This window comes from Falco peregrinus, chromosome 10 (assembly GCF_023634155.1).
Source record: "Falco peregrinus isolate bFalPer1 chromosome 10, bFalPer1.pri, whole genome shotgun sequence".
Classification (NCBI taxonomy): Eukaryota; Metazoa; Chordata; class Aves; order Falconiformes; family Falconidae; genus Falco; species Falco peregrinus.
Window position 1 is genome coordinate 34,404,957 of NC_073730.1, and position 71,236 is coordinate 34,476,192.

The following is a 71,236-nucleotide window of genomic DNA, read 5'->3' on the forward strand; positions in this document are numbered from 1 at the left end:
GAACAGACGGTATCTTAAAAAAAATCCCAAACCACTTCTTCCCTTTGCAGTGCAAGCTCCTGGCCATGCAGAGCAGTCATACCAGGCAGCACTGGTGGTGCTGATAGAAACGCTCTTGGGTCCTGCTGCTGCTCCTGCGCGTGATGCCCCTCACCGCCTCCCCCCGCAGCTCCTCACCATCCCTGCCCTGGTGGGGCACGCCGGGTGCTGGGCAGCCCCGCAGGCTGTCGGGGCAGGGTCTGACCCCCAGCAGCCCCTGGCTGCCACCGCCGCAGCAGCACACCTGCCGTGGGCATGCAGCCCCAGCCTGCCCCAGCTCAGAAACCAGCTCCCCCATGGCAGGAGCTGATTTTGGAATTTTTTCCTTCTCCCATGCATCTTCACAAGTAAACGCAGTGTGCACCCAAGAGCAGCTGCTACCGAGAGTTGTTGCAGCAGAGAAGAGAGTCCGGGTTGGTTGGGTGTTAATTACTCATTTATTGTTTTCACAGGGTCAGGGCTTAACACCCGGCGGCAGCTCAGCCCCCCCAGCCGCTCGCTCCCTCCCCCCAGCGGGGTGGGGAGAGACGCGGGAGGGTGAAAGTGAGAAAACGGGTGGGCTGAGATGAAGGCAGTTCCCCAGGTACAGCACCAGCTGTGTGCACAAGCAGAGCAAGCCCAGGCGTTCCCCCAGCACCTCCCAGGGCAGGAGGTGCTCAGCCCCCCCAGGGCAGCAGGGCTCCAGCACACCTAACGGGGCTGGGGGAGACCAGCGCCATCGCTGCCAGCGGCCCCCCTTCCTCCTCCTTCCCCCAGCGCTCCATGCTGAGCGTGAGGCCGTACGGGGTGGGTACCCCTGGGCTCGGGGGGGGCAGCTGGCGCGGCATGTCCCCCCCCAGCTCCCTGTGCCCCCCAGCTGCTGGCTGTGGGGGGTGAGGAGCAGAACAGCCCCCGGCGCTGTGCAGCGCTGCTGGTTCATCCTCTCCAGGTCCCTGGAAAATGCCTCACCGAGGCTCAGCATTTCTTCTTCTCCTATGGGATGGGTGGACGTACAAGAGAAGCTGGAACTGGAGGTAGATTTGGAAGTTAGACACAGCTGTGAAACAAGGAGATTTTCAGATTTTGGTGTTCTTTTTCGGGTTTTGCTGTTGGGGATGTGTGCGTTAAGGTTTTTCTCTTCTTTTTCAGGGTGTGTTCATCCTTCCTCTTGCCAAGTCAGTCCCCAGCTGAATGCTGCAGCCTCTCGAGGTGTTCTGACACGAGAGCCAGCTCCTAGTGATTTAGTGCCTCTGAGCCGCAGCCAGATAATGATCTTTCCAGGTACTCAAGTTTCCCTGAAATTCAGACCCTTGAATTGTTTTGTTTCGTGGGTGGCTTTGTGTCTGTGGGGCATGGTGCAAAGGAGAAAAGTTCCACTCCAGCGCCGGAGTGCCCCAGCTGCTCCTCTCCACCGCCGGCAGCTTTCTTCTCCCAGCACCCAGGGAAATGAAACAGGTAATGAGCTCAGAGAGTTCTTAACAGGCACTCGAGTGAAAAAAAAAAAAAAAAAAAAGTCAGAGCAACCTTCACAATGCATGTCAAAGAAAAAGGGAAAAAGCAAGATGAGATTGGGAAGAAAATGTTGGCACACTTTTCCAGTGTGACCATACAGTGCGTCAGAGAGAGAATGGCTGGGCACGGCTGGCCTGCTCTGCCTTGGAAATGCTCATTACTTGTACATTAATGAACTTAAGAAAATGAAATGTACTTGGTCATTAAGTGACATTAGAAAACTTAATTTAAACCCCCCATAAACAGTGAGCAATGTACAAATAAATTCTCTGCTGAGTCAACTTCAGCCTTTGCGGTTGGGTTCTCCCCTGTCTTTGGAGGGGGAGGATTCCTTTCTGACCGGTGAGCAGCAGAGATATTTCAAAAGAGATAAAAAATCCTGCGTTCAAAGCTTCCCAAAAAAGGAATAGATCGTTGCTCTTGTGCGCAATTTACTGTGCTCAATAAGTTTTCTGGGAAATCCATTGTACAGCCTCTGAGGCTCAGCTCATCATGGGCTATGACAGCCTGGTGTCAGTGCCAAAGAGAGGCAAGAGAAGGTTTCCAGGAGCACCAGTGTGTTACAGTATGGGGTACAGTCTCCCATTTTTTAGCAGAAAATAGGAATAGCTATTGAAGTCGTGCCTTAGAATGCAATAAGAGATGGGCAGTGTGTTGCACAGAGCTGAGTCCTACCCAGCTAATTTCCATGTGCAGTGTCTTGTCATCCCAGCAGGTCTGCAGGGGTCCAGCGCCAAACAAGATTGTGGAGGGCGGGTTCCTGGGTGGCTTCAGGAAAGCAGGGCTAATGGCCAAGCCCTGCCCCCTCCCCCCCACCCAATCTGTGCATGAGTCTATGCGAGCTTGGTGATCCCAAGAGATCCTTCATGTCTTTAGTACTCAAAAAATATTGTAAACCTCAAGCTCAACAGCCAGAAGACCCCTCTGCATCACCTGTGCCCACCCACAGAAGATCATATTAAGATTAGATATAAGGAAGAAATTACTGTGAGGGCGGCGAGGCGCTGGCCCAGGCTGCCCGCAGCAGCTGTGGGTGCCCCATCCCTGGCAGGGCTCAAGGCCAGGCTGGACGAGGCTGGGAGCAGCCTGGGCTGGGGGGAGGGGGCCCTGCCCGTGGTGGGGGGTGGGACTGGGTGGTCTTGGAGGTCTCTTCCAACTCAGACCATGCTGTGATTCTGTGATCTGTGGTATTGTGTGTGGAAACTTTAGAAATGAGCACCTAAATTAAAAAGTGGAAGATGTTGCCTGCTGGCATGTCCTAAGCAGCGCCATCAGACAGATGCCCAGCGGTCTCACTCACTGAGGGGCAGCTGGGGATATACTGTTGATCGGGGGAGAAATGGGGAATTATGAAGTGACCCAGCTCTCCCTGATGTTAACTCATTAACAAAACGTGGGCTGAGGGCAGGTATGGCTTACGTGGTAGTTTAATGTCTCAGCAGCTTTTATCTATGTTTTGTTCATACACAGAACGGCTTAAACAATAAAGGACGTGTTTGCTAGCATCTGCATTTTACCCAGAGAAGCTTCCCACATGGGGGCTTAATGCCATTTGAATGAGGGGTGCATGTTGCCTTACATGCACGTTTAAGAGCGGCTCCTTCACCCTGCGAGGGCTGGGAGTGGTGGCACAAAGCCAGGGGAGGCTTCAGGAGCGGTTCTCTGTGCTCATGTCTTGCATGTTCAGTAACCCAGTAATAATGTAATTCAGTAAACAGCTCTGGTACTCTTTTGGGAAAACGTCTGATACAAATATATCATGTATTATAACGGCCATTGATGTAATTTTAGGTAGCACCTGGTGCTTCCCTGCTCCCTGGAGCCGAAGGTGGTGAGGAGCTGCCTCGGGGCTGGTGGGGGAGCTGGGGGGTGTGGGGGAGGGGGGGGGAAGGGAAGGCACCTACCTGGAGCCCCCAGGCCGCCTGGCAGGCGCAGGCCTTCCCCCACTGGAAAGCAACAGCGGGAGCAAGGGCCCTGCGGCCGCTGTGTGGGTAAGGGGCTCGCCGACAGCCATGGCCAAGAGCTGCCCACAGGAAGACAAATCCTGTCTTTCCCATTCCTGCCGTTCTCCCAGCGCCATTCCCTGCCTTCCCAGGGGTTGGGGGGGTGCACCCCCCCTGCAGCGGCATGCTCAACACTGCCCACCACGGCTTGCTCCTTGCTCCCCCCCTCTCCAGCTCAGCCATGTGTTATCTGCCACGGAAAGTTGGCAAGATCTCTTGATCAAGGGTTGTGGCCATCATCATTCTTTGCTATTTCCCTGTAAACAGCCCTCCCTTTACACTCAGCTTTAATTTTGGCCTCTCTGCTTCGTTCCCATTGCTCCTGAAGCCCCACAGTCCTTCACGTCCTTGTCAGTGCCCCCCTCGGTGGGAACTGCTGGGTGGGATCCTGCCCGCAGCTGCAGCCACGCAGCACGGAGCTGTGACACCACAGGTAGGACGCTGGGTGGGCAAGGAAATGTCTTTTGAACCTTGGCCAGGCTCTCTGCTTCTGCTCAGCTTCTGTGTGTTTTGCAGGCAAAACCAGCACTGCTTGGCCAGCATTAAGTGGTATTTCAGCACCAGGCAGGAGGAAGCAAACAGCTGTCCGTTTTCACTCAGGATGGCCAGGCCGGGCTATACAGATTTTATTATAAGCTCTGAACCAGCAGAACCTGTGTACTGGCCTCAGGAACAAGATGAGCTGGTTCTTCATAATTGTAAAATTATTTTTTATTAAAATATAATTGTAAAATCTGTTGCCAAAAGAAAAATAATAGAAAAATAAATCCTCAAATCCTGCAAATGCAAGACTGAGCTTTCATGGTTGGACGAAGAAAAGAGCAGGGATGGAAATGGGGAGCCATGCCTCCCTTCCCTTGAAGCTGCCTGTGAGCGATGCTCTCGCCGTGGCCCAGCTGCACGGCTTGTGCTTACGCAGACACAGTGGGCACTGCTGAGCGGCTCCGGTACCCACTGCACCCAGCATCCACAGCCCCCCACAACACACTGCCTTCTGCTGCTTCCACATCATCTGGAGGAGACTGGCGGCTGGTGGGCCACAGGCAGCCTGCGGAGACAGGAGTGACATGGGGTGCAGCCGGCTCACCCCCCGAGAGCCAGCTCCGCCACCGCTTCTGGGCATCCCGTGCCAGTGCAGGTGTTCACTGGAGAGGCTGGGAGGAGAGGGGAGGAAAATGAATCAGACTTCAGCAACCTGCTAAGATCCCCTTCGGTGGGAACAGACCTTGTTGCTGTGGTGTACCATATGAGTTCAAGCCTTTTCAATGTTTGATTTGCTAATGAAAAGTAAAGTTCTTCAAAGCGCTTTGCTGTGACCCCCTTTACGGCTCTTCTAGCGCACGTTTCCTACCTGGGTAATTTATATGGGCAGCTGGGCTGCAGCTCAGGCTCTGCCCGCTGCTCCTTGCGGTCCTTGGGAGAGGGCTGCTGCTCGCTCCCTGCCTCTGCCTGTCTCTATTAGTTATTAGAGTTCTGGGGTTTTTTGGGTTTTTTTTTTGTTTTTTTGGTTTTTTTTTTTTTTTTTCAAGTAGCATTAACTGAACTGCCACATGCTCAATATTTAAATAAAGACCTGAAACTTTGGTGCTATACATTTTCAAAGTTTTTTTCCTACTAATGCTTTTTTCAATGCCTTTCTCCCCCCGCCTCTACGATAAAGCAGCAGCTTTCTAGGAAGGAGAGCCCCTTTAAATGGGATATAATGAGAGACAGCCCTCTTTAATGGGAAATAAAGAGAGAGAAGCACTGGTGAGCCAGACCCATGGTTCCAGAGCTGCTGGGGCATTGCTGCTGAGCATTGATCTCTGCGCTGCCTGGACAGCCTGAAGCTGCTCCTGCCCTCCTGCTGCTGAGCCGTGCCCCCTGCCCTGCAGGCAGAGGGAGCTGGGGGGGGGGGGTGGGGGCAGGCACAGGTAAGGACTTCAGGTCACCTCGTCCCCCACTGCTCAGCAGCTCACGTGTAGGAGAAGTCCGGAGGAGCAAAGCTCTGCTCTTACCTCTGACGGGTCCTCCGTGGGATGGCAGTTAGTGATTGCCCTTCTCATTGCACAACCGGTGCCTCAGGGACCCTGCCAGGCTCAGTTAGGAAACGCCTTCGGTATTTCAGCAGATCCCTCCTGAGGAGCATTGCCAAAGTAACATTGTGTCCTAAAGAAAAAGGATTGCTGACAAACAACTAAAATAAAAAACAAGCTTTATCAGCACCCAGCCAGCATCGATGAAAGATATACAGAGGTTATTCGTCCAGCTGTATTTCCTCTAACCTTGCTGACATGCCTGGATCTTCTCCCATATGTCACCTGTATCAGCCAAACCACCAGCAAAATAAGCCTCAAAAGCGTTTGACAATGAATATAAGCACAAATAAGGTTCACTTTTAAAGCAGACAATCAGGATACTTGAAGTGTGTCCCGGATGGCTTCAGGTGGGACCTGATGGTGCCTTACCTGGCATTTGCTGGATCCCCACAGCTGATGGATACAAAAATGGGAGAAAACGTCTGTGAAGGCAGCATGTGGCCCTCCAGCGTGAGCGTTTCCACCTGGCCGGTCATACACAACACGCTGTTATAATCTGGTCCAAACGTAGGTAACTTTGCATGGATAAACCCAAATGCTTTAAGAATAAAACCTCTGGCTACTGTGTGGCAACTGGGAGGTGACAGTCATGAGGACAGACGTGGGTGCTGCTGTGGCTGGGGGCCATGGTGAAACCTCGCTGCTGCCGTAGCACGCCGGCCCTTGGCATGCCAGCTGCTGGCACGCTGGCCCTTGCACTCTCACCACCCTTTCCCAACGATGGCACCGGTGCCAGCGGGCTCCCAGTCTGGGAAGGGTCACGCCTGGTGGGAAGCTAGAGGGAGTCTCGAGAGACGTGGTAACAGGAACGCAGCAGGGGAACGTCTAATGGGAGCATGGGCGGGCGTCATCCCCTATCAGCTGCCGGCGGCACGAAATCTCAAGGTCACACTTACACCAGACCCCTCTTATCTGCGTTATCAGCTTTTATTTCCTGGGCTGTTGCTTGCCCCAGTTACTTCAGGAAAGAAAAGGACAAGAGGATGCCGCGGTATTTCTAAATGTTTATTCTGTCAGTAGACAGCAGCTGGTTTTCCAAGGGCTGCGCAGCTCCCACTGCAGTTTTTGGGGCCAAGCAGGCTCTCGGGCAGCACCAGAGCCGGGACCTGATGCAGCAGCCGTCGTCCCTCGAGGCGCAGGGGGCTGGGCTGGGGTCCCGCACTCCCACCCCTGCCAAGTGACTGTACAGCGCTGCTGGCCACGCTGGGCCGGGTGACTGCGTGGTACACAGCGCCAGCAAACTGGGCTGCTGAGAGGCTGCCTGTCACCCGTGAGACGCGTTGAGGAAAATCGAGTTCCTCTGAGGCCATAGAGCCGAGACTTGTCCAGGAGCTGGGGCAGAGCCTGGCTGCTGCCCCCAGCCCGGCTCACCGCAGCCCTGGTGGTGTGGGTCAGCCCCCGCGCCACAGCTGGCCAGCCCCCATCTCCCGCGTCCTGGTGTGATGGAAATAAGGGCTGGGAATGGCTGCCCCATGTATTTGGTGAGGGTGTAAAAGGTGACCCCGAGCCCTGGCAGCAGTGCTGCCCTCCACTCACAGCCCAGGTCTGGATCTTTTCTTCAGCACCAAGGCTTAGCTCGCTTGAAGCTTTACAATGACTTACATTTGAGGTTTGCATGTGAATTTGATGCCAGTTCTGTGACACCGAAGTGTTTGGGACAGAGCCTGGACCTTGCAGAGTGTTTCAGGTGCAGGGCTCGCCTCGCCGCCTCCTCCCCTGCACGGTGACGGGGGTCCTGTACCGAGGGCCGGAAGAATTTGAAGTTACCAGCTCTAGCAAGGGAAGGAGACAACATCATGTATGTGCTGCTGAATGTAATTAATGTACTTATTTATCATAGTACACTTGCATGATGTGGTGGCTGGTGTTTCTAAAGCCCTGGGCTGCCTGCTGCCGGTTAAACCCCAGGTTTCCAATGGCAAAACCCGCTATCGTTGTGAGTTTTGGTGACCTGATGCAGTTGGCTTTAACTGAAATGCTGTTGGGTGATGCCAGGGAAACACACAAAGGGCAGCTTTAATTTTTCATTATTTTTCTTTCCATCCAGGTTTCCTACCCTTTCGTTCCCATCCCGTGGGAAGCCACTGGAGGAGCGTGCAATGCTGCAGGAGTGTGCTGTTCAGTACCTTCCTCCCTGCCGTGTGCTGGCACCCGCTCCCGGGTGTCTGCTCACCTTCTGAGGGTGGGGATGAGAACACAAAATGTGCGTGGGCACCAAGGAGGAGTGGAGCACTTGTAGAGGAAAGTCCTTTCTGAACCTGCCACTTCCTTCTGCTTTTAAATAGTGTTTTGCACATGCTGCTGTCACCGAGCATCTCCTGCGGCCGATGCTCTGCGGTTGGTGAGCAGCTGCGTGTGTGAGTGGATGGGCACCTTTCCTACCTGCTGGCTGAGCAGCAACTAATAAGAAACAAGAGAGCAGCAGCTCTGTAAGTATGTCCTTAAGATACAATTATTTAAAATGACAATTAATTGTAAGAAAAGCTTTCCAGGCCCAAATCTAATTAAAATTTGGATTTAGATTCCTGTCAAGGAAAAAGACAATCGTAAACCCCAGCAGACCTCCGATTGTACAGGGGGGGTGCCAGCACGATGAACACCTTCTGGCAATGATGTTCAGGCCTGCTGGCATGTCTGGATGCAGGCAGGGTTTGCCCATGACGTGCAGTGCCTGCCCAGACACCCCCACAGCGGCAGGATGCAGGGTCAGGGAGAGGAGCCGGGGGCTCTCCTGGGTTTGCCTTCATCTACCTCCCCGGGGGATGCGGGGCTTTTTAGGGAGGGGGAAAAGACTTAGTAAATGCAGTTGAAGTCAGATGGCAAGGTGAAGCAAATGTGTTTATTTTGTTTAATACACTAATTAAAATGAGGTTTTAATGTTCTGTACAAAAACAGGGGAGGGGGGGAGATATGGCCCAGTGGTTGGTTGCATATGCTTCACCTGAACCATGCCAACTGTATGCTTACAGCTTGAAGCACATCACGATTTCATCGGCACTGTAGCTTTCAGGGCTCATTCAAACACATTTATATTCACTCAGTTACAAAAATATCTTCATTGCTTCTTTGAACTCTGGTACCTTCCCTGGGAGGAAGGCTTTGCCTCTCCTCGGCAGCCCCTGGCCTCCTGCGGCTCTGCCGGGAGCACTGGTGCTGTGTGCACCTGCCGAGCGGCCAGGGCGAGGGGCTCTGGTGCAAAGCCTGGGCTTGCTGCATTCCTCTGTGCCACTGTGACCCCCGACCTTGCTTTGCAAACTCCAGAACTACAATAAAACACCCACTTTCCGTAGACTCAGGACTGCAGCAAATAAGTGATGCAGCCCATCTTCTGCTCCAGGAGGTACAAAAGGAAATGATCTGTTTGCTTTCCTGGTTTTATGAACTGGAGAGCGTTCTTAGGAAATTCTAATGGCTTTATGGATTTAAAGCCATATTTCTGCAGGGCCAGGGATCATCAGGAGCGGCCAGGGCAGCTGCAGGGAGAGCGCAGCCCCCAGGTCGGGGGCTCTGGGAAAGACCGATGCTTCCTTTCGTTATTTATTTATCAGGATTGCTGGGAACTCCTGTGGCTGTGCTCCCCCCAGCCCTCTGCTGCGGCGTGTGGGACGAAGCATCAGCACCGAGACACTTGCACAAACAGCTTTAAATTTTGGGAGCTCAGAATCGGCTAGCGTGCATCCTGTAAGTGAGTGAATTTCAGAATTACATCACAAGACAGAATAAACCAAGGATAACTCAGGCCCGGGCAGTTCGGTAGCCTTTTGATCAAGCAGGAAACTTGAATTAAAATGCACCCGCAGCCCTGCCTGCCACGGGCGCGGAGCCCAGCTGGGTGCAGGGGAAGGTGGGGGCACAGACCCTTCCTGAAACGAGCACCTCCACCTGACACAGGGCATTATCACTGTCATTAATAAATAATGTTCAGTCATTTATTAACTGGCATTTCCAAAATTGCTGCAGAGGTTTCTGCGTCCACGCAGAACGTCCAGCCCACACAGCCAGGTCGCGCCTGCTCCTGCCCTGCCAGCGCCGCAGCAGGGAGCCCTGAGCCCCGCGTGGGGTTGGGGGGTTCCACACGGGCTGGCAGAAGGTGCGATGTGCAAATTAAACGATGCCATAATGGTTAGCAGATTTGCCTTGCTCTTCGGAGCATTTCAAAATGTCAGACTAACCAAAGCTGGCAGTTTATTGTTATTATTGAATATCATAGGCTTTACAAAGAGCCATCTACTATTTTTACCTTATCTGAGGTAAAAAATACAATGAAAGAGTCAGGTTGCCAGCATCCTGCAGCATCTGTTTTGCACCTACCCCCAGTCGCTGCTGGCGGGGAGCAACTGGGCGCTGGCTGCTGTCCCAGCGGGATGGCTGGGGACAATGGTGACACTGGTGATGTGCCAGCCCAGCGACGGTGACCCTGGCACTGTGTCCTTGGGCAGCAGAAAGCCCTGGGAATTTGCATTACCTGTCTCCTTTGCCCACCAGCGCAGGTGTGCTGTATGCAGGGGTGGGCACTGGCATGAGCCACTTGTCGGGATGCTGCACAGCGTGGAGGGTTTCCAAAGCCCTCACTGGGGGCTGAGCTGGAAGAGGAGTTTACACCAACACAGAGGATTTTGACCTGTGCTCAAATAACTGCTGCAGCGGAGAGAAAGGTGGGTAATGTCACCCAGCCTTGGCCAGCCAGTGCAGGGTCCAGCCCTGAGACTGCAAAGGCAAGATGCTGCTCACCTGGTTATTTGCAAGCAGCGCTGGCTTTAAAATGTGTGCATCTACTTTGAAAACAGTACTACATTTAGTAGCGAAATTATTTTATTGTGAAAGCATTAACTTTCTGATTTCACAAAGCAGAGGCAAGGGAGCCAGAGCACTATAAGCAGGGAGGGCACAGTGTGATCCTGTAATTTGTTTTGAGATGCTTAGTGTAAAAGGGATATGTACCTGAGACCAAATGACTAAATAAAGCCCATAGATAATGGGCAATGACTGCAGGGTCCAGTAAAATATCAGCTGAATTATTAACTTTGACATTGTTACTGTACTCAAACTAATTTATTGACATAGCTGCTATAATCATTCATTTCCAGTAACTTAGATAATCCTGCTATGTCAATACATGCGAGGGGACAGGGGAACAGGGCCAAACCCCACCGTGGTGGTTTTGTAATTGTCTTTTAAAAGTGAGAGGGTGGATGGGGAGAAGACAAACAGAGCTTGTTTGGTACATGGCCCCAGTGCCTTTTTGGTTTTGTCTTTCCACAAATGAATGTGTATAAATGGATTGCAGCCAGGAGGTTTCTCACCTCCTGAAAAGCAAAGTGTCAAGTCAAAACCAGGCTGGGGGTGAGAGCAGGTGATTAAAATAAAACCCTGCCAGGCTCAAACTGGTGCTTGTGCAGTTTGTGAAACACTGGAGAGGTCTGCATGCAGGGAGCAGCTCTGAGGGGCTGCAGTGGGTGGCTGGGCTGTGAGCGCCGAGGGGCTGGATGGGGTACCAGGGGCTCGTCCCACTGCCCACTGCAGCCTCTGCACCCTTGCCTGCCACCCGAGCATCTGAAGCATAGCCCATGAGCCAGCGCAGGCTCTAGAGTGTCTTTTTGACCTTGAGACTGCTTTCAGTAGGACATTTTGCTGACAGCCCTGTGTGGATTTGCGCATCCTGATGGCCTGTGGCTGCTGGGCCACACAATGCTTGTGTGATGCATCAGCTGAGCCCCTGCGATGCACTGAGCAAACTCATGTGTTGCACCAGCTAAGCATGTGCAATGCACTGGCCAGGTTCATGAAATGCGCTGGCCGAGCTCGCACAATGCACGAGCCAAACTTGCACAATGCACTGGCCAAGCTCGCAGGATGCACTGGCCAAGCTCATGCAATGTGCTGGCCAAGCTTACCAGATGCACTGGCCAAGCTCATGCAATGCAGTGGCCAAGCTTGCCCAGTGCCCTGGGGTGTGTGCCTTTGCTGTACCCCATCCCAGCCGGGAGCTGTGGAAGCAAGGCACAGGAAGGGAGAGCCTGCTCTGGTGGCATTTCCCAGGCAGCTCATGGGGTCTTCTAATTATTGTTGCCTACTGGTGGTTCAGCTGTGGTTAATGAACTGCAGCAGCTCCTTGTGCTTGCAGCCCAGGGGGAAGACTGGGGCAGGCAAAGGAGCAGGACTGGGATGGCACGGGGGGGCAGGCAGCAGCAGCCCCTGCCCCATTCCCAGTCCTGGGGGCTGTTGCGGGCTGGACGGAGGCAGCCACTGCCGCTGCGGGGTCTGGCACTGGGGATGCTCGGGGACACAGCTCGGGGCATGCTGGGGATGGAGAGGGGATGGTGCCGCTGTCGGGGGGCAGCAGGGAGGGTGCAGGGGGCAGAAGGGGCAGCCTGGGTACACAGACACTGGTGTTTAAATATTGCTGTCCAGTGCATTTGTTTATCCTGGGCTAAATGCTCCGGAGCTCTTGGCAGCGTGTAGCTGGCTGTATTCAGCTGTGCGGCCGCGCTCCGGCTGCAGGGCTGCGGGCGGCTGGCTGCTGCGCTCCTGGGCATGGGGCCTGCGGTCTGCCGCCCCCAGCATGGGTGCCAAGGGCAGTAACACTCAGGCCATTTCTCTGAGCTATTAAACCCAGACTTGGAAGCTAAAAACTTGGTTTCTGAGTCTTAAAATACCCATGGCAGAACCTCTGCAGCGTGGATGGTCCCGTGCCCATCGCCCGCCAGCAGCAGGACACAGCTGGGCTTGGCTTGTGGGGTGGGCAGCGGCGCAGGGGCTGCCCCCCGGAGCTGCCCACCCGCTGGGACGTGGGCTCCACCAAGAGCCCGTGCAGTGGGGCTTTGAATTTCTTACATGGAAAAGCTTTAGGATAGTCATGCTAGGTGACTGACAGAGCTGAGCTGCAACCCAGCACCACCTAAACTAATGGTGGGCTCCTAATCAAAAGCAATACATCTTTTTAATAGCAAAGAGATCTTTAGTGAAGAACAAAGGGATTTATTATTTCATTAGCAAATGAGGTATCATCAAAGTACCAGTTTCCAGAGCCCTCCGTGGCACTGACGTAATTCTTATGAAAAATGGCAAACATATTCTGAGCATGGAGGAGGGCACACAGACAGCTTGGACCGACTTGCAGCGTTTGTATATGTTGCACGTTTGCATTGATGTGGTCACGATGCAAACAGTCCCTCTGCCTGCACACAGCAGAGGTTCCTCCTCACGCTGGGGCACCTCCTTGCCTGAGGTCCCTGTGATGGGGCTCTGTTGGCTGCAGCTCATTAGAGGTTCTGAAAAAATCTTAGATATTTTCCCTCTCTCAAAGGTATTGCATCCATGTGCTTTGCAAATGTGGGGGTGTCTTCTGTGAACTACTTGTGGTGTAATTCAGAGATGAACACTTCAGCTCTGCCTTCGCAGCACAGATTGTACCTTTTTCTTCACTTTGATTGAAATGACTCACCCATAACTTAATTCTGGGGGATTTTTCACTCCTATGGATTTAGACCCCAGCCCAGCCCAGGCAGCAAAATCTGATATATTGCCACCCTCGGTCTTTCGAGTTGTACTGGGGATGACGATGGGGAATGCTCTATAAGAAGCTCTCCAGCTACCATATCTTGATAATTGTCATATACCAAAGGTATTTTATAATTATACAGTAGCAGCAAGAGATATTAGAGAACGAGACATGCACTTAGTAAGAAAAATAATCAATAAAACTTGCTTTACTAAAGTTCCTAAAGGCTACCAAAATGTTACCTTTAATGAATTTCTGATCAGCTTATGAGACTCCAGAATGGCCCTTTTAAAACTAGAAATAAATTTTGGCACCGGGTGAAATCTTGTTGCGTTGCAGGCTCGCAGAGGTTTAGTGACTTCTGATGGAGTCGGGATGGTTTATGCCTCCCGTAGACCTCCCTGTCTGGTTGCAAGGCATTTCCATAAAATAAGATGTACTTCTCTGGGCTTTTGGTCTGTGGCTCAGCTGTAGGGTAGTTTGAATCACCACTGTAAAGGATATGTATGAGTTAAGATGATCTGAAGTGATTCAGGTTTGGGTTGAACTTTATGGTTTGGGTTTTTTTTCAGCATATATTTAGAAAAAAACCCTAATTTTAAACATGGCATTAAATGGGTCTGTACTTCCAGTTGTCTTTGGAGGTTCCTCTCAGGCTGCCTTGAAGCTGCCTTTGTACCGCAGACATGGAAGGAGATGTGCCGCGGTAATGCAGCACTTACATTGCTGGGCTTTGTAGGGACCAACCTGACCTTCGGCTCAATGAACTGGGGGCTGATGCCCACCTCGGAGGGTTTAGGAAAGAGCTCGTGTAGGACAGGAACCCTGCAAATGTGGGACTCCTGTGCTCCTGGGGAAAACCTCTCACTCCCCGTCCTCTGGGCTGGGCACCACTGGCAGCTGCCCCTGCCAACACAATGTCGTTCTGTGCCCTCGCTTGGCACCTTTGGGGAGGACACAGCAGCCTTGACAGAGGACAAAAAGGACATTAAGCTCTTGCCCTTCATAATCTAAATTTATCTGGAGGTTTAACCTGCCAGGCTGCTTTATCGCTGCTTGGACTGTGACGCTGGGCTGGCATTGCCACCAAGGCGGGCTGCTTCTGAAGCCAGCGGCCAGCTGCATGAAAGGGACGTTCTTCAACAAAGCAGGGATCGCTTTATTGTTAGTACGGTTTGGGCAAAACCTTATCATAGAGAGTCTCCAGTTGAAGTTTGTCACTACCATGGTAGAAGTAAACAGGCTTTCTTGTCCTGCGCTGGCCCAGGGTGTGCCTGGCCACAGGGGTGACTGGCAGGGAACGTGCCGGCTGCAGGGCACAGCCCCTTGCAGTCTGGCCTTGCCTCCTCCTTCCAGACCCCTTCAAAAGCCAAGGGCAGCAGTGTGGAAGGGATGGGAAGGGGAGAAACCTGCTTATCCTGATACTAAATAATTTATTTCCCGAGTGTTTCGGCACAGCCAAGCTCTGTACATTAGCAACTCTCCCTGTCTTCATTAGGTGCAAAGTCATAGCACAGACCTAGCAGGAAAATGAACCGTGGAGCAGAGTGGGAAAGGGGTGGCTGAGGGCGAGGTCCTGGCGAACACGTCACCGAGGCTCCCCCTGACAGAGCCTGTCTGGGGAAGAGTCACGGTTTGACACCTCCAGGAGATGCAGAGACTCCACCACCTCCTGTGGTTTTATTCTAAGGCCACAGTCGCTGCTCTCAGTGCACAGCCCCTCATCTGTAACGCGAAGCTCTTGGGGTTCACTCTCCAGCCGCTGAACCTTGTTTGCTTTATATTCTGCTAAATGAAATGCCCTACAAAGAGCTGGTATTGCCTTGCCCTTGTGACATTTATGTGCCATAAAATGATGTTAAGATTTCCAAGGTTCCTTTAGTCTTAAATGTTTTCAGTTGCAGTATTTAAAGATTTAAGATCCCTTACACCTGAGAGGCCCCCGGCGTGCTGTCTGCAAGGTGGGCTTGAAGCATCACCAGGCTGTGATGTCCCGGGGTGGGCCAGCTCACGGCACAGACAGCTTCCCAGCCTAAACCCACCTGTACGTGCTGTCGCCCTCGGCACGTGGACTCAGTCCCAGCCCCAGCGGAGCACCTCTGCTCGCGGGCTCTGCACAAGGCTTCGCCGTGAAGACTGGTCCAGAGGTGCTGATGGGCGAGCTCCCTCAGAGGGGGACTGGAGGTGTTTGCTCTCATGGGGGGAGAGACAGGGCTACGGCCTTTGCTGAAGTTGGAACAAAACCTTGCCAAAATGGGGGCAAAGGGTTTCTTGGCACATTTTTGTCTCTGCTCTGTAAAGCTTGTCTGCGTTTGGAGCCAGTGAGTTGCAAACACATCAGGCAAAATCCAGCTGACTCCAAACTGTCATATAAACAGCAAATTGTTGGGAACTATGTCTTTGCACTCTAGTCACACTAAAAATGAGGTGTATACTTCCTTTCATCTGCAAGACCAAGAGCCTTTATAAATGCTGAATTATTTTTCCTAATGGATGCGTGTAATAACTGTGGCTCCCCTCTATGCAAACAGCCTGCATGTCGAAGGGTGGATGAGGTTTGTTACATCACTATGTTTACAAAAAGTCATAATAACTGGGGGTTCTACCCTTTGCTGCAATTTATTATCAAAACAAAGTGGACCAAAACATAAATACATTGTCTTTAACAAAACGCATTTGAACATACTTAACATATTTTATATTCAAAGCAGTTCTTTTATGTTCTGCAGGGGACTGAAGCAAGGGCTGAATTTCTGCACATCCCGTTAGCATCAGCATCGGGGCCTGCTGGGACTGCTCTGTGCTTTAAGGTGAAGCCAGCATGCTGGGTGAACTCAGAATTAATTCTCCTTTTGATTTCATCCCTGAAAAATTTGAAATGCTTGGAAGGAAACCAGAGTTTCACGAAGCCATCCAGAGGACTGCCTGGATAAGAGAAGGCTCTGGGAGGCCTTATAGCACTTGCCAGCACCTGAAAGGGCTGACAAGAAAGCTGGAGAGGGACTTTTCATACAGGCATGTAGAGACAGGGCAAGAGGGAATGGCTTTCAGCTGAAAGAGGGGAGATTTAGGGCAGGTACAAGGAGGAAACCCTTCCCCATGGGGGCGGCGAGGCGCTGGCCCAGGCTGCCCGGAGCAGCTGTGGGTGCCCCATCCCTGGCAGGGCTCAAGGCCAGGCTGGACGGGGCTGGGAGCAGCCTGGGCTGGGGGGAGGGGGCCCTGCCCGTGGTGGGGGGTGGGACTGGGTGGTCTTGGAGGTCCCTGCCAACCCAGACCATGCTGTGATTCTGTGATCTACAGTGAGCCACAAACCACGAGCCCAAAGCCCTGCTCTGTCCCTGCTGCAGGGCACGCTGCCTGCGGTGAGCTGCCGGGGCTGCTCCTCTTGTCATGCCCTGGCACTCCGTGGGCTGCTAAGATAACGCCAAAGACAGGATGCTGGTGCTCCTCCCTATTTTCACAGGTGACGCTGGGGAAAGGCGGGGGTGCAACAGGCAGGATGCAGGGGCAGTGTGCAGAGTCCCTGCCAGCCTTCCCAGTGCACATGCAGCCAGGGCCGCTTCTTTGTAACGTGCCTGGGATAAGCCTGCGGCCCTGGCACTCCAGCGGGTTTCTTCATGACACCCCACAAGCAGTTCAATGGAAAACTTCTGCATTTCCCAGGAGGAACAGAAACACCAAGGGAAAGGGGGCATGGGGCTAAAGGCCAAACCCGGCCCTGGGAGCAGGACAAGCACCCAGCACATGTTCTGGTTTGGTGGCAGCAGTGCTGGGGAAGGGCTGACTCAGCCCCGCAGGGAGCACCAACACCCGCCCTGGGCTGCAGATGCTGCAGCATGCTGCTGCCTGGCACGGGGGAATATCTCGCTGCTGCTTACTGAAGCTGGGACAAGCTCTGACCCTTTTCAGCACAACCCCCCGGCTGGTGCTCGCCACCGTGCCCATGCTTCCGCTGAGAAAAAACTGAGAAACCATAGAAGTAGCAGCTGGTTAATTTATAACCTCTGGCTCTCAAGTGAAATGGCTGCAGATTAATAATGCACAGAAAGGGGCTGGGACTCAGCCAGCCATCTCAAAGGAGGAATCTCAGGAGCATTAATGCCAGCGAGCTGCAGGTGACTAGTGTCCCCATAAATCGGCAGCTATCTGCAAGGCTCAGCCTGGAAAAAACTTTCCAGTCCCATTGCTCTTGCCAATAGTTTTTGCAAAAATATCCACCACACCCCAGCCTGCTGGGGCCATGCAGCCTGTGGATTGCAAGCTGCTGTTTCACGAGCCAACTCTGCATTATCACTCACTTAAAAGTCCTCAAGGATTCCTGGGTGCCGGCAGGCAGCGAAGGGATGGCTCTTGTTCCCTTCGCACCCCTGCCTGCAGCTTTCCCTTCCTTCCCCCTCGCACACAGTCCGGGGGAGCTGGGAGGTCCCACCTTGTTGTGTCCATGTAACACAGATGCTCCAGCCCTTGCTGCAGTGAAAATCCTCTTGGCCATCCCAAGGAGCTCCTGCTGGGTCTGGGGGACTACTTCACTGAGCACAGAAGAAGTTGCCTCACGGAAACTCAAGGTTTGCAGCTGGGATTTGATAGCAATAGCACAGACAGTCATGCACATGCTTCACTGTCAGCCAGGGTCAGATCCCAGGTGCATGGAAGCCCAGCACTACTGCAGGGAGCTGGGGAATGTCCTGGGCTCTTACAACAGAATCATGGAACTGTTTAATTGGAAAAGACCTTTGGAGGAGCTGGGGAATGTCCTGGGCTCTTACAACAGAATCATGGAACTGTTTAATTGGAAAAGACCTTTGGAGGAGCTGGGGAATGTCCTGGGCTCTTACAACAGAATCATGGAACTGTTTAATTGGAAAAGACCTTTGGAGGACTGGATGGCTGAGGGGTTGCTGCCAGCCAGGGGAAGGCTTCAGTCCTTCTTGGAAAGGAAGGGTGTACGGCCTGTATGGGCAATTCATCTCTGATGCCAAATCTTTCACTGTGATGGTGTGGTTTGAAATACTCTATTAAATATACAGCATCTCCCTGATGCTCCTGCACCCGACGGAGATCGGCTCACCCCTAAGGCTGTTTTGTCGATGCCTCTGGTAACCCAGTATCTCACATTTATTTGAAAATGGTTATTCTTGGCCTTTGTCGCTGTGTTTGTAATTCGTTGAACCAGTTATTCTAAAAATACTCATTTCCACATCATGAAAAATACAGCCATTGCATTTAATTTTTTAGATTCTATTGGAGGACCTGTTAAACAAAACGGGGGTGGCGCCTGTGCCCTGGAGGCCGGGACGTGCCCCTTGCCCTTGAGACTGAGCACTGGCTCTGGCTCTGCACAGACTCACGACGAGTCACGGATGGAGGAAGCATGTGGAAAACCACCACCAGCTTCCCCAGGGCTTCCCCAGCCCCATGGGGCAGAGCTGAGGGACATGCCGGCGGCAGCGTGGCAGGGGGCTGCTGGGGAGGGCTTTGCTCCAGATCAGCTCTTCCGTAGGCTGAAAACTGCCTCAAGGGAGCCTGGGCAGGATTTGAGCCTGTACAACACACTACATGTCCCACCAAAGTTCCTTAACTCTGGGCAGAGTCATGTGCATCTTGAAAAAGCTGTTTATCCTTGCAGAGCGCGATTTCGGGTAGCTTTCTGCTGTTTCTGGGCAACGAGTCCTATCGGCTGTTGTTCTTCCTGCTGTTCTTCAAGATAAAATAGATTTGGCTTTGTGGTTCCACCTCCATTTCACAGCCTTCATGCTCTCTCGCATTCTGCCTTATTTTTTTAAACATAGTTTCTTTGTTGGTTCTTTTTGTTGTTGTTGGTTTGTTTTGTTTTTTTTTTTTAAACTGAGATCAATTTAACTGATAAAAGGAAACTTAAAATTAGATGTTCTGTGGGGGTGGGTGACAAAGTGTTTCTGCCACCCTGCATGGGACTAGCTCTGAGAGCGGGGCTGCAGCAAGGCTGAGCCGCCTTGGAGAGCCCGTCTGGTGCCTGCGGGAGGCTGGGAGGCTGCGGGGAGCTGTGCCCCAGGGATGCCCCAGGGATGCTGCGCTGGGCTGGGCTCGGCCGCCTCAGTAGGGATGCTGTATCTGATGCCAGGGTTCTGTTTCTTAACTTCCCGGAGCAGCCTGTGCCAGGCGGTGGTGGGAGGGCTGCTGGGGCTGGCGGCCACCTCCCTCTCCCCAGCACCGTCTCCGGCAGCTCTGGCCACCAGCACTGCTCCCTCATGCCTTGCATTGCTGATCCCACACTGCCTGCCATGCCAGTCGGGGTGCTGAAGCCCAGAGCCAGTCCCAAGGCAGCGTTGTGGAGACACAGCATCACCCCACCGCTCCCCTGGTGTTCCCCTTCACATTTACCAGCATTTGCCTTTTCAGGACTAATGGGGCTGGTTATGAGCCAGCACCCATTTTGCACCGCCTTCTTCTCCCACTGCCTTTGAAATCGGCTCCTTTTTTTCTGTATTCTGCTTAAAAACTCCCACCATAAGCCAGAGGCCTAGCACTGTGGGTTCCCTGGTGAGTTTCTGGTGCCACAGACCCAGCTGTGCCCCCAGCGATGCTGCTGAGCAGTCCCGCATCACGGCCAGGGCTCGCAGTGGGGTCCAGCCCCTGCGGCTGCGTGCCTCTTACCCTCCCTCTTACTGAGGCATCTGAGCTGCTACTCTGAACTGCTAAGCCAGGAGAAAACCATAACCAAGCAAAAAACCAGTTAAATAAAATGGTGGTGACCATTGCAGGAGAGGGCTCAACTGCTGTTGCCTTTGCAAGCCTTCAGGCTTTGACCAGCATGCTATTAAGTTTCTGTTCTAAATTATTTAAGGTTATCTACAAATGTCAAGTGAATGAAAAAAATATAATTTGGGACTTGTTACTCTTGCTGTCTAGAGCTTATGTTTTAATTTGGAAAAAGTGGCAAGTAGCAGGGGATCTCCCAGGTACCTGAGGTTTTATTTCAGTGCATCAGGCCAGTTTGGGTGCCTGACACCTCATCCTCACCAATTTTGTCTTGCTCTTTTGGGGAGTGATTTATGCATTGCTGCTGAGCATTATTCAGCTTCCTTATTCTCCCACCGTGCAGCCAGCATATCCATTTCTCGTGAGATTTGGGCCTCCTTTTCCATGCTTATTTTGCAAATAAACATCTTGGGTCACGCTGCATCTGTGTAACCTGTTTGCTTTCAGATTCACATGCCCAGAGCGATAGAGATCAGTGGCGAGCTCATGGACCGACGCGTTCAACCCCATCTGACTGCAGTGCCACCAAACCACTGTGCTTCGTACCGCTGCAGCCCTGCATGGGTCTTTGGGTACGTTGCAGGAGATGCTCTGTCCATAATCTGGTTTAGTACAAAAAGCATCCCTTTTGACATTGAAACATCCACAAATGAAACTGCTCGTGCTCCCCGCTGATCCCCAGAAGTGAAAGGTTTCAGTTCTGTTGATTGCCAGCTGCTCACATTTGCACACTAATGGATGAAAATGAAGTGATGGTGTTTCCCCTTCTGCAGTGATGTGCTAGGCTTCACCTGCCCTAGGAGGACCCTGCTTTGGCAGAGGGCTGGACTAGGTGATCTCCAGAGGTCCCTTCCCACCCCGATCAGTCTGTGAATCTGAGAAAATTGCAGTAAAGGTGCTTTTGATGTTACTAGGTGCAAAGCACCAATTTCAAGGTTTCCACCAGCCTGTGACTGTTGACATTGACTCCTGCACCCAGCGGCTCAGGCTGTGCCCCAGCTGCAGGAGAGGTTTACAGGATAAACAGGTTTCTGCCCTGGGGCACTCACCCATGGGACACTTCAGTAAGTCAGTCCTTCATGAAGGACTCCTTTTTTCCAGGAGAATGTCCTTCCAGGACAGTAGCCAGAAAAGCTGTAATGTGAAAGCTGAGCTTCACTGGGTATCTCTCCCCCGTGTATTAGCTGGTGGCTGTTTCTCTGGGGTTCCAGGGTACACCGAAATGTGGTACCGCCGCACAGCAATCACTCTAAATCCATCGAGCAGTAAGGGAATATTTCAAAGCAGGGAAAATTGCATATAGTCAGTTGCTGTTTCTCTCCTGAAGGTCATTTAACTTGGGAGAAATGCACGGTGCCATCTCACTGGCTCGCTGGAGGAGCACACCGAATTCTGTGCTGGTGGGTTGGGTTTGTCTGTCCCAACGATGCTTCCAGCACATTAGTGGGGTCGCTGCTCTTCTGTATAAATCTGCTTTAGAAGCTCAAAAAGTCTGTTAAAATTACAAAATGTGGGAAAAAAAAAAAAGGAAACGTAAAAAAATGTGGAAAGACCCTTGGTGAGAGGGGCTGCAGGTGGTCACCTGCACGGGCTTGGCTGGAACACTTCGGACATGGAGCTGGGTCTCAGATGCAGGGGGCACAGGGTCCCGATCCCACAGGCTTTCCTTCCCCGGCGCTCGAGAGGCGTGAGCTTGGCGTACAGCACGTTAGGAACTGCAAAGGCTGTACTGCCGCAGCAAACCCAGCCAGTGGTGCAGCACAGTTCCCAGGGGTCACTAGCTGGAAGACTGTGCAGATAAAATCCCATCTATGTAAATCTGTCAAGATCTGTTTGCTGTATTCCATCAGCAGGTGGTGCTTTTGCAAAGGTTGCTTAACCATTTATTGGAAGGCCCGTTACTAAATAATGCTTTACATGTTAGGATGGCCCACCCTCCGTCCCCTCCTGCTGTTGGGCACAGCGCACCAGCAGCAGGGAGGAGGGTGGGTGAGCACCCCATGGCTTCGCTCCCTGGGAGGGAGCTGCTCAGCAAGGGGTGCCGGGGCCACGCTCCCACCCGCAGCTCTCTACAGGCTGTTGGAAACCATCGTGGCATGGTGTCCCTGGCAAGACTAATCAGGGGAACGGAGACTGGTTATTCTGCCAAACTTTTATTCCGACAGATACAACACACATGGATTTGGTACACAAACAGGCTATCTTTTAAGGCAAACAATTATCTCAAAATCATTTTTCCATACGCTGCAGTTCCCATAATGTCTTTGACAGAAGTACAACACAGAGAGGCATCTTTAAAGAAATGTAACAAAAAATACAACTTCCCACTCAATCAAATAAATGGGAAGTAAAAGCTTTCATTTACACTTAAGCTCTTTGAATTAATTTTTGAAAGTGCGCTCCTCCAGCCATGTCCCGTTACAGCAGTCGTGGCTGGCAAATAGTGCTTAAACTCCTTTTCTGTAAACAAATTAAAAGCAGACATTCTTTCCCATTTTCTGATATTTAAAGTAGCTTCTTCTTACTACCGTACCCAAAGATGGACAGAACTGCCTTTTTCCAAATATAAAAGCAGTGTCCTGTGTCACTAAAAAAAGGCATGGCGTAACATCAAGTGAACTACAGTGAAAGCATCCCTGACACTTAAGAACAAGCCCATGTTTGTCTCCTCTAGAAGTGAACAAAGGTCCCTTCCTGCTGCCACCTTAAGGCGATGTCACGTTTGAGCCATTCTCTCATTATCACGTATTTGATTGATTGTGTACAGGAAAAACCAGCCCTCCCCTCTTGCTGCTACAAAAGAGCTGATAAAAGGGGGGACTGATTCACTCGTCCTCACAGAACTTCTCCCTCGATATCCCCCTCCCATCCCAGATAAGCTGTGTGCTCTGAAAGTGCTGCTGCTTAGAAATATCTTGACAAAGTATGATTCAGTCGAACGGCTGAGGTCATCCCGACATATTTTACAAGCGACTGGGTTTGTTTTAAAAAGCTAATGTACATAAACTGAACAATATGAATCCTCTGGACAGAACACCAGGCTTTTTGTATTTCACAATATTATTTTTTTTAAAAGTATGAATCCCACAAGGCACTTTTTCAAAGAGCACGAGTACAATTTTTTTTCACTGTGTTCCCCAAAGTGCTGCTTAGTAAGCGAACCGGGGCTAGCAGCACCATCGATGTGCAGGCACGTGCAGTTGTTACACTCAGCACCAGCTCAGGCACACTGTGGCAGCTGCCAGGACCGCACGGCTCTGAGCAGGGGCTCCCGCAGCCTGAAGGGTGCCATCTACTCATAATTGAAAAAGGAATTTATTTCACTAAACTGAAGAAGATGACGAGTACCGATCAGAGAAAGACAGTACTTTACAAAATGTGCCTCTGTGGTTTTAGGCTAGCTCTTGAATTAAAGTGAGACGTAGCTTTTTAGGTTGCACTTGAACACCACACAGATAAAATTAGATCTATGTAGACAAGGAAATAGACAATGCAGTAGCAGAACAAGACAAGTGAGTAGCCAGTTTCTTTTTTGAGTAGTTACTTTTATAAACAAAGGAAGAGAAATTAAAAATAAAGGTTCTGGGCAAGAAATACCCAGCAGATGCAGGATTACATTTGCCTTTAAGGCCCCTGAATTCGACACTATATGGCACATAGTATATGATGTACAACTACATGATCTATTGTCTTTTATTGTATTTGCATCTAATTTCGCCTAAGAGGCCATGAAACAGGAGACATTAGAGGCTATAATCCACAAAAGGCTGAAGAAAATGAGGAAAAAATATAGCCCCTTTAAAAAATACCTTCAAATGTGACACAAATGGATTAAAACTCAGTTTTCTAATAAAATATGCAAGTTACCTGGGGGAAAGATCTGACTAATGCACACACTTCTACCCATGTCTTCCAGTCAATTTTAAAAATTCCCAAAGCTGCCATCTCTCTCAAACTTGTCTTTTTGGAGGAAAGAAGAAATAAACTATTTTGGGGTACTATTCTGGCCACTTTGTAGGACCTTTTAGTAAAGAAGAAGTCTTGAGTGACATCCCTATTAAAAATAATTTGATGTTCACTTTATTCCTGGACACGTGCATTTCCAAATTAAACAACTCATATGAGAATAGTATTTTTAGCTTTGTAAACCTTTGCTATCAATCTACAGAAGGAGAACATTTAGTGTCTCTTACAACATGTTTATCATTCTCTCCATCTGCTCAAAGTACTTTTATAGTGTGCTTTGCAAACAGCAATTCTCATTATGCCTGGGTATTTCACAGGCTGCTATTTAAAAAAAATAATCATACATTTCCCACTCGTGCTATTTGTCGCAATGCTACATCCTCGGCAGCCAATGACTTCCTTTAGCATCCACGCAGAACAAGTATTTATCAGGACAAATCCATGTGTCATGAGACTTGTGCTACCTTCAGTTCTCAAAAGAGGATGATGTACCATCATTGGTACTACACAACCTTTTCAGTTTTAAGCCACTGAAATCCAGATAAGCTCTCCTAATTTTGTCTTCCTTTAATTCTTGTACCTTTTTTGCCCCTTTCTCCCCTCATCCTTCCAGAAAAAAGGAGGAAGCAGGACTTTCTGAAGTAGATAACCTTAGTATTGAAAAATACATAGGAGAAAGTCTCTTCAGTAATTTAATCTGTTGAATCTATTCCAAGTGTCCCCTGATAGGAAAACCATTTTTTCTACCTTAACATAAGAAAGGTCCCTCCAAACTCTATTTTAGGCACACAAAACATTACGTTCTGCAGCTCAGTTATAAATGGCAATAACAGCAAAATGTAGAAACAAAATCAATTCCTTCTGTATTTGAGAATTTTTGGTACATCAGATAAATAATTATTTGGCACTATAAGTCCATTCAATGCTACCATTTTCAGCCATTTATGCGGATGCTAACCTGTTACAGACACCCCAATTCACAGTATGATTTAAAACTACTCGTTGGCCAAAGCAGTTTCCATGCAAAAGGATCATTGTTCCTTCATGCCGCTGTCCGTCGGATTTCCTCTGACAAGGTGATTGATCTCTCTTTCCACTCATTGTTGGAGCACTTGGAGACAGCACTGGCTGCTTGGCAGAACTTCTGGAGGAGGATCTTTCTGAGTAGGAGGTAAACCCAGGGATCCAGTATCTGGTTTAGCGAGGCCAAACGCACAGCTGTCAAGAAGAAATTGCATTCTTTGTGCAGTTCTGAGCTTTGGGCTTCATCGGAGAACCCCTTGCAGTGTTCAAACGATGTGTGGCTGAAGATCATCTTCAACATTGTTATCTAAGGGAAGTTAGGAGGAAAAAGTGATATACGGTAAGAGACTGTTATCTGTATAACATTATATACAAATATCCCTGAAGACAAAATCCTGTCAAGAAGTTTTTTTCCTCCTCCATCCAATTCAAACCGTGATCAGAGCAAACAAGCACTGGGAGAGCAGCTCAGTTTGTGTGTGCATGTAACGTGAGTGATAAACATGATACCTTTCAGCTATCAGTCAGATTTAGTTATAGAACTCAGGCTAAAACAAGGAGCACATGCTGCTTCCCTGCTTGAGACACAACAGAAAGCTGTGTGCTAAATCCCAGAGGTTCGAGATGGCCTTGGATGAAAGCAAAATCACTGAGCTTGCAGAACTGACTTAAAGGCACTCATTTTATCATTATCATATTATCACAATTACAAGGAACAGCTGAATAACTCATGATGTATAGAGCTATTCAAAATTATGTTACAAACAGTAAATGTCAGAAAAAAGAATGTCAAGATACAAAAATGTCTTCATTTTTTTAAAGCTGTTTTATTCTACAACTTGTAAATTTTAGAATTTGATTTTAATGTAAACTATTCTGTGTGCAAACTGAGCCAAATTAAAAGAAAAGGTTTAACAAAGGTGTTTTGGGCTAGGAGTCAAGAAAATATTTTAAGTCACCAGAAAACAAATAATCTTATTCTCTTGTCAAAAGCCACAGACTGCATCTTGTTTCAACCTGACTGATATTTCCTTCCTTTCCCCCTCAGTTCAGCTCCCCATGAACAAGTGATATATTTAGGAATCTGCTTCCCACAGCATCCAAACTGGCACGACAGAGACACTACTTCCACTGTAAAATGTTTCACACACGTAGAAGTTTCTGGAACTGATGTCTCCCATACTTCACAGCAGGGATCAGCAAGCTCTAGTCTGGGAGCCAAAAGCTACGTGCAGGTTGATCTTTTTGAAGATTAAATGCCATCAGGCATGGCAGCATCTTGATTTACAACACTAGTTAGGGCTATGAGGGTCCGGCCATGGGTGGATGGCACACGGCAGAACATAAGCACTGGTCAGCAATAGTCACTCATTTATTCAGAAAAAGACAAAGAGGAGGCAGCTTTGATTAATATTTTCACCCCAAAACCTGTACTTTAAGGTAATTTTATCACTCATATTTCAAAGCATCAGCGAGATATGTGCTGTTGGTATGGTACAGGCGGCAGGGAGGATCCATTTTTCTTACGGGTTGCTACAAGGTTTACAATCTCCAAAAGACTTAGAAACTGAAAAATGCACTATAATGATTCAGTCAGCTCAAGAATACTTTGTACGTCCTCATTTCCCAAATGAAGTCATAAACTTGCTTTACAGCTACTGATGCCATGAGCCTTGAAACACAAGGACGCCTTTATGCTCCTGTTACAGACTAGAAAGGTAAGGCACTGCCCAGGGCTGCTGCAGGCTGCACAGAAAACCTGTGACTGAAAAAGAACCCAGCTTGGGATCTGCAGTTGAGTGCTCAAGCCGCAGAAGTGCTGGGGTTTTTATCAGGCTGCTGCTTGTTCAGGTAAAATTGGAGAGAAGCCCTTTTTTTTCCTTTGTGGGGTTTTTTTTTTGTTGTTGTTGTTTTTGTTTTGTTTTGTTTTGTTTTTTTTAATAACTGCTGAGAGAGCTCAGCAAAGCTGGTGCTGTGATGCTCTCATACACTAATATAGAACCATGGGAAATATGAATCACATTTTGAAAGATGTCAGACAGATATAATTTTCCATAGTTTAGTCAGTATCTGTTGTCTAAAGTTTTCTCCTGAGCTTTCTGTACCAGCTACAACTGCTTAAAAATACATCACTTCAGAGGCTCTTAGTTGCTTCTCTACAGATAAGCTACATTGGATTTTGTATTGCAATGTTTTTTCCAGCAGCCCGTAAACACAGGGATCAGAACGCCTTTCAAGCAGGCACTTGCCATGTAACTTGCTGCCAACAATGTGTGTAGCAGCTGTGTAACAGGGAAAATACCTGTGGGCTTACACCTGGCTGTGATGCACAACGAAGCCCTTGGGCACTTTAGGAAAAGGCAGAGCTGATGTGAGGACTGAGCGTGCTTCATAATGCTTCATAACGTACGTCAGGAGGCTGCAAGCAGGCCCCCTTGCTGGGCACAGGCTGAAGCGTGGCAGCATGAAGGGACGCAACACTTGGGGAGCCAGGGAAGGGCCTGCGTGCTGCACTGTACTCTGAGGACAGGGCTATCCAGCACCTGACCTCCCCCGGATGGGTCCTTCTTTTCTTTGCAAATCTCTTCTGGGCATGACCTGAAGACCTTGACTGTCTGAATTTACTGTCTGGGAATCCTGCAGAATTGAGATGCAGTAAGTCCACACATTTTGATGCGTCTACTGCATATGTCAAGGAGATCGATGATCTTAAAGGTCTTTTCCAACCTGAATGATTCTATGATTCTATAGATACCTATACATGATGGCTCTGATGCACACCTAATTCACGGCCTTTGCAAAGGTCAGTGGTAGCACACTAAATAAACCAGCCACCAGCCCTGCAAATGCAGGGAGCAGCCCGAGGGCTGAGACTCGCGGTCAGTTACTCACAGCCCTGTCCAACATCTTGACTTCAGCTTTTCAAAAGAACCGAGCCAATCCACACCAGCAGCAGCACAAGCCGAGTAATCCCAGCCAAGGCTTTCCTACCGAAGGCTGTCTTCAGAATGGAGTGTCACCCAGAAAGGTCACATCTGGACTGCTGCTGTCCCCATAAACTGGGCCAGAGCAAGGGTGACCAGGAGCTGAGGCTACAGGGGAGGATTTTTCCATTCAAAGGGATATTCTGGGTGCCAGATCAATAACCATGTGTTGACCTTGGAAAGACTTAGATGAGTCCGGAAGGCAGGGCAGCAAAGTAGAATTGTTTTTGTTTCTTTAAATAGAAGAAGTTAAGGATTCCATCTACTACATTTAATTTAAATAAAAATGAAAATAGGTAGAACTTCTTAAAAATACAGATAGATACAGATCCAGACCACACCAAACAGCCACTTGTGCACCAGACCCACACAACCACAATCCTAATACTTCCCCTGCCACCTCTGGCTGCTGAGGATACTGTCACTGTCACAGCTCAGTCTACGCTGCCCGCATCATCTGCCTCCTGTGCCCACCAGCACAACCCACCTCCTGATGGGGACTGCAGCACTACCACGCTGTGAAGAGTAGCAGCGTTGTGTAAATATGCTGTGCCTACCTTACAAGCCAACAGAAACAACACATTTGTTGTTCCCAGCACTCGGGTTACTTTCTCCCAGATCAGCTCTCCTAGCTCTTCCTTTGGGAGCTCTGCAGCGACCCTTGTTTTGCAGACCTTGCTGCCTTGTTCTTCTGTTAGTGAACTCATGGCGCTACAAAAATATCAGGCTAATAAAATAAATTTCCCAAGCAGACAACTGCTGCTTATTTATGGTTTTATTACATAATATTCCTTTACTGGAATATCTGTTGGACCAACAATTGCTCTACTGGAAATTTTATTTGTTTGATATCCTTAGAGGTTGTTTATCATGGCCTTAGAGGTTGTTTATCATGGCCTGTACTGGTCTTCTAAATTAATTAAAAGAAAGATTGCCAAAGGTAAAGGAACAACATAATAAAGTCAATGGGACTATGCAATTTATGTCTATAAAAAATTCCGTTCACAATGCATATAGTAATATAGTTGATAATTGTTTTTATTCTATTAGATAAAACTGTTATTAAATATTTACTGTTATCATTGAATGTAGTTTTATAATAACATTAAACTTCCACTGCTCTGGTTTTCAAGTTTACAACCAAAGACAAGGTGCCTTTTGTGAGATATCTTTACGGTATTTTGAATAAAGTTGGCCTGTAGTACACAAGAACTTTTCAGGGTTGTTTCGCAGGCTCCCCAGCTAGCAACCATCATGGTGATACAATGCCACCAGCTTAACTTTACATGGGCAGCCTGTGTTACCTCAGGGACTCCCAGACAGCTTACTATCATATTGGAAGTTCATTCTAAACTCTTCACATTGTAGCTAAGAGAAAAAAGAAAAAAAAGACAAGAACCTTCCCAAAGATATTTTTTCTAAAACTGTGTTGGAAACTGCTGCTATCTGCAGTAAAAGATGGAGAACAAAACAGCTGGTGTGCTTAAAGGTGCCCATTTTCCAGCCAAGCAAGAGCTGAGTAGCTGGTCTGGAACATGGGTAAGAATCTTGATGGGAAGTTCCTGATCCCAGACTGCAAAACCTTTTCTTGAGATAGCTTCCAAAACCCCAAACATGTTTGCTATGTATCATAAAGACAGGAGGATTTAGCCTCTTGCACTGCTTCTCCTCTCCCATTAGCTCTAATCTGTTGCTTAAGTAATTCTGTCACATGTAGAAGGAACAGAGGATCCTCCCGATGAAAAACTAGCAGTGGCTGTGGTGAGTGAACCATGGAAAGCCACAATGGCAAGGATATAATTTTTTCTTGTAATGACTTAACAGTACCTATGGCCATATACCATCTTGTTTTAAAATCAGAATTGTAATTTTGCCTCATCAAATTTTTAGGACCCTTTTCTGCTGCTTCTGCTGAAGCTGAGGCAGAACGCAAGACTTCAGTTCAAGCAGGCCAGCTGCCATTACAGCCTGCCTGTGGACCTCTGAAGGAGAGCTTCCCACCGCCTAGCATGGACCTGGATTTCTTTTTTAAAGTAGAAGTACTGCCTGTTGCAGGCAAAGCTAAGGCAAGCCTAGCCAATGAGGCTACAGAGGGCAGGTCTGGCATCTGTGCCACCTGAACCTGGGTTCACCTCCTCGCTGCAGCTGCTCATCCATCAGATTGACAGCAATCCAGAAAGGATCTATGGTATACGGCACCTGATGATCTATCTTTCTTAGCAACCCTTTTGTGGTAGGGCAATGCAACACCTCCTGGTGTGCACGGACCACAGACGTATCGGTCTGTCCTGGGGAGAGCTGCTTCTCAGAGCTGGCTCCACATCAAGGCCGTGCTGCTCCCTGCATGGCAGCACTGCTTGCTCATCTGCCACACCACAGGACACTCACTGGCAGAGCAACCTCCAGCAAATCACTTCTCCGCTTCTGAGAAATATACAACCGTGAAATAATCTGCAGTCCTCTTGGAGAATTACAGGAGAAGGCTGAGGACTTTAATAAGAACATGTTTACAGAAGGATAATAATGCAGGGAATCATTACAAGGTCCCATCCAAGTCTAGTGGGATTCCAACAAACCTGGTCTAATTTTCACCACTTGGTTGTGACCTTATCTAGACAAATACAGTCCAGCAAAATCCAGACTTCTGGCCAACCTGAGATCATCAGTATACTGGGGCAGTTTTGAAGCTGGTGGCTATTCCAGCCTCAGACGGTAACGGAGCATTAGTGGGAAGACTGACTCACATAAAAGGAGCCGTTTTTTCCTTGCAACTCAGTGATACCACTGTCTTTTTTTCTCCGTTAAGTGCTTTCCATAACTATGCTTTGCACATTTGAAATTTTTAGAAAATAACCTATTTTTGATAAAAATGCCTGTGGAAGAGAATATATTTGATCTCTGTTTGACAGGAGGGTTAAGGAGAAGTATTTTAACAGGAAAAGCAGCAGAATAACTGAGCATTTTGACTTTAAATAGCCTTGAAACAACTCTGTGAGTGAATAATTTTGTAGCCTGGAGCTCTAAAAAAAGAATTATTACGAGAACTGCAGTTTGTGCTGCACTGGTGTTTCTCTGCAGCCAAGAAATAGCTTCTTCTCAGTCCTCCTCAGACTCATTTCGATCCGCTGTCAGTTTAGTTCAATGATTATGCTCCACAGTTGAGCACCAAAATAAAAAGATTAGTGTGAACTGGAAACCACTTATGATAAAGCAGTATCTTATTTAAGTGGAGCTTTACCCCAGGTTCTCCATGCTGAATTCAAGTAAGATCCCGAGTGCACAACAAAAGGAGACAATGCCTGCCTTATGTGTGCACTTCCTCTCTTCTGCCAAATCCAGCATAAATCAAGAAAAGACAGGATGGTTCATCAAGCCATTTAGAGCACTGCAACTATCATCAGAAGTTTCACTTTTCTGTTAAATCACATTTGATTTTGTCATTTTCATCAACAGATGAAGTCTAAAAATACTGTCTGTGCAAAAGGGCATTGTTTACTTAATAGTAACAGTTGTCAGACTCCGTTAGTTAGAAAACTCAGATTTCTTTAAAAATATTATTTTAAAATCGCCTTTGAAAGTCCCTGGATTGCTGTTTCAACTAAATTTCTTACAACTGCTAAATGATGCAGCCATAGGTTAAATAAGTTCTACAACCTGGCTTTCACTGAAAATATACTTGCATTACTCCATGGTCACTCTTCCAAAAATCTGGCCTCTTATTCCCAATTCGTACTCTGCAGTTGTACAGAAAAAGCGGAAGTGTATGCATAAAAACGATTCTGTAGTTGTGATTCAATTTTGAGCATACGAAGGCTGGAGAATACGCTAACGAGACAACAGAGAAAAGTTGCAGAACTCCACGGAACAAGTTACATGCTTTCAAGTGTTGCTGCTGCACAGGGCAGTGACCTGTTTACAAATTCACTCCGGATGAGGGCTGCGTCCCCCATGCGGCAGCAGTCCTCCACACAATCGTAAAATGGGTACAAAGAGTTGCCAACCACTCTCTCTTCAGCTAGCCCTGCATTTGGCTCGGAGAGTCAGGCTCCTTGCCAGGAGGAGTCAGATCACCCTCCGTGGCCAAACCTCCGAGAGACCCTGCTCTCTCTTACCAGCTCCCCGAGTGTCTTCTGGAGGTGTCAGCGTTGTTTACAATGGGCTCTCTGACCTGGGCTTTGCTCCATTGACTCATCCCATTAACACTTCCCACAGATCCATTCAGCAGAGCAGGGGCAGCTGTATTGGTTTGACTTCCGACTGTTACATCTGTAAAAATGCCATGGGAAGCAAACCACCAAGAGGAATCCCTGCAGCCCCGCTGATTTTTCTTAGTACTCAGGTTTTGAAGGAAGAGGAAAAAATGTCCCTCATCTCGGGGATTTTCTCTTGATGCTACAAGGCTGCTTGAACCCTCAGGTGCAACAGCTCCATGGCCCCTCGGCTGGTCGAGGCAGCAGCGTGGGTCCTGCTGCCTCAGCTGCGGAGGGCAGGGCAGAACCCACGTCCCAACGGAAAGACTACAAAAGCAAGGGCTGAAAGGCAAGCATACTGCCTTCATTTAATAAATGCCTGTTAAATTTTTCAACTGTTTAACTATGGACGAGCATACAACAGTTAACTTCTGTAAAATAAAGAAATCCTAGCATGTCCCCTTTGGAATTAACGGCACACAGCAGCAGGAAGTGCCACAGCAACGCTAACGGCCAGCCAAGGTGTCGGACTGCAGGCAATCCACGTGCAGTGACACAGAAACAGTGACAGGGCAGTCTCCTGTTTAACTTCTCAGATCTAACATTCCTTGGGGTTTGAGGAGCAGAACATTATTCTTTGCCCTCACCAAGTTTTCAGTGTGGTTTCGTATTTTACTTCCGTCACAAGCTGTTAATGATCTCTAGAAAGTTAACTTACAGCCTCTGACTTATTTTGGGGTGGGGTTATTTTGGAGGTTTGATGGTATTTTAATTAATTTACAAGGATAACATTACTAAATTAAATTGTTTGCTATTATTACCTCATCCCCATCGACCATTACCATTGTCAGCCATTACTTTTGTCACAGCCTCATTTACAAGAGCTCAACTTCTTGGTGTGCAACAAGGAAGAAAAGTCCTCCGGCCATAAAGTACCTTTCACATAACTTCCAACATTACCACTACTTCAGCCCTTTTCTGCTTATGAATCCCAAGCAGAAACTTTTCAAAACTCATACTATCCTCTGAATAAGCTGGCCTTTGTACATGGGGTACTGGACTCCCGGGTGTGCCCTTGTCCCACATGGCAGAAAGAGACATGGATTGAGGCTAAATCACGAGGAGGGGTTTGCCTCAGTTTGACAAGAAAGGGCATGAGTGAGGAATAACAACATAGTGGAAAGAAATGCAAGGGTCATCTAGAACACCAGAAACAAGAAGCCCAGAATGCTGCCTGAAGTAAGACACAGCGAGCAATCTGCTGAAAACCAGAAGGCACTCTCAAAGTCACAAGTCACACCTTTTCTCATAAAGCACTGAAGTAAGTTTTGCTACAGGATAGGAGCAAATAAAAAATCATGAATGGCATGAGCACAGGGCTCCACCACAGTAAGGTCTTGATAAACTTCTTCACAGGTTCCTCTAAATGAGGCACAAGCAGTTTAGGTTCCCCTTGTCCTGTCACCTTCAGACCCCAAGGGCGCTGCCAAGCAGGTACAAAGTGCCGGGCAGGGGCACAGTGTGTCCTCCCTGCTGCCGGTGCCCGCTCCTGCCCAGCCGCTCCCGCCCCCCTCCAAACCTGCCTGGTACCTATGGCTCTGCGTTACGAGCACTGCCGACTTCAGCACCCTGCTTTCAGACCCATGATCTCCTCGCATCCTGCCCTTCTCCTCTGTGCAAGACTCTTGTTTTCCTCAACGCCCTTCCTCTGGACTTCAGTTCCTTTGTCTTATTTTTCCAAACATGCCGCATTTTGGCTACCCTCTCGGGCCTCCCCCAGCTTTTCTCCTGCCAGCTTCCCACACCTGACATCCCACGGGCTCTGTCCCCATCCCCGCTTTCTTCCCTCTGGGCCATTCACGGCCACGCTGTCCGTGAGGGACCTGAATGGCTGGTGCCCCCCCCCCCACCTCCTGCCCGACGAGAGGGAGGGCGGACGCCTGAGGTTAGCCCATGGCGGGCGGCAAGTGACCTACCAGCAGCGGTGACCAACAGGCTGAGAGGACACACATGATCCCCAAGAGCTGGATCAGTGTCTCCATGGCGATTCGCCCCCATTGCTTGCTGGAGCGCGACGTAGTAGCTTTGGTTCGACAGCGTGATACCAAGGCCTTGATGGTGGCCAGGTTGCATGCCACTGTCACCACGAGGGAGAGGAGCCCCAGGATTGCGAAGGTGGAGGCAAAGAAGAGGCTCCCGGTGAGCCGGCTGTCGGCGGTGCTGATGAAGCACCACGTGCCGGGCCACTGCAGCGTGTACCGGCCCAGGCCGGCGATGGGCAGCAGGGCAAAGGCCAGCACGGCCAGCCAGATGCTGAGCAGCATCGCCTTCGTCACCCGCGTCTTCATGTGGCTGGCGTACCAGTGGGGTGCGCGGATGGCCAGCGTCCTCTCCACAGCCATGGCGCTGGCGATGAAGAGCGGGCAGAGGCCAAAGACAGTCATGCTGAAGCCAAAGAAGGCGCAGAGGTGGCCCGAGGGGTCCACGGCATCCCAGGCGCGGTTGGACAGGTAGACGGAGATGACGATGGGGCTGGTCAGCAGCTGCCCCAGCAGGTCGGTGAGGGCCAGGGAGCCGATGCACAGCAAGAAGGACCGCTTCCTCCGGCTGTCCTTCGCCCGGTAGCTGCGGGAGACCAGCAGCATGGCCAGGGCATTGCCCACGATGCCCGTGATCATCATGGTCAGCGGGAACGCCACCGAGACGGTGCTGCAGCCCTCCGCCGCCCGCCCCGTCCCGTTGCCCCGCTGCCCCATGGCGCCGGGCTCGGTGCCGTTGGGGTGGCGCTGGCACTGCGGCCAGGGGCTCATCCCGGCGGGCTACGGCGGCGGCGGCGAGGGGCCGAGGGGCCGGCCCATGGCGGGCAGCGGCGCTCAGGCGGCGCGGCGCGCAGCAGCCGCTACAAGGCGGGGGCGGGCGGCAGGGGGACGGCGCTTCCCGCCCTGAGGGGCCGGGCGGGGCGGCACCCGCCTCAGGCCGGGCCCCCTCAGCGCCGGCCGTGGCCCTCGGTGCCGGGGCTGCCGCTCCCCCGGCGCGGTTGCCGGCCGGTCGCCCAGCGGCTGCGGAGAGGCGAGCGGGCCCTCCCGTGCCTGAGGGGCAGCCGCCACCAGCCCTTCCTCTGCCGTTTGCCTCCTTTCTTTTCCTGCTGTTTAACTCCCAGAACTCTTTATTAGCAGAGTTCGGGCTCCGCCAAGCCCCTTCTCTGTGCTCGGGCCATAACTGGCTTGGTGAAGCACAGATAAATAAATTAACTACTAGGCGGCCGAGGGCCTGAGCACCTCCAGCCTCTACGCCTTCCCTTCCCTCTGCCCTCGTGTCAGGAGCTCAGCGGGACCTGGCCGCGCAGGCAATGGATAGATGGGGAACAACTAGTCAGAAAACCAGCACTAAACGTTGTTACAAACCCTTGTTTCACGTTACGATACTTTCCTTGCTTACGAGCAGGAATTTCTAATCTTATTCTATATAATCTGCTACTGTTAGGGATTTAACTCACTTTACCTGTGAAAGCAGAGTTAAGAAGTGTTAAGTTTCAGAGGTTAAAAGTGCCACTAACTCAGTCTAATTTAAAATACTGCCCTGCTCAGGTTTTACTTGGTGTGACCAAGTGTGAGCAGGCTAAACCATGAAATGGGAAGAGCCATGTTTCTCATAAATAAGAACCGTATTAGAAGTTATGGCTTGCTCTATGCATTATAGAGCTGTGGCTTATCTGTTAATTCCTCTCCTTTCCAGAATGTGTACAGCCTGTCCTTGCACCAAGGAACCCAGACTTCAACCGTGCAGATACACATCAGGGTGCCACTTGCAAAGTCTAGCGCTGGGAACATTCATGCCAAGCCCAGGTGGACTGCGCACAGCCTGAAGTACTAAGTCTGGAAAAGCGTGAGGGGAAAATACCCCCCACCTCACCCCCTTTTCAATTCTGACATCGACTCATGGGTCTGGAGCTACAGGGAGTTCAGGACACAACTTCTGCCTTCTCCCTCTGCCATTTGGAAAGTTTCTGTGTCATCTTTTGGTGCTGTGCTTGCTATTTGTGCTCCAGTTTTACAATGGGAATGTTCTCTGTTAGCTAAGTTGTGTGTTATTTCTGGATCGGGTCCATCACCAGCCTATGAGAAAGCATCAATTTATTAGTTCCATCTTCTAAACTGAGTATGAAGCACTCTATGGACTTTTTTTTTTTTAAATGCATGTGCAAGCAACTTCTTTTTTCAATAAAAATAATTCATTTTGCTAATGAGAGGACAGGTAAAATGAGTAAATTGCGCAGGACTTTGCTCAAAGCTGTTCTCATAGCTCAAGTGTTACAGAAGCATTGCTCCCTCGTCCACATTCTGGAAAAGTTTGCCCAAGTATCTATGCTTTCATACCCAAGGAAACAAGCAACAAAGCAGAACCCAAAACAAAACACCTAATTAGCTCACTTCTCATTATAAACAAAAAAACTCCTTTTGTGTTAAAGGAATTCTAGACAGGAAGTTCTATAACCAGTGATACATTTTGATTAATGCTCCAAGAACAGACTATGGAATTGATTAAAAACATTAGCTAGTTTCTTCCCCCAAAGCACATGAAAGCTACAGCACAAGGACTCAAGCAGAGGTAGCATCCCTAGCAGAGAAACTCCTCAAACTGGAAGGAATGTAAAGTCAGGTTGATCCTGAGAAGTTGCTGCTAGCCAAGAGGAATAAAGGGTGTGTTACAGGGACTGGAAGGGATGTGGGACTACCCTGCCCCTTAAAACTTATATCGGCTTCAGTCAAGCTTTTTTCTCACATTTAAAATATCTTTTATATTTTTATATTCTGTCTAAGAATATTCACTTTAGGATCTTAGTAACTCAGCTGATATCCAGCTTGGGAAGGACTTGAGCATTGAGTCATTCCTAATGGGAGACAACAGCAAAATGTCACGGTCACCAGCTAATGTGAGGTGGTTACAGAGAATAACTTTTCCTAACCCTGCCGTTCACATCCTGTACTACCCCGGTAATGCCAAAGCCCATTGGCCAGCTCCTGATTTCCAGAATTTACTTTTAAGAAGCATTTTCTGATACCTGAATGAGAGGCACCAGGTATAATACACTATTACTATTTAGTTATCTGGCCATACTTGATATTTGTGCTCCACTGAAAATTAGAAAGGTTTCAAGTGTCTTCAATGTTAGTATTTTTCATTAAAGTGTTATTTATGCTCAATTATTCCCTAAAGGTGACTGATGATAGTGCTGCTGAATTTAAAATGCTGTCATTTATAACACCAGCCTGCTAACCATCAACACAAGCCCATGCCGCAAACATGCCACCTCCCTACAGAGTAGGGCATGGCAAATAAGCAAATGCCTAATGCACTGGAAAAGGATGAAAATTATACAGACTTCCTGGTAAAACAGCTAACTGGCAGTAGTTCATTATAACTAAGTTTAAGTAAAGAAGTAAGACCTATCACAGCATCTAGTTAATTTGCACTCATTCATCATGGTTGCTTGTATCAGACAACAGTGCGAGGGAGTTAGTTACCTGGTATCGAAACGAAGCAATCTTGTTCTAAGATGTACCAACAGGTACATTTTAATCTTTTTATTATTAATTATCTATCTGAATAAAAACAAGAAACATTTTTCAGCAGTGGATTTTACTCTGTTGCCAAATTTATATAAAATTAAAGGCTAGTCTTGCTTTTATTTAAAATCACTTTCTAGCTTTCAATTACTACGGAAGAATGCTTATGCAAACCCACTATTTACCGCTCACAAACGTATTTAGTTTTTTCTCAGAAAAGCACAAGCCCTAAATTTAACCTAATCAACACTTCCTCCTTTGCCATTACAAATTTCACCAATCTTTGATAAAGCTGCACAGAAATACCCGTTTATTTCTATACGCACCAATTTATCTGACCCCAATATTAAATATATAAATATTTTCTGGTGAAAGAGAAAAATTTACTGCTAGGCCACTGGAGATAATTCTGCCCCCCGAAACCCACATAAACACCCTACCACAGTAAACCCACAGCTTTTTACTGCCTGGGCTTTGCGTCTGATCAGAGATAGACCACGTTTAGTTCTAAGAGCTTGGTTTGAATTTACCTGCTGATCCAGTAACTAGAAAGAAGCATTTTGTGTCACTTATAAGAGGTATACAAACACTACCATAGTTGCTGTGCCTTTGTATTTTGAGGCAGAGATCAAAATAACTCAAATTTACTGCTTCCTCTAAAAACCTTCTGAAAAGATATAGAGCATGTACAGAATACCCTGAAATTTTGTAAAAGCTTATTTTAAACGTGCTGCTGCATAAATAAAAAAATATTGAGTACTTGTGTATTGAGAACAGTATGAAAATTTAGGATATGTGTGGCCACGTAAGTGCACATACTGCCTTTCTTGCACTGCAGTAACAGAGAACAACAAAATAATCTGTTACTATAGGTTATGAAGAAAGATTTGCTTTTGTTGCCAAGAGAAAGCACTCACTGCACAGTTGACTCACAGGTTTTATTTACACTTGTCTACAGAATCATTTTGCCTTACATTTTATCTAAGCCAAATGAAACCATAATTTTCCTTCTGTCTGTAGGCCTATCATTTGCTAAATTTAAAAACTTTCATCTGTTAAGTACAGCAACAATTTTAATACAAAGCACAAGAAAAAAAACCAAAGGCTAACAACATAGCATCTATTTATCTGATTTTTACAATTTAGTAGTTGGACTTCGAAGTTGTCAGAGGCACAGTTACAAGACTAACCTGCTCTTGTGCAATCTACACACATATAGCATTGAAATTAGATATAAAAGAAAGCATTAAAGAAGAAACTGCATTTTTTTCTGCAAAAAGATTATCAAAATATTTCTACACCAAAACATTTTTCTTATGTACCAGTCCAAAATAAATGTCTTAATAAAAAAAAAAAGCGCAGAATGTAGTATTTAAATTTTGCTCCGTTTGTTTTTGTGCAGTTCTTTTAAAAAAAGCAGTGGTCAAATATGGGTTTGGAAGTTTTACTGCTGAAATAAATGCAGGCATATTGCTGTTTGCTTGCTTAAAGAGAAGATTTTCCTTAACATACTTACCTTGTGATGGCAGTGAAGATACTTAACCCTTTCTTAACCAAACGGAGCTCAAGAGAGACCAAATTTTAATGTCATATTGCTAGTAAAACAGATTCAATAAAGCATTTTAAGCCATAAATTATGTTTAAGGGAAAAAGAATGATTGATGAAGAACACATTTAAGATGTCAGAACTTTCTACACACTTTATTAATTCTTTTTAAAAAATATAAATAAAATTCAGATACCTTGAAAATTTTAGTCAGCCCAAAATGAATTTTACGGATGGCCTGCAGAAGCTTCACTCGATTCCAGGAAGCTAGTTCCACATTCCTCCATCTCAAGGGTAGTTCTTAAATGATCCTTCTATAAGAAAGGATCGCAGAGTCCAGGGTCCATGCATGTGAAAATACTACAGCCAGTACCTGCTGCAGAAAGGGCACTTGGCTGACTGCAGCAAATAATTTCTAGTGACAGGCACCGGCAGCTATGACACTTGAGCAATGTGCCCAACGTCTCCAACATCCTAGCTTCAAAGGAATGATGTCTAATTCAGTCTCTAAAGAATCATATGATGGACTGGGTATTTAATAGCTATTTCGCACTGAGCACAGCTAAAGAAAGGGGCATCCATCTATACTTTCACTTCAACACAGAAAAATAAAAAATAATTAGACATAAGTACTCACTACTTTCATCCTATGGATAACACCAGCCCTACAGCTATGCTAATCTTTCGTGGTCCCATACGAGCTACATCAAACAAGCTCAGAGTTGGATGCGGAAGGCTCATGGGTTCTTCCTGTATTCCTCAGATACTTCTTTGTAATTGTCACAGGAAGAGCAGAGTTGTATTAGACCGTATCCAACCTGTGCCTGTTCATACATATCAGAGAGCCAGGAATTGAGTAACTGAGTCTTTAAAAATAATAAACCTCCCCTTACTCAAATAATAAAACTTCACACTTCCTCTAGGGAGTTTATGGCTTAAAATGCTACCTCACTTTTTGTTTGATGAATGAACAAAGCTGCAGTTTTCCAGAAAGCAAGGACAGACATGCACCTCTACTAGCAGATTTAGCACTTCTGACCAAGACACCAACTTCTTAAAAATGTCTCATGCACTGACTGGAAATTATTATTTTTTTTTTGAAATGTGAGCTTTAATACATTATTTCTTTTTAGAACTTGTACGGGAACCAGAATGGGAAGATCCAGATGATGATCTGCGGCGTCTGTAAGATATAAATGGAGAAAGCATGCAAAGAAATAAGTTGAAATTAATTTTAGTATCCACTTTGAGTAGTCTGTATCCTATAATGGCTGGAAGCCAAGTATATCTGATAAGGGCCTTATAAGAATATAGAAATAACTTTAAACCACTTTAGGGTAATGAATATTAATTTAATACTAAAAATGTAAACTTAATACTGAAAGTAGAATACAATTTCTAAATGCAATATTTACTTATGAAAATAAATCAATAACATACACATTAACACTTTCACACACTGAAAGAATGGTGATTCAGGTCTTTCTATGTAACATACTCCTAGCAGGAGGAAGTTTCATTGGAAGAGGGCGGGGAAGGCAATTACAGAGGTTTTAATAGGAAGTAAGAGTAGGGGAAGTGAGAAAACTACTTTTAAAATCAGAATAACTGATCAGATTCAGTTCTTTCCCAAGTGAACCTCAGTCCTTCAGAAAAAAAAAATACTTTTAAAATCACACATTTAAATACACCCATTCTTATTCTACATAAACCCAAACCTTTCGGGTGACCGTGATCTCGATCGTCTTTTTTTGCGATCACCAGATGAAGAAGATCTAGAACGACTTCGCTTCTTGCTTCTCTCGGGGGAAGATGATGAACGAGAGCTTGAGTAAGATCTTTTTCTTGGGGTGGAAGACCCCCTGTAGGACCTGGAGCTGGATCTTTATTGATTAAGAAATAAATCAGATTTAATTCTGGTATAACATAGAAAGAACAAAGAAAGAACAAAAAGAGACAGTTTTCATGAACATTCACTACTCTAGTTACATCAGTGTTTCGTCAAATGAATGCGTGGATACTTTAATACTTACTCCTTCGTTATCTGCCAATAAAGACTTCTACTGCCGTGGTACTTTGCTTAATAAATTTTGCTAAAAAGCATTACTTGAGATACAGACCACCAATGGTTTGGAAACCTCTTTCCAGCATTCACCAGAATGACGCATTTTGACAAAAGAGATGGGGACTGGGACAGGAAGTAGCTGATATAAGCTGCCCTTCCGCAGTAAATTCACAAAGCAAAATGGCTTGAAAACCACAGATGTAATGATGATTTATCCATTAACATGAAGTGAAATATTGTTATTTCACACTGGAGATTTGTAATGTTCATCTTACTGGAACAGTAAAAATGCTCAGAAGGTGTATTTACAAATCTTAAAATAAATTTGGGTAGAGTGTAAGACCTTCCACAACTAAAATAATTAAAAAAACCCTCTTAGAATACAGTCATTTGGGCATTTAAAAAAAAAAAATCATGAAATGAACCAGCTTCATTTACAAGCACTCAAAACTCACTTTGATTATCTAAAAAAACCACAAGGGAAAAAAACCCACTTGTGGAAAAAGAGCTATAAAGTCCTAAACTGTAATTCCAAAATTAATAAACACACCTAACAGGATTATTGGTAGGGTTTTTTTTTTTCAGTAAGCTGGATAAAATATTTAGGAGAAAAACCCCAACACCACAGTGTATGCTGTTGGTAAAATATTTTCAGGGTTCTCATTGTGAATAATAAAAGAGTCCTATTCCACACAAGCTAAACCAGGACGCTCTGTTGATGCTGTGTGGCACAAGCAAATAACCCAGCTCAGCTAATGAGTCACTTCAGAGTCTAGTGGGGGGCACAGGCACCCTTTTTCTCTTCCTAAAAGCATGGACTCCATCTTGCGCTGACCCTCATGTGACAATCCATAGCATGTTTCTGCCACCAAAGGATGGCGGCACCATTTGTGATTGGTCTTCCCAACTGAAACTTCCTGATTTACAGTTTTTAGATTCTCTGCATGCATGGAGATGGGACAGTTCTTCATTCCATCGCAAAAGGGAAGCCCTGCCAACAGGATGCCTGTGCAAGGGCACCTTAAGGAACTTATGTGCTTTTGTTACTCTTCCCCGCACAGGTCAGTAACCGCTATACAGAAAACGTCAGCGAGCTCAAGCTCCTGTCAGCTTCTCGCATGATTTACTATCAACATTTTTACGCATTCCCCCCGCGTTTATAAAGATAATGGCAGCGCTACCTAGTGGAAGTTAGATACATTAAGTTATGACTAAACACAAAACCAGAAGTATAGTGTATTTTCTAATGTTCTTCCACATCAAGTAGCCAAAGTGGAAACCAGCAAAACCAGCAAAAATTACTGAAGCAAGTAAACATGCATTCAAATTCTTCTTCCTCCAAAGTGAAGATCTGTGGCGTCCACTCCTCTAGCTTAGATCAGACTTAAAACTCTTCAAACAAAACCTCGCATTCTCAAGAAATACATCTGTAGTGGCAACAACCTCGTGCAGAGACCCCAGGAATTCTGACTTCCAAGATCAAAATGAGTTAATGTTTTTTGACCGGCATAATTTTACGATGAAATCAACAAGCAGTTGGTTCTTCTGCCCTTTTTTCTCTCTGCAAGGAGAGAGTGCTACCTCATTCACCTTGATTTCGACCCACGAGATCTAGAGTGTTCTCTGGAACTGGAACGAGATCTTGATCTGGAACTGGAAGAACTTCTTGAATGGGACCTGAAACAACACGGAAGATTTTTTTTTCCACTGTCGGACTTGTATTTAACTGACTAACCGCTACTGTTAGCAGCAGAGGCAATGATGCATCAATACAATTCGGACTAGAGTCACTAAAGAAGTGACAATTTCCTCTACTCCCCCAGTATCAGCACAGTACATTTTAAAACAGAAACTTTAACATCGCAAGATGGTCCGTTAAAAAAATTGTAAAGTCAGCTTTTTACCATGTTTCCTAAAACAAAGCACAAAAATTAAACAGGATTGCAGTTATTTGGCAAAATGGACAACTGCGTACCCATTAACTATTTAATGAAATCAATGTCTTAACGTTTAATTTGTGCTTTAACTTGAAAACCATCAGTTAGTTTCTTTGAAAAGCAGAGTAGGAAATAGTATGATTAGCTAGCGCAAATTTTCCCCAAGAAGTTTTCACAAGCATTTTGTAAGCAGTTTCAAGTTTCTGTACAGATTTTCCCCTGCATTAAAAATTAATCGGTAGTTAATTCTTGGCTAAAATATGGACAGATCTAACACTACTTTCAACTGGTCAAAATAATTTTCAAATTTTTCATGTTGATGGATTTTCTTTAAAGCACAAACCACAAAAGATATGTAAAAACAGTAGCAGACTTGCAGTAACCATTGTATAAAGGAGGTATTGCTATCAAATTCCAATAATCTTTTCAGGAAAAACGTATTACATATGCTGTCAATCTCCCAGTTTATATCGTTACCATGTCTTTTTCATTTTACTGTGCCAAACAAAAGCAGCATGAACACATGCCAACTAGAAAATGTATTTAAGCCTTTTTAAAAAGCCACAAAGGAGTACCCACAAATAGCAACTGATATTTCCAATTATTTATCTGTAGCTAGAAGCAGAAAGTCCCACAGAAGATTGAAAGCTCCCTAGCAAATTTCAATTCTGACATGCTACTTTTCACTTCACTGTTAACATTTATTAGCAAACAAAATTATGGCCAGATGAAGTTCTTCTGACTTCTATGACCTTCCCACCCCTAAACCTAAGAATTGCACTGGAATGCAGCCCACCCTGGTTGTGTACTATCTGCACACAGGACAATACAGCCACTTCCTCAAAGATCTTGCTCCACACCTCACTTCATTTACAAAACTTGCTGAAAGCCGGCCAGCCCAGTCGCTATTATTCACTTATTGCTCCTCCTTGGAACCAGGCAGCAAACACCTGTCTCAAGACGGCATGTGAAGGAGTGGGGAGGCTGACAATACGTATTGCCAAGAATGTAATTTGTCAAAAGAAGAGGCAGCATGAAAAAAAGTGTGACAGCAATGGGCAGAAAGACAGAACGGAGACCGTGGCTGACATCTGCTTAGTATGAGGGTCTGAAGAACATAGGCTGTGATTACAGCAGTGAGAGCAGAGAGGTGCAGTTACAAAGTTAGGAAGATTAGAAGAAACTTGAACTTTATGTATAACCCTATGATCCAGTACCAATTTGAGGTCTTAAACCTATCAGTATCATCCCTGTATCAACTGTAAGGCAGCTAAAAAGCTAGAACATTACTTACATCACATGATCACAAAATATTTATTGAATTGTTCATGTATTACTGAATTTAAATAATACTGCAAGATCTTTCATCTACCCAGCAGACATTTGTTGTGGCCCCATGATCAATATAAACCTTTAGTGTTATTCTGGCAACACGTCCACTGTACTTAAAGCTTTGTAGCTTGTCATCAAGCTAAGTTCAAGTTTCTTGTGTTTATTTACATATTTTCCATTTTGTCCTCTCACTGAATCTGTCTGGACTGCATCATCACTGCCCTCTTCTGCCACTTCCTCCCACTTTAACAATACCACCCCTTCTGCTTCTCTCTTCAACAACTCTACTCAAACTTGCTAAAGAAATTCACCCATTGAATCACGTATGGCCAACAAGCCTAAAAATAAAATTGAAAGTAAGTTGTATTTTAGAATTTTTTTAAAGGATTCAATTGAAATATCAACTTGACTAAAACAAGCAACAGGACATATGAAGCCTCCCTACTGAGGAGCCACAGAAGGTAAGAACAGAACATTATCTACCCATGTAAACTGTACATAAAATTCTTAACATTATCAAACTAAAACTGTAAGGTAATCAAGAAAAAAAAGTAAATAAAGAAGTTAGATACTGACATTTTGCCTGTCGTTACCCTTGACCTGTACCCGTTTACCTGGACCTAGACCTTGAGCTTGAATGAGAGGATGAGCGCGATGAAGATCGTGAGTGGGAAGATCGAGACTTAGAACGACTGCGCCTATTGGATTTCTTTTTCTTATTAGTGTCCTCTTCTTCACTGGCATCAAGATTATATTTTGAAAGGTCAGCATCATCTTCATCCTCATCCTGGAAAATATGCAGATATACAATAAATACTTAAAAATATTTTGACTGTTTTCTTCAGGTAGTGGTTTTTTATTTATTCTATGGTTTGTTTTGTGCTTTTTCCCAACCTTTGAAAATACTGTTGTCAGTGCAATGAATGAAATCCAAAAATTCTATAAGTAAAGAGTGACTGAAAATTTATATTTCAAAGCAGACTAACAAAAAGCCTGCAAAACACTCATCTAAAGTCCCATTTTCTGTTATTTAATGAAGTTAATGAAAAAACATTCATTTTCACTGGTTAGTTTAAGTGAGTGCCTGGAATAATTTTCAGACTCAAAAATCTTAACTGTAGCATAATTCTGCAGAGACATGTTTCATATGCAGGATTTGGTCACTTCTGTGTAAAAAATAAGCATATACGCTTGTCTCTGCAGGACTGCTGTCCAAAGATATTGACAATCCAATGTGTGACAATCATGTATTTCAGGAAAGATAAAAAAAATTTTCTCTGAATATTTTATTCCGTTTTATAAAAACATAAATCTGACCTGCTTCTAAAAAGCTAAGGATAAAACTCAAGAACATTCCCTTTATATGGCAGCCATAGATAAAGGTTCTAAACAAAGATCTCACAATTTTTCTGATTTCAGATAAGCTTATAATATTTTATGGTTTAAAGAAATTATATGACTTTGGATTTAGAATATTTAGAACAGAACAGAGCTTGCACACATATTTTACAAGAAGCAGCAGGCACCATTATACTGATAGCTACTCCTCCACACTGGTCTAAAGGCAGCTGAAAATACAGACCAATATATCCCGCTACTACTAAACAGCACTGTAGTAACGAATAAAAAATAATGGCTCGAAAAATAACCAAAACCATGCTACCTCATCCAATTTATACTTGGAGAGATCTTCATCCTCATCCTCCTCATCTTCCCCTTCAGATTCTTTATCTTCTACTTCCTTCAGGATAGATGCAGGACCAACTGGTTTCCCTCTATACTTTTTCTTTTTGCGTCCAAACTAGGAAATTTTATTCCATTAGAACACGTTTTAATCAAAAGTAAATTCCAACTGTACTTTCTGATAAGACTTCTATGAAAAAATAAGTACACATCAATTTCAAACAAGATATTCCTCAAAGGGAAAGGAAGTATCATAAAAACCAATTAGCAGCAAGAAACTTTCTAAAGAGATGCTTGTCTTAGATACCGTTAGGATCCACAGACAAGATTAGTAGAAATCTGAATTTAACAACAGTATTTTATATTTGTGTCTATGGGATATCTTTATAAAACAGATGTTGAACATCTGGCTGAAAACCATATTCATGACCCTGAAGCCACCTCCTTAAGAAATTTAACACACCCAGCTTCTACCAGTTTAATTTGAACTCATTCTTAGTTTTTACCCCCCGAAAGACAAAACGGACGCATTTACTTTCAGTTTAAAACTTTGACACAAGCATTTGACAATCAGATGGACCACAATGTATTTCTGACTAGTGCTTTTCACCACAAGGAAACCAAGTAAAATGTACATCTCCTAAACACACATCACACAACATGTGTCCCTCCGGAGTAATACCTATACCTCATCTTACCTCATCGTACTCCCCGTCTGATTCTTCACGTTCTATATATTCAACATTCTCTCGCTCGTTAAATCCTCCTCCATATCCTTTAAAAGGGGTAAAACAAGACAAGCTCTTAAGCTTAAGCCAAGTTCAGCTACATGAAGCACAAAGTTTATTCTAAACTTTCACAGAGGTTCTGGAAGCTTTCAGTGGATTTATATATATATGTACTGTAAGAATGTAATATGATCTCAAGGGGAATATGAATTGTTCCCACACACGTTTATTAAATACAGTTCCTCAGAAACCTAATAGAGAAAATGGATTGACACAGGAACAACACAGAAGCAAGAGCATTTAAAAGAACAGAAAAAAAATATAAAATTCAGGGTTATAGCCATGCTGAGCTTCCCAGAAGAGCTCTGGCAGGGCTGCAGTGCCTGACAATTGCCTTGGTGTGGATAAACACAAGAATGTCTGCAAGGGGCTGGAATAAAAGCTACTGTCCTTGAAGACCAAACCCCCACCTCTGAGGGCAGCCAGATTGGGAAAGCAGACACTGAAACATGAGGTGAGGGCAACACCAGCTAACTGCTTCCCTGGCTGCTGGCGCTGCTGCAGCCTCTGCCACAGCCAGGTTCTACGTGCACACAGCCTCCCTGGTGGCTTCTGGGCATGCCAGCCTGGTCCCCTATCACAATTACACCGTGACATATACATCTGTATCTCTATATGTATGTGTGTGTCTGTCTCTCTCTCCCCTCAAGGTGCAACAGGAGTAAAAGCATCCTGTTGTTGCACCGAATTGTACAACTTCCAAGATTTACCTTAAGAATCTTTCTATTCCTTTTTATAATGTGAGTGGAAAACTTCAATGGCTCATTTTAATTTCCGCTGACTCTGTAATTTACTGCAAGCATGTGCAACATTCTAGGTGTCCTGCATGACTGCACTTTTACTCTGAAGGACACCAGAACTTGAAAAGAAATTATACATTTTAAATATTTAATATAATATTATATGAAATAAAACTAAATATTATGCTTTAATATTCCTTAATACGCTTACAATATCAAATAAGAATATTAAAAAAATACTCTTTTTCCTTCTGAATAATAAGCTCTGTGCTCCTCTCCCTGCTTCTTTTTTTATATGCATTAGTTATACTCTATGTATTAAATTCTCTGCCTGATCCCATTTGCAGTGGTAACAGTATAAATAGCTCCGACCGCACTGTAAGGATATCCTCTGTTCTAGTTACCACCGGGCTCATTGTTAATGCAGGAGGAACTTAAAATGCATCTCAGTGTGACCAAACCTCAAACCTCATTAAGAAATAGCAGTCTAAACTACACAGCCTTCAAACACCACTCTTGTGACTGCTGAGGTCTCTGTAGATGGACGTTGTACATACACTAGACCTTTTGAAGTTTAATAAGATATTGCATTACTCCTCCCAAACAGCTTAGTATCAAAGTTAAATACAGAGGCAGTTTAAGCTGAATATTCATTGACTTTCCAAATGAAACTGTCACATACCTTACACACTACTAAAAGTAATCAGGTCTAAGAACCTACAGATTTATTTACATATCTCCACTTTGCTAGTTCTGCTGTGAAAACAATCCCTTTGATTAAATTACACTGTCAGTTAAAAAAAAAAGTTTTTATTACAGTAATTTGAGTATTTTAAAACCATATACATCTTACCTGTCCTTTCTTCCAGTTTAGCATACTTTGGAGTATTACACATATTACATTCCGATCTTCTGGCCCAGTTCACGTTACCACATCTTCAGAGGCAAAAAGAACAAAACAGAAACCAGAAGTATTTAATTTAAAATCAAAAAGCTTAGCTGTTGAGGCAATACTTACAAAAACAAAAAAGAAATCATAGAAATGTATTTGCCAAGGTTCAGCAGTGATCGGCTGTCACTAGTACAATTAACCCCATGGCCAACAGTTACCAAGATACAAAGAACTGCAAGAATCAGCATGAGGATGATGACCATACTGGACAAATCAAGGAGAAAGAATTAAAATTAACAAGCAGGTAGGCAGACAATTTAACAGAAGGTTACACAAAGTGTTAAAATTCCTTATTCTCCACTATTGGCACTCACGGCTCTGAGGAGTTAACAAAGGAGTTACCATAGGAATAATGCTTTTGAGCAGTCATTGTCCTACAGCGATGTGTAGCTACAGTTATGTGCTTCTGTTACTGCGTTTCTATCTTAGTGTCCTAAAAGGCCACTCACGCTCAGCCATCCGTAACACTATCATCGGGATGCAGCTCAGTTCCAAAGAGGAGAGGAGGAGGTCCATATAACAGAGCCTAGCCCTGAACTTGGAAAGACATGACAATCCTGGAGCGTGCCATCAAGTGAACTCCCTCAGGCACCGGACCCATGGTGCTGCCTGGGAAACCTGCCCATCTCGTGCTGTATTGGGCTGAACATAGCTAAGTTCTGACAGAAAAAAAATTTCAAAAAAAATCCAGGTTTCACTGGTCAGGCAGCTTACTCAACCAGCAGAAACTGAAATCCTTAAAACTGCTCCAGAAAATGTGAAAGCACCTTTCAAAAAATCAAAGCATTTTATTAAAGTGGTCCTTTTCCAATTTACATCTTAATATTCTCGATTGCTGGTTTGGGGAAACACCTGAGAATTTAATTATGTGCTAAGCCTTAAAAATTCAGTGAATGTTGACAATAAAATACCATACTGCAACAAAGTTGTCACTTCCATTTCTTCTGAACTTTTGTCTTGGCTTATCAAAGAAAAAAAATGAACTTTTACCTGTCTAGTCCTGATTTTTTTAATATCTTTTTCCAGTCATGTTAGTTACGCAACTGTTGTCCAGCAAACAAACATGAATGCTATCCTCACAGCAAAACACTACTAGTGGAGCAGCTGCAAGTTTTGGTCACTTTTCTCTTGCCAGTACAAGCACATTTATACTGACAAGAATTAAGTATCATACTGTGGATGTGCTGTGCGGCTCTAAAGGGAACGCTCTGCATTTTTTTAAAAGGGCATACGTTTTACACTGCCAGTCGTTAGCACTGAAGAGGCCACGACTCTTTTCAGCAAGTGTCTTTCCTATTTCAGTCCCTCCAGCTTTCATCATTTTGGCTTCTGTCGTTTTTTCTGGAAAAGAAAAAAGCAAACAGTCCTCAAACATCTTGATTCATGATTAATTAAAAAGAAGTAATATTCTTTGCTTTTAAAAAAGGCAGAAATAGACGAGGAGGAAAAAACCCTGACACTCACCCCTTCCACATCTGTTACAGCTGGTTCTCCTGGCAAAGTTCACGTTCCCACACCTGGAAACAAACCAGGAGGCCGAAGAGGCCTGTCAGCCCAAGGCTGGGCAAGGCACACACCCCGCGCCCAGAGCAAACGCCTTGCGATTCCCCGCGCAGTGCGCTGCGGCTGAACCACGAGGCTGCTCAGGCCGGGCCCGGCGCTGGGCCGGGGGCCCGCAGCTGCGAACCCCCCGAGAGCCGGTAGCGGCGGCTCCCCCCGGCCCGGTGCTGCCCCGCGGGCCGGGACCGTCCCGTCCCGAGCCGAGCCGCGGCCCGCACCCCGCGGCGGACAGGCGGCTGCCCCCCCCGCGCTCACTTCTTGTCGGGACAGATCCAGTCCCCGTCGCTCACGCGGAAATTCTTGGTCGACATCTTGGGCCCCGCCGAGCCGAGCCGAGCGCAGCGCCAGGCGCCGCCGCCGCGGAACAGGCCCGGGGTCCTGCGGCGGACGGGCTGTCTGCCGCGCCTGCGTCCCGCTGCCGCACTGAGCGGGGCCGCCGCCGGCCGCGGGTTTTCGTCAGGCGGCGCTTCGGCCACCTCAGCGCGGTCGCGGGAAGGGAGCGCGCCGGAAGTGCGCCCCCCGGCGGCCCGGAGGGCTGCGGGAGGCCCGGGCGGGCGGCGCATGCGCAGTGCGCCCCGGCGAGGGCGGCGGCCGCCACGGGCGGGCGGTGGGCGAGAGGGCGCTCCTCTGGCTGCCGGGGGAGAGGGGGCTCCTCTGGCAGCTGGGGAGGGCCTCGCCAGCTCTGCAGCTGTACAGGCCGCTCGTATATCGGCCCTTTTATTACTTACGGCAGTTTCTTTTCCGACAGCAGCCGCTGTGGCTCGGTCACGGTGCAGGCCCGGGCTCCTCAGGAGGAAAGCCTGTGCGGGAATTCCCTTGTGCGCACCTTCGCTTCATTAAAATAACGGAGAAACCGTCAGTAGCTGATAGACCGTGAAAAACAAATTGCATGAGGCCTCATTTCAACAGACGGGAGAGCGCACGAGGTTTCTCAGGGTGACGGCCCTAATGAAGTCATGTAAGAACATACAGAGTGTTTTTAAGTATGAGTAAGAGCATTGGCATAAATATTCATGTCAGAGTCTTCAAGTAAATCCATTATTTTAGAAAAATACTTTAAAAGTGATGAATAAGGAAACACCCCGTGGCTTGCTGGCACTGGGCACTCGGTTCCTCTTCCAAGCTGCCTCATGCCCTTTCACTTTTCTTTTTGGCCTAGTAATTTGGCAAGATCTGCTGCTCTTGGGTTGACCAGCCTTACCTAATTAAGTACATGTGGTGTGCTTATTTATAGCAAATGTTACTTTCCTGGCAATTTTTATTCCCTTTCCTTCCCGTGCTGTAGCCACATCCTGTGGAAAAATCATCTGGAATCTGGTTGTGGGCCTGGTTTTTATCACATCTACTCTCCAGGTCATGAGGCAAGACGACAATGTTACTGCTATTTATTTATAAAACTATAAAACAGTTTAAGAACACTGGAAAAATGTGTTGGGGCCTCCGGTTTGTCTGCTGGAGAAGGCTGTGTACAAATTCCCGCTTACAAAATGTCCGTAATAATCAGGAAGGACTAAACCTACAGCAAGAGAAGGTCCCAGGTGAAGGGCTGTGCTCAAATTTTGAACAAGGGCTGTGAAAAATCTTGCTTTTCTCTACCCCCAGAATGAGAAGTACCAGATGACAAAGACGGTGGCAGGGCAGCTGCTGCAGAGCTCACCAGCTGGGCCTGCCTGTACAACACTGGCAGGGCCGGCGCTTGTGTTTGTGTGCACACCCTGTTTAAGAAGTGGTGCTTCCCAGGCAGTGCAGCCTGCACAATTTAAAACCTTGATTAGCAATTTTTTCTTCAAAGAACATTCATTTATGCCACTGAATAACCAATCTGAGCTTAAGTGAGGTATCAGAATCTTAGCGCTGTAGTAGATGGCAACGAATCATCTCTAGTCCCTTTGTCAGCACCAATCTTTAAAATGAAGTAAAAAAAAGAGAGCTTAAAAAAGCTGGAGAATCCAGTTGCAGCCCAGAGTGCCTGGAAGGATTCACTTCTGCCTTCTTATGACGTTTAGTCAGTACAGCAGGTGGCACTTGAGTAACATACATTTATCCAGGTACTGTTATTGCAGATTAAAAGCCTGCTTTTTATGGAATTTATGGGAGATATTTGAAATATCAACGTATTGATAACTCTATTTAAAAAAATAAAAAAGCATCACTGTCACCATGTATGATTGGCACTGGAAATTGAATGCAAGATTATCTTTGAGTTACACATGGTACAGAACATAAAGTTAGCAAGGTGCATCAAGATCATGTAGTATGTGTCTCTGTTCAGACCTCCTACAAGCAAGGTTTTCCACTATCACCTGCCTTTTCCTGAATAATAGGCACACTACCCAGCTGCTGCCCTGTTTTTGCTTGGGGGATGCTCTGCTTATGTCAGTAGGGTTATAGGGAGTAACCAAACCCAAAAGTTGGTGCCTAGAAGATAGTCCATTCCTGCATGCCTTCAGGAAAAGACCCTTTCATAAGTAACAGGCATATAAATCGTGAAGTGTAATATCAGGGAGACAAAAGAAATCTGGACTTACAGAATAAATTAATGTGTGATGAAAGGTTTAATTAATCTGTCATGTCCTTTTTCTTATTAAAAAACTACTGTCCAAAGCTAGTATGTTAGAAGAAAATTGGTATCTGTTGAATTCAGCAGGAACTGGATTGAACTTCAGCATGCTTAGGAGAGGCATTGTTCTGAAATCCTGGGTTCCTCATGAAATCATGGTTTGTGAATTCATTACAATACTCTCATGCTGGGGTCTGCAGAAACGCCAAAGAATGGGCAGAGCCTGTGCAGAAGATTTCACAGCCTTCGCTTGGCTTCTGTGCAGATGCAAGGGTCGACTTCCACAGAATGAAATTTCAAATGAGCTTGGAGGATACCTCTCTTCATCTTGAATGAGAAAATCCTCATGCTGTTCAGGTCAGAGAAAAACCACCCTTGTCAATGATTTCAAGGACAGGAATTTGTTCATAATCCCTGGATTTCCCTTTGGGGAAATCATGGTCTGCTAAACTTACTTTTTACAGTGAGAAATGAAACAGAATATGCATGGTTTTAAAAATAAGCACAGGCAAAACTGCAATTCACCTGATAATAATTTCAGACTTAAATATTTTAAAAGTTACTAAAATATAATGAGAAAAATGTTTGTTTTCTGCTAAAAGAGGCTTCCCAGAGGATTTTTTGACCTGGCATCTGCAGCCAGAACTTTGAAGTGATCAACATCATTTTGAAAACAGGACCTTTGCCTGTATGTGCAGAGGGAGTGTTTCTGTAACTTTCCTTTGTTCAATTTACTTCAAAAGATGGATATATTAAAAGCTGAAAAGCCAGCTGGGAACTGGAAAAAAACCATCTATCTTTCAATTAATGAATAAAAGCAAGGCCTAAGTGAACAAGATCTTCTACAGTCTGGAAGGGATGCTGTGACTAGACACAGTCTAGTGTTCAACTCAGGGACTACATAGGATATTTCCTTTGTTAAATAAGCAGTTAGGCTTACTTAAAGATTTTTGATACGCCAGTCTTCTTTTCCTCTGTTTCTTACACAAAGTTTCATTTAAATACTCCCCATTTCACAATGGCTGGTGAACAATTTTATTGGATTCCTGTTTCTATTGCAGTACATTTTGGCTTCAAATGTGAGTAAGGAATTGATAATAACCAAGTAAATGAGAAATACATCACCCATCATTTTAACATAATGAAACCGAACAGCTGAGAATGGAAAAATGTGCAGAAAACTGTTTAATTGGCCTGCTTCTAGACAGCCAATTCCTACCAACAAGCCCTGAAAATCAGTTTTTCTGAAGAAAAACTAAACGGTACAAAGGCCAGCAAGATCAAAGTCAGGTAATTAAATGAAGGTTGCCTGTGCTTCAGAGCTCTTTCATTCTGGTTTTCATGTCCCTTCCCGGTACAATGTCTGCATGCCATGCTCTTTATGTAGCAACTTGGGGCGCGTAGGCTTTTAAGCATCACTTTCAAGCACTTAATACATTGTTGATGCTTTCCAAGACATAATAATAATTGTAATTTTAGATCTATGAGTTAAAAAGAGTGCAGTGTGCTTCCATCAGGTGAAATCTAACTATTATGAAAACCTATTTCTGTTAATGTAATAAGTTATACTGCGAAATAATGTTTGACTGTTCATTTTTCAGAGCGCATCACAACTTGACAGGTACTTGTTTAAACAAGAAATAGTGGAAATGCAGTACCTATGTTAGAAAGTGCAAATGCTATAAACTGTTCAAGACACTCAAAGGTTTGCGATTTACTATGAAATACAAGACTGCTGAAAAGTGCTGGAAAGCAGTTTTTAGAATGTACCGTAAGATTTGGAGAGTTGGTCTTCCAAAGTTTGTTTCAATTTTGCAAGTGTGACAGACGTTTGGTAATAGAGTTTTTCAGGCAAGTGATGGGTACTGAATTGACGCTTAAACTGACATGCTTTTGGAGGAAAGATTTTCTTCAACGAGTGACCTTTACAGAAGGTTAGACATTGCTTGTCATTTAATAATTTAATAATTAAAGGATGATTCAAGCCTGCTGAGAGCACAGAAAAACACAAATTAAATGTGTTTGGTTTAGTAAGACTGGAGTTGGCAAATACTCACTAAATCATTTAAATGCGGGGCTAAAAGGGCCTTGAAGAGGTCGCTGGTCCTCTGCCTTGGTTCAGAGGCGCAGTCAGTTAAAGAGACCAGTCACGGCAGGCAGCTGCTGGCTTAATCCCAAGCCAGGTACTGGCTGTCTGCTCTGTGAGCTGTCACGTAATCCAGCCTCTGTCATTTATACCCAAGCAACAAGTAGCAATCAGAAATACTTCTGGCCTAAATCTTCCTTTCTGTGGATTAAACGGACTACTTTTTTGTCTTTCCATCAGCTGATATAAAAAAAGCCAGATACTGTTCTCTTTTATTAACAAGCCTGTTGATGGCACTTGTGAAGGGACTGTTCCTCTTCCCTATGCTTAAAACACAGATTCTTAAAACTTTCCTCCTTGGCCTGATTTTCTGGATCTTCAATCATTTTTGTTGCTCAGCTCATGGCTGTCCCCAACCAGCGGACCCCCTTTCCTCAGTGGAGCGTGGGGCTGGGGTTGCAGACAGCACTGTAGCCAAGGACCGCACTGAATGCAGTAGAAGGACTATTTCATTTTGCTGTCATACAGTGCTACTGTTTGTGCATGTTAAAATCATGGGGTTTTTTTCCTAAGAGCATCGCATCATGAATACAGACTGTTTATGATTCACCGTAGGTCAATGCCTTTTGCAATACTGTTACTCTTCCACTTTTTCACTATTTAAGACTTGTATATTTGATTTCTCCCTTTGAAGTCTGACAGTTTGCATGTGATCTGAGTTGAATTTGTTTTTTAGTAATTACAGATCAATTCCAAATACCAAGGTAATTCTGAATACTTAACCGGTCTTTCAGATGTCTTTTGATTTTCATTTTGATTCAATCTGGATTGCATTTACTTAACCTGTGCACATGCATGGTGCACAGCCTGGGTCACAGGCTTTTCTCAAGTGAGGGTAGATTGTACCTCGATATTTCCCTCCTGCTTGGTGGAGATGTTGAATGGAGTGAAAGGAGGTTTAACATAGGATCATAGCATTATTTAGTTTTTTTTTCTTTCAAATAAACCTTGTATCTTTTTTGGTACCAGGTATGTTATTTACTGTTCTGCCATATATTAAATATTTTTACATGTCATTGGTAAGCCAGTAATGGGAAATAGTTTACCTAAACTTCATGTGAAACCACCTCAGCTTAAAGGAAAGGTGTGCATGTCCATTGCCTTGACACCTTACCCATGGGCTTTGCAGATAAGCTTTCACATCCACCATCAACATGTAATATAGCAATAGTATGGCGTTTCAATAGTGAATTGTGCAGAAACAATGAAAATTGATCATATTTCATCAAATCTTTACTCCAAACCCAGTAACAATATATCCTCTAACGGAGCTCTCACTGTTGTTGACAACAGCCTTTCCTGCAATCAGAATGTTGATATAGCTGCATTCTTTTCTCCAGCAAATTTTACCTGTCAGACAGTTGTTTTAGTTCTAGTGCTCCTTCTCAGAAATAAATAAGGACTTATGATACACTTGAGTCTTTTGACAGGAAAATCCAAACATCTGTTTGTCCACAATTTATTTGACATTTGCAGTACAGGTTAGGATTTTCTTTTAGAGCCACATGAAGTCTGGTTTAGATTTTTAAACTCAATCTCAAAAGTGGATCTAAAATAAAGTAACATTTTCCTATTGTTTAGGAGAAATAACCTATCCAGTAAAGCTGTATTTCTCGGCACACGGAAGGGTACAATTAAAAGGGGCACTGTCCAAGAGCTAACACTGTATCTCCCAACCATTGGAAGAATTGCTTTGTAAAGCAGCAACTAAATATTCTGCAGCTAGCTAGATTTGACAAGTAGATGTCATAGCTGGTGTAATCCAGGGACACAGAGGTTTTTTTTTTAAGAACAACTAATGTAGATGTTCTTTCAATTTAAAATTGAAATATTTCCCCCAAGATATTCTTTTCAAAAGGAATCAGTGTGGAAGAACACCAGTTGCTGTGCCCTAGCCAAGTACAGGTTGAGAGGGGTGGTAATGGTTCCTTGTTAATATGTTCAGCTGTGGTAAATGTCAAGGAAAGATAAAAAGTCTCTGACTTGGAGAATAAATGACAGGATCAAATAGTTATGAACAGATCATGAAGATATTTAGATAGAAATTAGAAAACAGAGTCTAGCCATCCAAGAATGAAGATCTGTAATGTTTTTCCAAATAAAATAGGGAAAGAAGGATTCTAAGTAAGTTAAGATGGATCTTAGTAAACATATGGAGGGGGTTATTTGATTTAACAGAGGATTTACCAGAGAGGGAAAGCTGTGTCTGTAGTATGAGAGTTTTTGAGCATCACATACACAGGCTTATCCCAGGAATTTGAGAGGTGACTGGATCATTGCTTTCACTACATTGGGCCGTGTCAGTGCAATGCACAGGGTTTCCCTTAGTGGCCTGTGGAGGTCCCAGAGTATTTTTTCCTCCTTGGCAAGCGGCTTCATGGCTGCTGTTTCTCCCAGCTTTCTCTGAAGAGCCAACTGATGGTGATAAGATCTGGAATCTCAAGAAAAAGTTGTTCAATTTGCCTTTGGGTTTGGAGGGTTGCTTTGGTTGCTTTCACAGAGTAAAGCCTTCAGGATTTGACATGGCTGGATGGCCAGCATATCTGTATGCCAAAAAACCCCAAACCCAAACATATAAAACCCTATGTGTTTTGGTTTTGGATCAATTGCAAAAGTTCTTACAGCTTCAATGACTTTGTGTTTCATAGCACATATTTTGCATATTTGCTTGCAAGTTTAGAATAATTAGGAAATCCTAATGCACCAAGTCCACCACCTAATTTGTCCTGCCACGACTCCCTCTGTTTTCTGCAGGACACATGCTGTGTGACAGCAACAGCTTCTCACAAGAGTGGGTTACTCCATGGTTACTCAAGAAACTGCTCTGCTGTTGCTGGTTGCTGGTTTTCTCTCACTTTCTCTTTTATTCCTCTCCTCTTTCTTTTGACTCACTTCAACGTCTTTTGGGAAGGGACTGAAGGATTCCTCTCTGGGATCGGGGAGTCTGTCAGACAAGACAAAAAACTGAAGATTTGTCATTTGTCCCTTTTTCAGCAAGCTACTGGTGCACCAGGCTCTCTGCAGGTCATTATGTGAGGATACTGTGGCCTCCTTTTGCTGGTATCCCTGTGTCTCTGGAAAATACAAAAGGCATTTCCAGTATTCACACGTGACGGTGTGTGTGAACAGGGAACTGGTTATAATGATGACACGTGTGTGATGTTTGAGAAGGGTGATGTCTGAAGGGCTCTGTGCAGGTAGCGGCTCTATGCTCCTGTGTCACTGAAGGAATAAGACTCCCAGCAGGAAAAGCAGAAGGCATAACTCCCTAAACCTACTGCTTAAAGGAAGGTGATGTGTTTAAGAAAAATATACATAAATAAGCCAATATTTATAGTTTTCAAAAGGTGTATTTGAACATCATGTAGGTGAGATGCAGAATAAATAATGCCCCAACTGACAGCTGTAATTACCGTGGTTCAAAAAAGCTTATTTTGATTACGAATTTGTTTGAGTTAAAGCATTCAATGGGCAAGTGCAGTAGAAATAAAGGTGAGACGTGTAAAAAGATCTAATATACATTTTTTAAAAGCCAGGTTGGAAAGGGTTCATCATTTAAGGAGTCATTGTCAAGCAAAACAAGATGTGATTAACCTTTCACATGCTCGTCCTCCCCTGCTTTCCTTACACTGCATGGTATCAGCACTAATTAGCGTGCGGCTTGAATCAGTGCGACTGGGAGGATCTGTTAGATTTCCTCTGCTCACCCTCTCGAGGAACATTCGTCACCATGGCATCTGAGCACCTTGCTGCTGTGAAAGCTCCTGTCTGCAGCAGCACAGCAGGGTTATTTCACTCAGACGTACCTGGAGGGCTTCAGAAGTTTCCAGCTCTTTGTGAGGATGTTTCTTTGCTTCATCAAAATCTTTCATTTGGCTTTTCACAGTTTCTGCCCTTGTTGAAATCACCAGCACTGCATGGAGGATTTTGCAGATCAGCATTTACTCCTAGAAATTTGGTGTTAAGTAGACAAAAGTGTAACTTGGTCACAGAATTAATTAACCCCTTCATACCAATCATTTTTAATAATTATTTTCTAATGCGTACATGGAATTAAAATGTATTTGGCAAAGTATCACTTACTTTGGCAATCTGTCTTGAAAAACAAGTGATACAGTCGTTCACACATATACCAGTTGATGGATATGTGCCAGTAGTACATTTAAAGGGTAAGGAACAATTCCAAAAGAAGCTGTACCTATTTAGAGCTGTACTTTTGTTAATGAACATTGAATTGTACCTGTTTAGGACTCTGAAGTCAGAATTAGGCTGCCGAGCCCTCCTCCAGTGTCTGAATGGTGTCCTTATACCTGTAGTTCATTGCCGTTGCTTTGCTTTTTGCATCTTACTGACATGAAATACTTACGTTTCAGATTCTGTTTTGGCAAAATAAAACAAACGAAAGATTAACAATTTGGCTTAGGCAAGGAACTGAACAAACCCGAATTGTGAACCGTCAGGAGGGTCCTCTGTGGTTTACTGTATCATTTCCTGGAGGTGCATCTATGTGACCTGATCCTCAGGAAGTCCAAGGAGAACCATGAGAGTTCCTTCATTGCCAGAGAATTTGTAAATTCTCATACTTCGCTGCTTACCAGCCAGAATGCAAAAGCAATTTTCTGTTCTCATTTTTACAGCCAATTCTGCTACAAATTTGCACATTTCAGTGAAGACAGTCTCTCTTTTTCCAGAACACTCAATTACAGTAACATCATACACACAAAATCATTTTGACAAGTGTCCAATTCACAGATAAAGGAATGGCCACAAAGAAGAAGAATTATCTTTTCCTCTATTTTGTTGTGGAAGAAAACTCCTGAGTAAACTTTGTTTTTCCTTCAATTGCAGTTAGAAATGGAATAAGGAGTTCAAAGTACAGTTTCGGTTCACATCATGCTTCAAACCGGCAAGCTGCACTTAAAGAAATGAAGTCAAGTGAATCCAGACTCAGAGCCCACGCCAGAGAGGTGCTGGGTCTCCTGGTCAGAAGCCAGAGAGATTTTAGTGTGCTGACAACTCAACAGATAAGTGCTGTGCACCTCCACAAGACAGAACTTTCTTTTCCCAGAAGCTTTCTGGGATGTATTAGCCACACTTTTCCATGAGGCTGGATCAGATCCTGAATTCAGTGCAAACTGGCAAGAGGACAATACAAATACTGAGTGAAACAGAGGTGTATATTTGTGTATGTTTGCAGAAGGGATTTGTGGAGGTCTTCTGCCTGAAGCAGATATATCACCAGTATGGGATCAGGCCAGCCACGGCTTTGTCTCATTTCCTCCCAAACCCTACAGCAGAGTCCAGTATGTCCCCTTCCCCCCAGAAGACATAAAACCCTACTGGTCCCTCCTGGGCATCTCAGGGAAGGTGCAGTCTCACCACAGACCACCAGACCGGCCTTACAGATGCTGCCAAAGCCTGAATGTGTTTCTCTGAGCTCTGGCCGTGTGTGAGCATCGTGCTCCCAGGCTTGCACCGATCCCACCCTGCCTCCTTTCCTTGCTCCTGCAGCTCCAAACCCTGCCTCAGCCAAAAGCAAAATGGTGCTGGTTCAACACAGAATCATAAATCATAGAATGGTTTAGGTTGGAAATAACCTTAAAGATCATGGAACCCAACTGTTAACCTAGCACTGCCGAGTCCGCTGCTAACCAATGTCCCTAAGCACCACGTACCTGGCTCCATTTAATGCAAGCAGAAATGGATTTTGTACTCGTGTTAGCAACTATGCTTTTCTGTTAATGACAGAAATTTTGAGTGCTGTGCAAAATCTCTATGTTGCTATGGTTATAGCACAGCCATTCCCAGTGTCTCCCCAAAGTAGCTAGAAATGAGAAAAATCCAAGGGACACTATGAAAGTAATTCTCAGTAGTGCAGGGTTTTCAGATGTTTCTCCTGCTGTCAGTGGGGAATGAAGGTGGCAAACTAGGTTAGTGCCATCGTCTTAGTTCTAAGTAATATAAAATTCGTTTACAGTTGGAAACTTTTCAATTTAAATTACCTCCCAGGAGGTATCCAGCTTAAAACTTTGGGGCTAATTTCTACAAGCTTGTGCAGTTTCCATGCCCCTCAAAGCTAAAGCTATCTATGTATTCTCTTATCTCCCCTCTTTCCTTCACCGCTTTTACCTTGGATGCTCATAGTCTTCTCTGGCTCTTTCTCAGCTGTAAGCGCAGCAAAAAGAATGATCCCTGGAATCATCGTTACCAACAAACCTGTGGAGAGTCCCTCTGCACCAGGCTGTGAAGGTGCTCCTCAGGTCCCTCGGGTGAGGAGATGCTGCACCCATGCACACTCCCACCCTCCCTCCCCATCTGGAGGACCTGTGGGTCTCCAGCCAGGCACCCCAGGCCACTGCACCGGGTAATTGGTGGTGTGAGGTAATGGAGACTGACAATTTCATCTTTAAGCTATTTATCAGTTGGTGCTCTGCACATCAGGTGTCACAGGAACATGACAACTCTTGTCGGTGAAACAAGAGTCCTGTGACAGGCTTTCAATTGAATTTCTCCACCCAGCACTCCCCGCATTAACACTACATTAAAACAACTTCATTCATTATTCAAAAAAGGAAAAAACCACCCAGTGAGTTCCTGACAAAATATGTAACTTTTTTTGAATCCTAAAAATGCACCTGATTTTGCTCCTTCGGTGCCTTCAGAACAACCTGTCTGGGTTCATTAAGAACCGCTTTATTTGTTTCCAGTGAATAAGCTAAGCACGGGTCATTCTGCCAACGTGTGGGAGTCAGTCGTTTGCTATGAATGATTCATAACTCAGGCTGCTTTTTAATAAAATGCTCATGTTAAAATTCTACATATGCTCAGAAGGAAGAAATAAAAATTCCTCTCTGTATTTTCATTAGAATTTATAATGAATGACAACCCAGGGATTTATTCTCTTGTCTGCATGTCCTTTCTGCAGGTGCACCGTACTTGTATACAGGCTTCACTTGGCTGCCCACCATCCCTAAAATCACTCTGTGATGTTGCTCCCATACAAACATTTTAGAGAGACTGTTAAGTGTGACTTTTATCTCATATTAAAAAAAGTACTGAAATAGAAGAAGAGAAAGTGAAGGCTCCAGGAGGTGGCATTGTTCATGTGCCTTCTTCCCCAGAAAAAGACAAAAGCAGTAGTATCAGCAGTGTGACCCGTGACTTCTCTCCACTGAGCAACCAGCAGTGCATCATCACCGAGTCACTGTAGTTATAAACTACACACTCTGTATATTCATGACATGTTTTTAGTAACTGGGGAGTGTTTGATTATTAAGCATAAAACCATGCTCTTCCAAGGTGCAACTGAAGCAGAAAACACGGCAGTGCTGTCCCAGATTTATTGGGGAAAGGTGCTCAGACAAGCCCAAGGAACAGAGCGTGAACAGTGGTGGTGCCAAGAGCTGCTCTCGGACTGCACCAGTGAACAGCAGCATTAAAGATTTCCAGTTTCAGTCTGCTTTGCAAGGGGCTGCTGGTCTGCAGTCACCTGGCAGCGCTGTTTCCCCAAACTACCTCAGTCACTATATTTCAGTCTGGGATGCGGAGGAAGTTCCTCTGAGCTCCCTCAGCTGCAGGGCTCTCCCCTGTGCCATGCCCTACCACGGGCAGTTCAGCACCGTCTCGAGCAGTGAAGTCTGGAACCTCCATCGGCTTTCACTGTAGAACAGTCTGTTCTGCGTCTCATGCCATATCTGTATGGATACGGATAGGGATACATGAGCAAAAACCTGCTATTAATTTTGGTAAATCTCTTTGCTGCAAGGCAAGGTTCCTATTCCTTTATGCATCTTCTTTTGCGAGCCCTTTCCCCCCCAAATTCAAAGGTTCTGCTTGATTACAGCAATTGCTCAGGTATTGGTAGGAGGGTGTGGTGGGGTGGTTGGGATATGTGCAGCTGTTGGTGCCTTCAGTGGGGCTACAGATTTCCCTTCTGCCCCTTAAATGCCGTGGGGGGAGAGAAGTGTTGGTGGAACCTGCTTACATTGATCGCCTTTATGCAGAAGAATCAGTATTCTGCATGGGACCACAAACACAAATTGTTATAGCAGGTCACCAATGAATCCTTTATGAAACAAAACATGTTGTGCTTGAACCTGTCCATTTAAAGCCCCAATTAACAAATTGGTAACTGCTCATGTCTTTCTCTTCGCAGCTGCTGACTGATGTGGTACAGATCCCATTCAGGAGCAAAATGGCAACAAACAGCAGGGCTTAATGCGCTGCAGTTTGCCCTTTGATCCCAGATCATTACAAAAAGGTTTACCAGAGAATTAGCTTTCCTTTTCTTTTATGTTTTTAACTCTGAAGAATGTTTCTCCTGCAAATATTTTTCTCAGGTAAACTTTAATAGTCTGTCTTTGCCTGGATGTGCATATGATTTATTAATGACTGTTCACCCCTCTTGCTCTACCACTCTGTTCTCCAGCCTTACTCCTGACCCAGAGGGTTCAAACAGACATCCACAGCTCTCTGCATCTGATCTAAACACTTTCTTTAGGGGTGCAGTTGTTTGTAAAAAGATACCCAGTTTTGACTTACAAGCCTCTGAGGGTGGAGGATGACACATCTGCTAATCTGTTTCAATGGTTTTCTTTTAGAAATGCATGCTGTTGTATATATTTTTAGATTATTGGGTCTTTATTCTTCATTTGTTTGATCCAAGTATCTCAGAAAACTGATTTTTATACCCAAAGACCCTGTGGGTCTCTTTTGTTTATGTGGAAGGGTGCTGTAATGTCAATAAAATAAGAATCAAGAGTACTCTTGAGATTTAATAGCCACCATAAGTACTAGTCTAACTCTACTGTCTTCAATAGCAAGGCTGAGGAGAAGAGACTATAAAAGAAAGGTCAAGATGTTGTGGTTTGCTTGTTTAAAAGTAGAGAACTCAATAGAATATAGGCAGATGGATATGAGGTCATTCAAAACTCATATCAAGTAACACAATGAAGTGAATTGGATGGAAGCTTTGTGGCAATCATTGTGAGGGAGCTGATGCCTCTCCAAGTTGCATGGCAACACGCTCAAGACAAAAATAAAACACCCATATGGCTTTGAAAATCTGATTTATTTCTGAGGTAAAATAAGGACTTTTTTCCTACTTTAAGGTTAAAGTCTCCTGAGTAAAATGAGTAAGTCCACTGACACTTGAAAAATTTCCCAAGTTTTGAATTTTTCAAGGATTCCTGTGGGTATATGCACTGCCATTCCCATGGCCTCTTCAGCTGCTGTGCCCCGTTCCTTCTCAGCTTTGACCGATCAGGACAATTTCCTTTTTTAAGCTGTTCTTCCAGCTCTTGGGTTTATTTAAAGGTCTTTTTTTCTGAATTGTTTTAACTGATGAAGAAGATTCCTCAAATCATTCCTGTGGAGTGGAAGTCTCTGGGCATTGGTCTTGCCTTGTAGGCTCGGCTGATGCCAACACACTTCTCCGAACAAAGCCAGGCTTGTTACTGCAGCTTGCACTGCACAAGGAAAATGTGAAAAATGTCCCCTCACACAAACGTGAGCTGATTTTGTTGCTACAAAGGACTCGAGTGCCGGCGACACTGCAAACTGCCAGGCATAAGAACTATGAATCATCTTTGGTTACTACTTGGGATTGTCTTTGGGCAAACAACTATAAAAATGCCAGTATTGTCCTTTTGCAGTTTGCTCCTCAAGCAAAAACACACATTGGCTCACAGCGAGGGGAAAGTGTTAGTTCTGGGGTCAGATCACGATCTCACCACAGCAAGAGACAGGGGTAAACGTACGGATGCAGTTTGTGGGATGCCACCCCATGGACTCAGCTAGCTGAGGGCAGTCACTTCAGCAGCCTCCCAGAGAGACAGACCTGTGCCAAGTGATGTCTATGTCAGCATGAGAAATTCCTGTCTATGGCAGAAAAGAGGCTTCAAGCTCATGGACACCACAGGTTTGCATTACTGTCCCCAGCTTCCAGCCTGGAAAGATAGGTGAAAGCCCAGCACTTGAGTGGTTCCATGGGAGGACCTTGTGTCTCCTTGGTACAATGTCCAAGTGTCTTTGATTACTTGGGATGCAAATAAAGAAAGACCTATTAAAATGGTTATAAGTACCTGCAGCATGTCTTTCTGTATGGCATAGAATCACAGAATGGTTTAGGTTGGAAGGGACCTTTAAAGCTCATCTAGTTCTAGCTCCTGCCATGAGCAGGGACATCATCTACTAGATCAGGTTGCTCAGAACCCCGTCCAACCTGGCCTTGAATGTTTCCAGGGATGGGGCATCTACCACTTCTCTGAGAACCTGTGCCGTTGCCTCACCACCCTCAGCATAACAAAATTTTTCCTTATGTCTGTTATCCCTTGTGCATGTGCAGGTGGGATGCAGTTGTTGCTGCTGGTGGGGATGCGTTTGAGGCCAGGCGCTGGTGACCGCTTCCAGCAGATGTCATTGCCGTGCTGTGATGGCCCCTCCAGCCCTGCACTTTCTTGGGGATGGACCATAAATATTCAGTACTGGATACACTGAGATGTAAAATAGCAGGTGCAGCAAATCTGTGGTGAGGATATGTTTAATGGGTGAAGGATTCAAACAACTGTATATAAAACCTCCATCTGTAGCTTTTTATGTGATGTTGAGGTTTTTTTTTTTATTAAAACCACAATTTATTTAAAAAAGTACAGATACTCTTGTGGTGAAAGATGGCTTTGTACAATTAAATGGCAAAATAGATTAAAGCCATTGATAAAAATGTAAATATTTGAGTAATTTTAGGTTTCATTTGAGTACATTCAGAACAAAAAACCGTGTCCTGTGCAGTTCTTCATGTTCCATTCCCTATGGTAAAAATCTTGCTAGCAATTGCGCTTTTTCTTTTGGCCTATTCTTCCTTTGTTTTCATTTCCCCCTCTTTTCCCCTAGCTCCTATAGCTCCTTATGCTTCAACAGCAGCTCTTCACTTTAAGGGGAAATGCTGTCACATCTCAATATGAGCCAAGTACCGCATCAGCTTCCATCAGTATATTTTATGGGAAAGCAATGCCTAGTATTTTCATTTATTCCCCCCTTATGCCTTTACAATAACCACCAGTGCTCCTCTTATCTTTCATTGGTTATTGTTTGTAGGGATCTTGACATTTATGCAGTAAAATCCCAATATCTAGATCAATTTATACTTTACAGATCTGATTCAATTACCAGTGAAATCAATGGATGTCTTGACTTCTACCAGAAACTTTCACACTGAGCAGATGTTCCTCTCCTTCACATTTTTAATGGCTGAGATTTTATAAATAAGCGTATTTTGATCAAAAGCTGAATGAAGGTAATTTAATTGGCTATTTTATGAAATTTTATCTTTAGCTTTTGCATCAGTCCCAGTTTAAAACTAGAATATATAGGCAAAACTTACTGGTAAGCAAAGACGAATTTATCCCATTTAAGTCACAGATGTCATCATGTGGAATATATAGTGCATAAGAGGCTGTATGTGCATGGAGGCAGCAGCTGAGACCCTTAGGTCGTAGTGGGAAATGTCTTCTTTGGTTCATATGGTGGTTACTCAGAAATGCGCAGCCAGCCTTTCTCATCTCTCTGGCTGCTGGAAAATAGCGGTTTGTTGCTATTGCAGAAGCCCGTGATACACCTCATTTGTCCAGACCTCCCATCACTGTATACATGCTGTATACATTCTGCCGAGTGCGAGCCAATGTTTAGGTTCCCTGTGGAGAAGATGGCTGTGCATGGGGCTGTTTAGCCTGCATGCCGCCTGCAGAGCTGCTGATGCCACTGCCTGTGGCAAGGGCCACTGGGGAACTTTGGGAGAAAAGGCAGCTGTGGGGGGGGATTGGGTTCTTGTCCTACTCCAACAGGAACCTCTGTGTCTCCTGTGGCTGGACAGTTTCTTGAGCCTGACCCAGTTCTGCTAAGATTAATGGGAGATCTGTTGTAAACTGCAAGGAGTACTGGAGGAGACCTGGTGAGAGATGGGTCTTATCTGCTGCCCACCGTGCACCGGTGGCTGTTCATTGGACTGCAGAGTCCTGCGGGGCAGCATTGTGGAAGCAGCACTGTCTCCTGCCCAGCTTGGTGATGACCTGGAAGAGAAGGCTGGTGGGAACCGAGGTTGATTCCACATATGAACTTTATACACAACTGACTTCAATGCCATTGAAATCCAAAGATAAGTTTGAAAGGAGTTTAGTATAAGTAAAATATTTTCAGCTATAAATATCCCACATACTCAGCCTTTTTGCTGTGTAATTTTTTTTTTAATATATTTTGCTGTGTAAACGTATTTTACTCCATATAGACTTTTGTAGGGTAAACCTGGGGTATAGTGGCTCAACATACTAGTGCGGGCAAAGAGCACAATCATGATTTATGGAGCTTAACTATTATTTAGGTACTTTTTTGTAGGCTGACTTGCATTCCTGTTGTATTACAGTCAATTTTCATCAATAATGAAAATATGTCTCTCTTATCCCCCTCCAAAGCTTTGTATTTTCTGGCATGTTTGAGGAAACGATCTGGCATATATCAGTAAAGACAGCAATAATTGCCATGGGCTTACTGTTGTTTATGGAGAAGAAATTTCTGTTATTCTTTGTGGGCTGTCAGATGCAAGACATGCAAATGGAGTGGATCTCAGAAATAATCCTTGTATGGCTAGAGTACAACTCCCAGAAATATTTATCTTACTAAGAAGAAAAATGCAGAAAATGGTACAGTTGCGGGAGCAATAAATATGTACCACGGTGTTATCTACAATTGTTCATAAGGATCACTTGATTGCAATAGCAAAGTGCTGCACGGTTAAACTGAACTGTGTTGATGTAAGTTTTACAGATATAGACACCATAATTAACTATTATTATGTATACTAATACATACCAATAATTAATCACTTTCAAATGAGATAACAATCAAAGCCCTGATTTAAAAGCATATATGTATCTCTGTGTTTTCTCTGTGACCTCTGAGATTTCAAAGCATGAAAATATTGCTGTTCCAGTAATTGCCTGTTACTGTGTTGCTAATCCATTAGCTGCTTGATTATGGTCAAGACGGTGACGGGCTGAGTCATGATTGAGAACAGAAAAATATATTCAAGGTACTGCCATCAGATGGGTTGAACTTTGACTATGTATCATCATTTGCAGTTGCTACTGGTAGTGTTAACTTTGGAATACATTATTTTGCCTAGAAATTAAGAAAAAATGAAAATAAATTTTGTTTCCAAAAGATCCTAAACGTAACCAAAGGGGTGGAAATTGATAAATAAATTGTCAAGTTTATGAACTGTTTGTTTGAAAAAGACTGTTGTACGGGTTTTAGTAGCGTGCATGTGGATGTCTGTGTGTGCGAATGCACATGACAAAAGAGACCTGTACTGCTACCTTCACAGCTGAGTCTTCTTAGTATTTTAAAACTTGGCAAATCTATTATTCTCGGTTGTACCTCAAACACAACAGTAGAAAAACCATTTTATTTGTATAAACTGCTTGCAACAATCTGCTATACGTTGATTGTATTATGGGTGAGCTTCAAATACAAGTGAATTTCATTAGTAGAGGGAAATTGTTTTAGTAATTAATTAAAAATAGTCCCAGGATGCGTTGAAAGGCATTCAATAATTAATCTGGTTTTAAATAGTGCATTGAAATATATCATAAACTGAGGGCATTCAAATACAGGAAAGAGAAATACGTGCAGAAAATCTGTATTTTTCATCATATAAAAGCATTGTTCTGTTGTATGGCTTTGTGCCTGTGGCTTAATGCAAGACATAAATTTCAGAAAATAAGCTTTTACTGTGGGGTAATCAGACCTGCGAAAGGGTTGCCTATATCAGCTTGGGGGGGGTCTCCATTGTTGGAGACACTCGAGCCCAGCTGGAGGCAGGCCTGGACAGCCTGAGCGGGGGTTAGACCAGACGATCTCCAGAAGTACCTGCCCACCCCAGCCCTCCCATGATTCTGTATCCATCCAGAAGAGATGTACAGGGTAACGCTGGGGAGAACTGAGAGGGTGGTATTCCTGCTCGGACTGTTTTAAACAAATCAAGGCAGAATTATGGACAAATAAGATGGACAAACTTCCAGAATGAGAATTCCCAATCAGTGATCAGTGTCTGTATAAACAGATTAGCTCAACTTGGATCTTTGAGACTTACATGCTATTTTAAATCCAACCTCTCTTTCCATTTGGATACTCTTGAGCATCGTAGAATCACAGCATGGTTTGGGTTGGAAGGGGCCTTTGAGACCACCCAGTCCCACCCCCCACCACGGGCAGGGACCCCTCCCCCCAGCCCAGGCTGCTCCCAGCCCCGTCCAGCCTGGCCTTGAGCCCTGCCAGGGATGGGGCACCCACAGCTGCTCCGGGCAGCCTGGGCCAGTGTCTCATGGCTGCTGGAGAGGAAACGTTTGGAAGTTACTCTTTTAGGCTAAGGCAATGTTAGAGGCCAGCCCAGCCGACTGCTGGAGAATGGATACTTCTGTCCCGTCACGCTGAGACAGAAATCCTCATCTCACCAGATAAAACATCTCTGAAGAGCAAGTAATCAGTCATAAATCCATTTCCTAGACTAAATCTGCTGCTTTGGACTTCTGAAAAGATGTCTTAGAACGTTTATTATAATTTTCTTTGCTATGTGTTATATTTACGCTGTTTCATTTTATCTGTATTTTTTCATTAAAATTAAAGTCATTTGCATATCCTTTATTCCAGGATTAGCTCTTTCTATTTTATTTTCCCAGCAGACTGATTGTCAGTTATGTTTCAACAGCTTCGACCACTGATGGATTTCTACACAGCTGCCTGGGCATCTGTGGCGATGAAATATGAATGTGTTTCAACAACATCCGAAGAGTTCTGCTAGAGATGGCAGTTATCGATAAGAATAGTTTTCTGGAAAATGTTTGCATGTTCTTCAAATGTAGCCTGACAAATTTTTTAAGTTAAAGGTCATTTATCCCCAAGAAACTGTAGGTATTATTCTTTGGGTCTTAGTTAAAAAAATATAAATGCTCCCTTCAAGAAATCTTTATATTTCAAGCTTCATTCTCACAGAAGTCAGGAGACACAAATCTGAAAATTGGAGACCTTTAAAAAACAAAAAAGTCCTCCTCAAAGGCATGACACATAATGCCTTACAGGGTTGTGAGCTCACGGAGAGAAGGAATGAATGAGAAAAAGGATTATTTTCAGTGTGTTTTGATTTTAGCCACTTAGGATTCAATGCTCTGTATATTAACGGTAGATACCCGGAGGTGATAGACTCTGTGTGGATACTTCTGGAGATTAATATCCACATCAGACTAATATAGGTAAAGTGAAGATATTTCTTTTTACCTAGAAGAGATAGAGATTGTGTATAAATCTTGTGGAAAAACAGCACATAATCCTTTTCTAAAAAAGGAAAGAAAAAAAAAAAGACTTGCAGTCCAAGGTGAACTGTGTGACAAAGGGTGTCCGGAGCTTCATGTCAAGAGGCTGGCCCTGCACCAAGCCACCAGGCAGATCTGTACCTGCAGCCTGGCCGAGGCCCAAGGCAGGGACCCAAACGTCGCTGCTGCGAAAGCACAGCATGTGCCAAAGCTGGTCACCGGGGCCCGGCAGCTGCCCAGAGCATCGCAGGAGTGACTGCCCCCGGCTTGTGCTGCACAGGGCACAGCTCCATGCCACTGGCACCAGGAGGGGTTCTTGGTGCTGACATGGTGTGCATGTCAGAGCTGCTGCCTGTGGGAGCTCACTGATACACCTTCCCCCTAAAGGCACCAGCCTGCTGAAGAGGGATTCCTCCTCACGGGTGAAGCAGCCTGGTGTTCCTCTAAGTGACCGTTTCATAATAAGGAAGAGCCCTTTTGGGCATCTGAAAGTAAAAGAACTGTATAAAATGTGTCTCTAGATGAGCAAGTCTAGTGGATGAAGGCAGCTTGTAAGGACCAAAGTAAGTAGCTTATAATACGTAACTTACATAATAATATGCACATAATACATATATGTCTAATTATATGTAACACTTCTATAGCGTATTCTTCTAAAGATCTTCAAGTAGTACCCAGAGGAAGGTGAGCTAGAGCTCGTTTCACCCTCTTGCTCTCCATGCAGTGACTTCCAGGTTTGTTGCTTCCTAAAATCATGCTATAAAGAATCCAACGTTGCTGCTAAGCAGCTTCAGCTTTGTCTCCTGCAGTCTCAGAGGTATTTGGTAGAATCGCTGGAGCATAAATTACAATGGGGTTTGAAGGTGTATCTTTACAGTTGTCCAGGATGAAGAGTAAAAGATGCTCTAGTGGAAGGTGTCCCTACCCATGGTAGGGGGTTGGACTAGATGATCTTTAAAGGTCCCTTCCAACCCAAACTGTTCTATGA

General features: G+C 45.3%; 2 protein-coding genes and 1 long non-coding RNA gene across 3 annotated transcripts; 1 reads left to right on the plus strand and 2 right to left on the minus strand.

Moving 5' to 3' along the window:
* The first annotated feature begins 931 nt into the window (after nt 1-931).
* On the plus strand, nt 932-4,973 carry LOC129785255 (uncharacterized). Its single transcript, XR_008749031.1, has 4 exons — nt 932-1,052; nt 1,168-1,299; nt 3,322-3,361; nt 4,050-4,973. It is a non-coding gene; the product is annotated as an uncharacterized LOC129785255 (long non-coding RNA).
* A 17,011-nt stretch (nt 4,974-21,984) lies between these two features.
* PTGER3 (prostaglandin E receptor 3) lies at nt 21,985-34,917 on the minus strand. Its single transcript, XM_005244495.4, has 2 exons — nt 33,990-34,917; nt 21,985-25,146 (listed from the first exon to the last, which is right to left on the minus strand). Exons 1-2 carry the CDS (start codon nt 34,821-34,823, stop codon nt 24,859-24,861), a joined length of 1,122 nt encoding a protein of 373 aa, XP_005244552.2. The 5' UTR covers nt 34,824-34,917; the 3' UTR covers nt 21,985-24,858.
* A 3,582-nt stretch (nt 34,918-38,499) lies between these two features.
* Nucleotides 38,500-50,589, minus strand: ZRANB2 (zinc finger RANBP2-type containing 2). Its single transcript, XM_055815409.1, has 10 exons — nt 50,439-50,589; nt 50,088-50,140; nt 49,856-49,964; nt 48,525-48,607; nt 46,842-46,918; nt 46,124-46,261; nt 45,075-45,247; nt 42,782-42,868; nt 40,845-41,009; nt 38,500-40,309 (listed from the first exon to the last, which is right to left on the minus strand). The coding sequence occupies exons 1-10, from the start codon at nt 50,492-50,494 to the stop codon at nt 40,246-40,248; spliced, it is 1,005 nt and encodes a 334-aa protein (XP_055671384.1). The 5' UTR covers nt 50,495-50,589; the 3' UTR covers nt 38,500-40,245.
* Between the last annotated feature and the right edge of the window lie 20,647 nt (nt 50,590-71,236).

Bases quoted from the DNA above. Each gene is read 5' to 3' on its own strand.
- PTGER3 (XM_005244495.4), bottom strand. From the start codon at position 34,823: ATGAGCCCCTGGCCGCAGTGCCAGCGCCACCCCAACGGCACCGAGCCC. The intron at 25,147-33,989 runs GTAGGTCACTTG...AACTTCCCTTAG, and splicing joins CCTGTTGGTCACCGCTGCTG to ATAACAATGTTGAAGATGAT.
- ZRANB2 (XM_055815409.1), bottom strand. From the start codon at position 50,494: ATGTCGACCAAGAATTTCCGCGTGAGCGACGGGGACTGGATCTGTCCC. The intron at 45,248-46,123 runs GTAGCATGGTTT...CATATTTTCCAG, and splicing joins CCAAGTATAAATTGGATGAG to GATGAGGATGAAGATGATGC. The intron at 41,010-42,781 runs GTGAATGAGGTA...TAATCAATAAAG, and splicing joins TCTCGTGGGTCGAAATCAAG to ATCCAGCTCCAGGTCCTACA.